At 46.5% G+C, this 60,948-nt stretch overlaps 1 long non-coding RNA gene across 2 annotated transcripts; it reads left to right on the plus strand.

Moving 5' to 3' along the window:
* Positions 1–32,906: 32,906 nt before the first annotated feature.
* LOC144798588 (uncharacterized) lies at positions 32,907–60,500 on the plus strand. 2 transcript variants are annotated; one of them, XR_013603570.1, is made up of 9 exons: positions 32,907–32,939; positions 33,052–33,120; positions 33,330–33,427; positions 33,730–33,911; positions 34,023–34,064; positions 34,323–35,004; positions 42,285–42,425; positions 43,416–43,501; positions 60,096–60,500. It is a non-coding gene; the product is annotated as an uncharacterized LOC144798588 (long non-coding RNA). The 2 variants fall into 2 exon arrangements; XR_013603569.1 differs by lacking the exon at positions 60,096–60,500 and adding an exon at positions 44,958–45,025.
* Positions 60,501–60,948: the final 448 nt, after the last annotated feature.

A 60,948-nucleotide genomic window follows, 5' to 3' on the forward strand; every position in this document is an offset into this window, starting at 1 on the left:
AGAGTCAAGTTGAAGTACCCATACAGATAAAAAGTGGTCAATGAACGTGGACAAATGTTCGGTTAATCCATTCATAGAAGAAACAATAGGCCTGCCAGGCGGATGTTTGTCATCCTTATGTAGTTTGGGTATATGATAGAAAGTTGGTGTGACAGGATTCGATCTTCGTAAAAACAAATGTTCTTCCCGACCTAGCATATTTTTGTTATACCACTTGGCGATTAGATTGTCATATTCCAAGATGCTGGTCTGATACTCCTTAGCTGTAACTTCAAGTAACAGTCTGTATTCAGTTGACGAAGTGCTTCCTCACAGTATGCTTCCCTTGTTTGTAATACTACATTACCCCCCTTATCTGAGGGTTTGATGATAATTTTGTGGTCTTGTAATAGTTGCTGTAATGCTTGTTTCTCCATTTGTGTTAGATTATCCGAGCGTAGATGATGTTTGGGTCTCCTTCTGAACTTAAGGAGGTCATTAGTCATCTCATCTGAAAAAATATCAGCATCAGGTGGCATCTGTGGATTAAACAGGGACTTAGGTTTGAACGGACTCTCTTCTCTGTCCTGTTCCACTCCTATATTTACCGCTCTTATCGGATAATCTTGTATGTCATGTTCTGGTTCACTGCCAGTTTCAGATCTTAAGTCTTCCAGGCATTCTATTGCAGGCAGATCTTTCCCAATTAGGACGTCGGTAGCAGTCATCCGCGTAATGTTCCCCTTACGTTCTTTCAAATGTGATCTGGTTTTGAAGTATTTATGGAGCTTAAGCTTCCGCACGAAACTGAATAGATCAATGCGTGCTTGTGTGTACTCCAATTGGTTACTTGGGCAGAATGTGAGTCCCATTGATAGTATCTTACGCTCTACTTCAGTAAGGGTCCTTTCCGTGAGATTGACTACTGTCAAATTCGACGTCATTATTGCCTGTTCATGTTCTTCTTGCGATTCGTCCAGCTGCGTGTTCGGCCTCTTCCTCTGCCTGCCTCCCCCACCTCTACGGGTTTTTCTGCGCTTCCTTCCGGAGGTTTGTTTTTGCCTCCCCGGAGCCACGACTGTCGTATAACTTTGAATTCGTCGTGAAAAGGAGTAGTTATGTTGCCTTCAGTTCTTGTACTTAACCCTTCATCTCCCGACTCATTCTCGGTAACTTCTGATTCAGAGGTTTCCACTCTGGTGGTCGTTTGTTTGGAGCGTTGATATACTTCCTTCCTGGGTCCATCAAACTTACGAGCAAAGGTAAGGACTCTTCCCTGCAAATAGTCATTTTCGTCACGTGCAAATTTTTCTTGTTTTCGCGACTTGATCTTTTGTTCATATTTGGTTAGTCGCAATTTCATTTGGCCCATCATATCTTCTAGGGTTTTCTTGTCGATCTTCCTTAGACAAGTCTGCTTCCAGCTCCTTAATTTCCTGAAGGGCTTTGTCCCTGTCACTCCACGCATACTTCACCAGTATGTCGAGTGTTCCTCTGCAGTATTGAGCAGTATGTTCCGCCCAATCGGTTAGTAACTGTGGGTCTGGATTCTCATAGGAACTCACAGTGTATACCCTCAACCCTCTGGGGACACGTTGCTCGTCAATATAATTTTGCAAGCTGGTGGCCTCCCACCATTTGCGTATTTCTCGTTCATAGAGACGTTCCAATTTTGTCATAATTTCAGTTACTTTACTCCTGGGTTGTTCCTGGCCGCTGGCAGCACTCTGGGCTTGTCTCGTGTTTTGTCTTTTAAACATGCCCTTGGCTGCTTCTCGACGCTCTTGTTCACTAAACATGGCTTGTGCCATGGTAAAGTACTTTAGCTGTAGGTGACTTTGACAGCCGTCAAAACCACTGTGTTTGCAATCAGTAAAGCTGCCCCTAAGCTCTGCCGACAATACTGTTCAAATACTCGTGTAATCCGAGTAGAAGCAATGCGCTAATGTTCAAATGTGCGTGACTCACCGAGACGGCGTTTGCAGCAGATGGCTCTAACGCTGAGGATTCTTCTCCCTCACTCGGCGCGGAGTTCCGCACACGGCATGATGTAACAGCGCAGTAGATTTATAGTTCTCGGCGGTGCCTCCTTAAACGAACCAGCTCCAGATTCTGCAATGTCAAAACGGGAGGCACTCGCGGCGGGTGCGGAAAAGCGGTTGCAGACTCCGCTTTAAATATAAAGCTCAAATCCAATATCGCACTTGACGTGCACAAAGGAGACCGCACTCCGGGCAGCTGTGATTGCAAATGTCTAGTTTATTACAGCAACAAAATATATATATATATATATATATATATACATATATATATATATATATATATATATATATATACACAGACAATACCAGTACTGGAGTAGCCAGTGTCTTTACTGCAGGTAAAGGGAACCGTTTTGACTCTGGCAGTGAGTAGTCTTGATGCAGCTGTGGGAACGATATGATGCCCTCAACGTCAAATAAGTGTCCTGCCGCCTTGCAGAGTGTAGCTTGCCATACTGCATATGCCTTGCTCGCAGTACCCGGGGTGAGTTCCTTATTTTCAAACAGTGGTGTCATTGGAGAGCGAAACGTCAGTTCTCATTTAGTGGCCACCCCCTCCCACACCTCCATCACTGATTTTGTGATGGGTGACCGCCGTAGACTCTGCGGTCTCTGTTTTCTGTAAAAAGGGTACCTTCCACAGCGACATTCCTGCCATCGCCCTATCCTGAAACAGCTGTCTTTTTTCTGATTCCTCTACTCTACTCCACCAAATATCTCATCTGAGCTGCCCTGAAGTAGTCTGCCTGACCAAACATAGTGGAGAATATCTTTTTGTATGGAGGAAATAGTAACTTTGGGTGGAGATATTGGGAGTGTTTGGAATAAATATAGAGCCTTAGGCAGGATGGCCATCTTGACAGCTGCTATACGTCCTAGGAGTGAAAGGTGGTGGTGACTCCAACCGGCCAATTCCTTTCTAATCTGCCGGGTCAGCTTGGCATAGTTTACCACAACTGGCTTGGGCCACTGGGAATAGTTGTCTCCCCTGTTGCCAAGCTCCTGGGCAATCCTGACAGTCTGAGTGCCTGTGATTTACCTGGAATCTAAATGCTTTGCCAAAGACCTCCAGTTCTTCAAAAAAAAAAATGGTAGCTATCTCTCAGGTGATTCGAGAGAGTCTTAATATATCGTCAGCATATAAGCTTATTGAGTATTCTTCCCCCAAAAACGGGATGCCTTTGGTGATAGGACTGTTTCTAACCCTCTGGGCCAGGTGTTCAATGTATAGGGAAAACAGGAGGGGTGAAAGGGGCACCCCTGCCTGGTGCCTTGTTGGATGGAGAAGGTGTGAGAGGACATGCCATTTACCCTAATTGAAGCCGTAGGGGAACTTTAGCAACTCTCCACCCAGGATCTAAAGCGTTCCCCCAGACCAAAGTGGGCTAATATTTTTGCCAGATACCTCCAATCTACTCAGTCAAGCGCTTTTCAGCATCTAATGTTAATAAGATCGCGTTTTGGTTTATTTGGTGGGCCTTATCAATCAGATGTAAAATCAGTTTGGTGTTGTCCCCGCTTTGGCGGTTCTGAATGAATCCCTCTTGATCCGGTTCGATTATAGCCGGCATCATCAGACCTAATCTCCTGGCCAAAATGCTTGTGAACAATTTTAGATCCACATTAAGCAACAAGATGGGGCGATACGAACCACATATCGTTTTAACTTTCCCCGGTTTGGGTAGAACCACAATGGCCGCTGTTAGCCTGTTGTTGGGAACTGAACCCGGGCCCCCAAAGGAATTAAATAGACTAGTCAAGACATGGGCCAAAAGGTGGCAGAATGTCTTGTAGAACACTCCTGAGAAGCCATCATGACCTGGAGACTTAAGGGGCCGAAGGTGAGAGATCGCCCTGATCACTTCTTCGATCCGTATTGGTGCATCCTGAGAATATGGTTGATCAGTGCTTAATTTGGATGTGCGGATGCCCTCTAAATAAGAGGTCAAATGGCGTTCCGCTAAGTTTTCCTCTTTCTATAGTTCAGCATAAAAGTTTGTGCTTTATCCTCATCCTCTGTTATTTCCTCCCTGCCGCTCCCTTTAAGTGATTGGGTCTTTGTGAGCTGACCCCTAGCTCTTCTTTTACTTGCCAACAAGTGCCCCGATTTATCCCTGCTTATGTAGTAGGAGTGTTTTAAGTGCTGTGTATTCGCCCTATCTAGGTCTAGCCCTGCCTGTTGTGCTCTTGCTGTCTTCAGCTGCTGCCACACCCTTGATGCCCCTATGCAACTGTGCATTTTCTCCAACTCCTTAACCTGCGTTGCCAACCGTTCCCTTTTCACCCTTCACTCCTTATTCTTTGCTGCTGATATGGCTATAACCTCTCCTTGGGCAACCGCTTTCAGGGCCTCCCAAAGAGTTGAGGTGGTTATGTGCGGGGAATCCTTTATATTTAGGTACTCGGATATGTACTTAATGAGTTGTTTCTTCATCTGCCTTGTGTAGCATGTTCTCTCAATCGCCAATGACCCATATGCTTCCTTTGTGGTAGAAGCTGTAAAGTGACCCATCCTGCCTCATGGTCAGATAGTGCCGCTGGTTTGATTTCCACTTCCCTTGCTGCTCTGCTAAATTCTTTTGTTCCTAATAGATAATCCAGGCGTGCATAGGTCCCATGTGCATGTGAGTAAAATTAGTATTGTGAAGACGGTCTGTGTGCCTCCCTCCACATATCTACCAGCCCCATGGACTGTAACCACTCTTTCCCTTCCTTTGACATCTCCCCAGTTTGATTAAAGTGACTCCCTGATCAATCTTTGGTCGCATCCATGACTATGTTCAAGTCTCCCCCCACTAACGTCGTCCTTGCCTGAGTATTCATGACTTCTAAAATTGCTGTCTACAAAAACCTTTCCTGACCAGAGTTAGGTGTATAGATTTTACCAATCACTATGCTATGTCCCCCAACCACAAGAGTGTAAGCTAGTAGTCTCCCTTTAATTTCGGCCACCGTATCTCGAATTTCCCCTTTGAAGCGCTTTGCAATTGAAATGGCCAGACCCGTCTTCTCCCAAGAGGAGGAGAAAAATTGTTGGGGGAACGCCTGTGACTCAGGCGAGGCCAATCTTTGGACAGGAGATGTGTCTTTTGTAAAAGACAAATGTCTGCTTCAGTTTTCTTGGAATGAAAGGATGGCCCTCCTTTTAATGGGGTTGTTTAGACCCTTCACGTTGTCACTTAGTCTGTTGAAGATCCTTACTCTCAGTGTCTAGGAAAAGGAACCACACTAGACCGGGCCATGTTGGCCTCCCTTGTATCTTGAATCACCCTTTCCTGTACAGTTGCTTCTCCCATATTTAAACCTGTATGTCTTCTGTGAGTCCTTCCTTGTGAATACAGCGTCCCTTCCCATTGCTCACCAACAGGAAAACAAAGAAACCCCACTATTTGTCCAAGAACAGGTCTAGTCCCCGTGTCCCAAAGATCCCACGGAGTTGGGTGCATGTTGTGGCCATCTACCCCTCCCCCCCTGTCTCCCCTCCCCCCCCCCCCCGCACGCCGAGCTCAATTTAGTGGTTACCTGGCCCCTGCAGACTCAGTTGTCCTCTGCGGAGGTATTCTCGGAAGTCCAGGATTTTAAGACTGCTTGTCGCTCTTGTGCTGTCATCGCCGGGTCTGGTTTCGTCGCAAGTTCAATGGTTTGGCCTTTGCGGACTTGCCTCCACTTTTCTTGGTGGATCGTGGCCCTGCCTCTCTCAGCCTCATCTTGTGGATGTTCTATTCCCAGTACCCTGCATGTTTCCTGTAGTGACCTGAGTTGATGCAGTTTGCCCTCCCACTGGAAAATCAGTCTGAAGGGATGGCCCCAGGAGTATGCGATTCCCAAGTTGTGTAGGTGTGTCGTTGCTGGTCGAAATTCTCTTCTCTTTTGTAATGTTATCAGTTCCAAGTCCTGATAAAGTGCGATGGGATGACCCTGGTATTTCAGAGGCTGTTTGTCTCTGGCTCTCCTTAGGATGAGCTCTTTTAATTGAAAGTCCGGCAAATAGGCTAATATGTCCGGCGGTGGAACCGGAGCCAGGGGCTGCAATCCCACCCTATGTGCACGCTCTATTTTAATTTCAAAGTCTGGTGGTGCCTCCAATATGTCCCTAAATGAGTCTTGTAGGTAGAGCATAATATCTGAGCCTTCTTCCTTGGACGGAATCCCTTTGACTCTGATGTTGTTTCTCCAAGAGCGATTCTCCAAGTCTTCAGTATGTGCTTGAAGATCGATTTGCTGGGCCCTCAACCGTATTACCTCAGTCTGTAGCTGCTCCACCGCTTCATCTTGAGACATCTCATGTTCCTCAATGCTTGCTACTCGTTCTCCCACTGCATCCACGTCTCTTCAAACCTCTTTCAGCTCTTTTGCGAATTTCCCCTTGAGAGCCTGTAGGTTGTCGCACAGTGTGTTGAACAACGTTTCCAAAAATGAGCAGGTGACCAGCTCTTCAGCATTGTCTCAATTGTGTCCCATTGGTGTGGTTGGCGATGCCAGCTCTTCACCCACGCTTGATGACGGGAGTTTACTCAAAATGTCTTTTAGAGTCCTGTGATTCTTTACCCGTTCTGAAGCCATGTCTTCCAACCTGCCCCTTTTAATACCAGAGATTTTCCCACTATTGGCCCCAGACTGATCTGCTTACTGAATATAGCCAGTAGGTAGTCTGACTCCTCTACTTCAGATTTTCTCAGGCTTAGTCCCTGGTCCGTTCCGTCGACTGCCACATATGTGCTTCCCGTTGCTACTCTGCTGTGATTGTGCCTTTTGAGTCTGTTAGGTGCGAGGAGGCCAAGCCTCGACGTGCTCTCCAGCGTCTTAACTTTGTTTTCCTTCAACTATGCTGAGATTGGGCCTCTACCTGTGTTCGTTCCCTGGCCGGCCCCTGGTCTTGTCGCGTGAGATCTACCCTGCTCTCTTTCACTCCAAGCTCGTACCCTGGGCCTGAGTCAGACTGCACGCTAGGGGGTGCCACGACTTTTGGCCCTACAGCCCTAGTCTCCGCACCTTGGCCTCGGTTTTAGTCCTTTGTTCTAGTGGGTTCAATCTGGCATCTGCACCAGCCCTGGATTGTTTAATGCTACAGTTTGCCAAAGGGACACTCGCTTTGTACGCCCCCTGTATCAGACACTCTACCCTCTGGGCAGGCTGGGGGTGTTTTCTCCATCCGTGCACCATTCTACTTGTAGCCTTTATGGCCCCTACTCTCGGCACCTGTCCTTTGGTCAGAGGCCTGCGTGAAAGAATTTCACCCTCCAGCCCATGGAAATCAACGTCGTTGTGGGTGCGGTTTGGGCCTAGCAAGGAGGGTGTCTCCCTTGCCTCCTCCCCGTATCCACTCTGCTCTAGGAGGCTCATCGCTTCTACACCACTCCCCGGCTCTGTTCAATGTATCCACGTCTGGGCCAGTTCCTTGTGCTTCATCTCCGTAGAGGCTGGCCCTGGATCGGCCCTCTGCTCTTTCCCCCTTTACTATACAGAGGCCTCGATGACCCGGCACAGTTTCCTCTGCTACACTCTCGGATGGTTTCTCCTCCCCCCCCCCCCCCCCCCTCCCCTCCTCCTGCACCGCTCCCGGGTTTTCTTCTGTGTGTCCATGGCTAAGCCCACGCCCTTCGCCTCTCCTCCAGTTTATCAGGCCCCCAGAGTGGACCCTCTTCTGTGTCTGTACTTCCTCTCCTTTGCTGTTCGAAGGCCTTTGTGTCCCGACTGTATTCCCTGAGGTCACAGCAGCTTTGCGTCCTCACCTCTACGGCTGGTGGGCGGTGATTGGCCCCTCTGTGTCTGCCCCTCACAACCGGGCCCCTGGTTGGTCTCGCAGGCCCCTCTCACTGTGTGGCAGCTAGTGCCGCTATATCGGCGGTCAGAGCCGCGGTGGGTAAACGGGCCAGGGAGACTATCAAAGCACGTCTTGCCTGGTCGCCATCTTGGCCACGCCCCCCATCTCTGTTTGTTTAGGACCAATCATCCTGTGAACTTATAGGAAAAAAGGATGGCTAACCCGGCCGTTTTAGTTGTATGGGAGGAAAATAGCTGGTGAGGGAATGCCTTGGAGCGTAGTCTGTGTGTCCCCAGAGAGACGTGTCTCCTGGCGGAGACCTATATTGCCTCTGTATTTTCGAGACAGGAGCGCATATGGCGCGTCTTTTGACTGGGTTGTTAAGGCCTTTTCAGGGGCGTAACAAACGCCCCCGCAGGCCCCGCGCTGCGGGGGGCCCCACTCTCTTCAGCAAATGAAGGGGGCCCCGGGCCCCCTCCGCTCTTCTGAGAGCTCAGAGCTGCGAGAGAGGCCTGCGCTGAAGCAAGCCTCTCTCCGTCTGTGGCAGCAGCAGGTGTGCTCTGAGCCCCCTCCCTCGACCCGGATTGGGGGTGCAGCCAGTTCCGAGGTCCGGTACACCTCAGATTTGGAGGGGAGTAGAGCTGAGCAAGGAGGGGCGCCCAGCAGCAGCAACATGAACTGAGGACACAGGGAGACACATACCGAGCACACAAGAAGACACAGGGTGCTGTGGACACAGGGAGAAAAGGGTACAGCGGGTATAGGTACTGCGCATACAGGAAGACAGGTAGCGAGGACACAAAAAGACACGGGTACCGATGACACAGGAAGACACATGTACTGAGGACACAAGAAGACTGGTAGCGAGGACACAAGAAGACACAGGTACTGAAGACACGTGAAGACACAGGTACTGATGGCACAGGGAGACAGATACAGAGGACACAGGAAGACATGGGGTGCTGTGGACACAGAGAGACAAGGGTACTGCGGGCATAGGTACTGAGCATACAGGAAGACAGGTAGCGAGGACACAAAAAGACACGGGTACCGATTACACAGGAAGACAATGTACTGAGGACACAGCAAGACACAGGTACTGATGGCACAGGAAGACATGGGGTGCTGTGGAAACAGGAAGACAAGGGTACTGCGGGCATAGGTACTGAGCATACAGGAAGACAGGTAGCGAGGACACAAAAAGACACGGGTACCGATTACACAGGAAGACAATGTACTGAGGACACAGCAAGACACAGGTACTGATGGCACAGGGAGACAAAGATACAGAGGAAACAAGAAGACATGGGGTGCTGTGGACACAGGAAGACAAGGGTACAGTGGGCATAGGTACTGAGGACACAGGAAGACAGGTAGCGAGGACACAAGAAGACACGGGTACCGATGACACAAGAATACACGGGTACTGAGGACACAGAGAGACACATGTACCGAGCACAGAGGAAGACACAGATACAGAGGACACATGAGGACATGGGGTGCTGTGGACACAGGGAGACAAGGGTACTGCGGGCATAGGTGCTGAGCATAGAGGAAGACAGTCAGGACACAGGAAGACACGGGTACCGATGACACGGAAAGACACAGGTACTGAGGACGCAGGAAGACAAGGGTACTGAGGACACAGAGAGACACGGGTGCTGAGGACACAGAGAGACACAGGTACTGAGGACACAGGGAGACAAAGATACAGAGGATACAGGAAGACACGGGTACTGAGGACACAGGAAGACACGGTACCAATGACACAGAAAGACGCGGGTACTGAGGTCACAGAGAGACACAGGTACTGAGGACACAGGGAGACACAGATACAGCGGACCCAGGAAGACATGGGGTGCTGTGGACACAGGAAGACAAGGGTACAGTGGGCATAGGTACTGAGCATACAGGAAGACAGGTTAGACCGGACAAAGGAAGACACGGGTACCGATGACACAGCAAGACACAGGTACTGATGGCACAGGGAGACAAAGATACCGAGGAAACAAGAAGACATGGGGTGCTGTGGACACAGGAAGACAAGGGTACAGTGGGCATAGGTACTGAGCATACAGGAAGACAGGTAGCGAGGACACAGGATGACACAATACTGAAGACACGGGAAGATACAGGTACTGAGGATGCAGGAAGACAAGGGTACTGAGGACACAGAGAGACACATGTACTGAGGACACAGCAAGACACAGGTACTGATGGCACAGGGAGACAAAGATACAGAGGACACAAGAAGACATGGGGTGCTGTGGACACAGGAAGACAAGGGTACAGTGGGCAAGAAAAGTAGCGAGGACACAAGAAGACACGGGTACCGATGACACAAGAATACACGGGTACTGAGGACACAGGGAGACACAGATACCGAGGACACAGGAGGACATGGGGTGCTGTGGACACAGGGAGACAAGGGTACTGCGGGCATAGGTACTGAGCATACAGGAAGACACGGGTACTGATGACACAGGAAGACACGGGTACCGAGGACACAGGAAGACACAGGTACCGATGACACAGGAAGACACGGGTACTGAGGACACAGAGAGACACATGTACTGAGGATACAGGGAGACACAGGTACTGAGGACACAGGGAGACAAAGATACTGAGGACACAGGAAGACACGGGTACTGAGGACACAGGAAGACACTGGTACCAATGACACAGGTAGACACGAGGGAGACAACCTTTACAACGCAACTTTTACTACGCAGTGCCATTACGACGCAACTTTTACAATGCAAACCATTACAACGCATTGCGCTGAGGGGCGCTCTAGGATAGGGAATAGGTTTAATTTACTATCCAACACCTTCCCTACTATCCACGGGGACTGGAGTTGGAATAGTAAATTAAACAATTCACTATCCAGCGCCCCAAAGCACTATGCGTTGTAAAGGCATGCGTTATGAAAACCGGGTTGTAAAGGCATGCGTTGTGATGTCATACATCCGACACGGGTACTGAGGACACAGAGAGACACATGTACTGAGGACACAGCAAGACACAGGTACTGATGGCACAGGGAGACAGATACCGAGCACACAGGAAGACAAGGGGTGCTGTGGACACAGGAAGACAAGGGTACAGTGGGCATAGGTACTGAGCATACAGGAAGACAGGTAGACAGGACACAGGAAGACACAGGTACCGATGACACAGCAAGACACAGGTACTGATGACACAGGTAGACACAGATACCGAGCACACAGGAAGACATGGGGTGCTGTGGACACAGGGAGACAAGGGTACAGCAGGCATAGGTACTGCACATACAGGAAGACAGGTAGCGAGGACACAGGAAGACACGGGTACTGATGACACAGGAAGACAAGGGTACTGAGGACACAGAGAGACACATGTACTGAGGACACAGCAAGACACGGGTACTGATGGCACAGGGAGACACAGATACAGAGGACACAGGAGGACATGGGGTGCTGTGGACACAGGGAGACAAGGGTACGGCGGGCATAGGTACTGAGCATACAGGAAGACAGGTAGCGAGGACACAGGAAGACACGGGTACCGATGACACAGGAAGACACGGGTACTGAGGACACAGAGAGACACATGTACTGAGGACACAGCAAGACACAGGTACTGATGGCACAGGGAGACAGATACAGAGCACACAGGAAGACAAGGGGTGCTATGGACACAGGAAGACAAGGGTACAGCGGGCATAGGGACTGAGCATACAGGAAGACAGGTAGACAGGACACAGGAAGACACAGGTACCGATGACACAGCAAGACACAGGTACTGATGACACAGGTAGACACAGATACCGAGCACACAGGAAGACATGGGGTGCTGTGGACACAGGGAGACAAGGGTACAGCGGGCATAGGTACTGCACATACAGGAAGACAGGTAGCGAGGACACAGGAAGACACGGGTACCGATGACACAGGAAGACACGGGTACTGAGGACACAGAGAGACATAGGTACTGATGGCACAGGAAGACACGGGGTACTGAAGACATAGGAAGCCGCGAGTACCAGGCATGGCGGTGCTGAGGCGCAAACACGGAGTTATATCAGCTGGTTAATACCAGGGAGCTCCCTCAGTCCAGTAATTTCGCCTGAGAGTTCCTGACAAAATTAGGAGGGGGCCCCCCTCCATGCATCTTGCAGGGGGGCCCCCCTCAAACTTCGTTACGCCACTGGGCCTTTTATATTCAATGTGACTATCTTAAGAGGCTGGGTCATCTTATAGACCTGCGAGGGTAGCGGTTCGGAGCTTTCCCGTGGGATACAACAGCAGAGCCTGTTTGCAATTTAACCGGGGTGCTAAAGGCTGGTAAAGCGTTGAGGGGGATCCAGAGGGAGGAAAAACGAGTAACCCCTTTACACTACAACAAACAAGCAACAGTAACTGAGAAACATTATCGATGTTCTGGGTGATCTGACCCATAATGGGGGGGTGAAAGATGTCTTCGCTCACCTCTCTGATTTTTCGCGCTAACTCATTTTTCATTGTTTGTAAATTGTCTTTTAGGGAGGCAAACAGTGTTTCCAGAAAGAAGCGGTTGGGGGGGGGGGGGGGGGGGGAGGGGCTTGATGTCTCAGACATCTGTGACTGTTGAGGCCTCCAGAAAGGAGGCTGGTGTGTCTGTGCTGGAGGAAGGTGTTTTCATGAGGGGATTCTTAACTGAGTGATCTTTTTTTCTTTACTGGTGGCCATGGTGGGGAGCGTTGGGTTCTTTCAATAGCTGGGGGTCTAGATTTGAGTTCCTCAGAACCTTCTAGCATCTTCAATCTGCCTGGGGGCCCTATGCCCAGTCAACCACCTAGTAAACAGTTAGTTACCCCCAGCCCGGACGTCTGGGGCCAGATATCTGAGAGTGCAGAGCCCTCTGGGTTAGGCTCTACCTGATCTCCCTGGGGAGGTGGAGGGGTTGGGGGGGGAAACGGACACCCCTGCCCAGGCAGCTCAGCGTCCAAATGCCAATGCTGGCTCCTGTTGCACCGGGCAGTTGGTTCCTTGAGTGTTGTGGAGGCCATGCAGTATCTGTGTTTGGGACCTCTTGTTTTGTGCTAGGCCTGATTGTGGGTTGCGGAGTTGACTCCTCACTCGGGGGAGAGAGTGCCTTCCGTACCCCCCTGTGTTGCTGTGGGCGGCGGTGCAAATGTTACCGTGTGGAAGCGGTCTGCAAGATCATAGCCCCCCCCCCCTCTGGCTTGTCTCCACAGTGCCTCAAGTCCAGTTTCCTGAGGGCAGATTCCCCCGCAGCCTGTCTCCGCAAGTGGTCCGATATGGCCAATGTGTTGGCGGGCTCCCACCCTTATTCCGCCACACGTCTCCTGGGGAAGGTGGGGGGTGAGCCACCTGTGAGGTCTGCTCATCAGCGACCACTGGAACACTGTCTCCTGGGGGCGAAGTTCATGTACTTGGCAGTGGTGTCTTCAATTTGAGGCAGGGGAGCTCAGTCCCAACCGCTTTTCAGCTCCTCTGCAAGGACGTGTCGTGGGTCTTGTCCGGTCTCAGAAGCGTCTTCCAGTCGCTCGCGACTGCTGTGGGCAGTTTCCGCTTAGGCCTCATGTCTGGGGCCTGTAGTAGATGGCTGTGCCGCCTCTCACAGCTTTGCAGGCGATGACCAGCCAGGGACCCAGAGACTCTGCTGTGACTGCTCTTCTCCGAGTCACACCGACTCTGGGTCCCTCCAAGTCTTCGGTAGAAGAGGAGGAGGCCGAGGACCCCTTTCCGTTGAAGCTAGTCGATGCTTAAACTACGGGCCCTGCCGGTGGGATGGATCGACGAGCAGGCATGTCCTACTCTGTTGCCATCTTGGCCACACCCCCTAAAGCTGAAGTTAGAAGTTTCTTGGACTGAGTTGCAGGGAAACTGTTTGATTGCAAAGAGAGATGTCAAGGAGATGGCTCACCAATGTGAAATGAGTTGTGATGCTTTTGAAACATAGAGCATCTCCACGTCCTGTTGTTTGTACCATTGCACAGGTCTCTGCTGCAAGATATACACCTACTGGCATAGATTCAAAGTAAATCTATTTATAGCATGCAATTAAAAAAAAAAAAGCTCAGCCCTGGCACAGGACTTCACCGCACATGTACGTCGCGGCCCAGAACTGATCCCTGCACATCCCCCATGCGTGGATTTGTTTTCTGCATTACCACAACTGAATTAAACGATTCCGGTCTCCCTCGTGGTTCCAATTTGGCACTGATCACCACGTGCCCCAACGGCTGGATTCACTCTGTGCCGCCTGATAGGTTTCTTCCTTCGATAGCTGAATCCCCCTGCGGATTCGCCATACAGTGGATCGGGGCTCCGACCACTCAACCTGCCTACTGCTTCCTCGTTCCGGTTGGCAGATAGCACCCGTCAATTGGCAACCCGGTCCTGAAGATGATCCTGACTCAATAGGGTTGAAACCCTGTTGACCAAAGCTTTCAGCCCAATTCGTGGTGCACATATCTCTATGGTTCACTGAAACATCTTGAACAAAATGAATTGATGCCTTAAACTTTTGAAGCTGAACCATAACGTATAAATCTTCCTTCACCTTGCGCCGTTCTTCTCCATGTGTGACTTGCACCGTCACTTTTCATGTCACGAACACAACTGCACCTATTGTTTTTGGGTTTCCTTTGCAAATTATGCCCACAGTGCTGATATAACTGTATTGTATAAATTGCCATACTAAATACATGATGCCATGAGACCTTCCAAACCAAATAAAAGGAGTCTCCCTTCTTCCTTTGTGTAATGTTTTGTACATACATGTATATTTGCCTTTTTCCATTAATACCAGTTGAGACACTGTTGCTAATTTTCGTTTATGTACCCAAATCTCAACGTGGTTTATGGGGTTTTTGCTCCTGTTGCTATCTACTCTAGCCCTGGATCCAAGCACAGGCATCAGTGCTCAAGAAACCAATGAATATAAATGATGACCTTGTCAGACACGACCTGCTACGGGTATACAAATTCTGGTTTCTTACTATTTTTGGGGGGGTTTGTTTCCGATACCTGTTCATCTAGGAGGATGTTCTGTGGCTGAGTAATAACCACACCTAACTCTGATTATTTTACTCTACCACGAGAACCTGGAACAAATGCATGGAATGATTTTCTTGGAAGCACAAGTATAATCCCAAGTAACCCAACAATAATCACAGGATTAACTACTAATCTTGGGTTCTGAAGCAGCTTGAGCCATAAAGTGCTTCAGCACCTCATCATGAGGTGGTAAAGGCTATAATAAAACAAATGACAATAACAAACGAAGTCTTGGAAGAAAAATTTCCACCCAAGAATGTTCAAAATCTCTTTTAAGACCCTCAACAGGACCCAGTCACATTTGCAATTCAACTACTCCTTATGGCCAATGAATGAACCCTGACCTTGTGGCCTGCTGTCACCACCGTGGAAATTGCTGTTACTATCGAGATCATCCACTCGAGGGTTCCATATAGCCCTTGCCCCCCGCACATGTCGCCAAAGGACTCCTACTGATCAGTGAAGCACAAACACCTGGCCTCAACACGTCCATAGACCTGTCCACATTCCTGGACATGCAAAAGTATGCTGCTGTCCATGCCCCTACTCAAGAAACTATCTGCTATCCCAGTTATGCTTACCAACTACAGACCAATCTCCGCGCACACTGCATCAACATCCTCTCTTATGCTGAAGACCCAAAACGTATTCTCTTCCTCTCGGACAAGGCCCCCAACACAAGAAACAAGTTCACCACGTGCTTGACCTAAGTCATTAAGTGGATGAAAGCCAACAGTTTCAAACTCAACACAATATAGAACTAGTGACCTCCGGCAAGAACACCTCACCATGGGACTCCCAAATAGTGGCTGGTCGACCTCTGACCCAGGCCAGGAGCCTTGGAATAAGCAAGAGCAAACTGCACATGACCATAGAAGTTAAAACAGCATCTGCATCCGGATTCCACACCTTGAAGATGCTGAGGAAGATCTTCAAATGGTGCCCAAACAACACTAGAGAAACTCTTCCCTCACGCAAGTTGGACAATGGGAACACCTTCTATGCTGGGTCACCAAGCAACTGACTAGAAGAGTACAAACCACCCAGAACTCAGCAGCCAGACTGATCCTCAACTTCCCACACACAGCTCCTGTTACACCACACCTCAGGAACTTCACTGGCTCCCAATACACAAACTTGCTCAATACAAACTCCACGCCCACCCATCCAAGGAACTACACTACTTGAACAGTTGCATCTCCATCCTCCAAGACCCCACTGCTCCACAGGACTCATATTTCCACTCGTCCCACCCATCCACAACCAGTGAGACACCACTTCCCACTCCATGACCGAGCCTCTGCTCTTCTTGAATTCTGCAAGAAGCTGAAGACCTGGCTTTTCAATTAACCAACCTACCATAGGTAGGCACACATCTATTCAGTGCTACGATGGCCTCACGCTTACAAAAACACATAAGATAACAAGTCTAACACCTTTAAGCATAGTTTCTAATGCTGCTAGAGAAGCATAGGCGGGATTGTCTTTTTCGTTCCTGGGAATGAACCTAGAAGGTGCAGTAAAGAAGGAACAATCATTGGCCTAGCCAGAGGGTCTGACCCTGACAAATTAGTGTGATGTTTTTTTAAATATATATTTCATTTCAATTTTATGCCACAGAGATGAAAGGGGACAACCAAATGCTTTAAATAGAACATTTTAATAGAAAAACCTGAATTCACCACATATAATCTTAATGGAATAATACAGGTCCTTCCAAGGAAGCGGTTCTTCTTGCAACAGATATAGAAAATGTTTTTGGCTTTAATGCATATTAGAGAAAATGTATTTTATTAGTCATAGAAGAGAGTGCTACTGTTTTTGAATTACTTTAAACCAAACCTATAGTTAAAACACACGAGGATAACTTAAATAATGTAAAAGGATAACTATTTGAACTTTTAAAAAAAGTTGGGAAAAGAATTGCCCTTCGAGCTCTTGCACTGAAGTACACTTCTTTTTAGGCAAATGTGAGCAGGTAAAATGCCATCCTTTAAAGTGCAAGAGAGCAAATGGCTGAAGAGTTTAATGTAACGGGAGAAAGCAGAATATGAATTACTGCTGAACAGACCAAAGGTAGAAGAGGACTTTTTTATTTTTTAGATTTGCAATGAAGTTAAAGCTGGCTGTAGGCCACACCTAAAAGTGGAGTTTCACTCTGGCAGCTAGTGTCAAGGACTTTGATGCTCATTATTGGTAGGAAGTGTGGCTTGATTTGCAGAGGATTTTTAAGACTTTCCTGGAGTGCATAGTTGATCGGCAAATAGTGGAAGATATGCAACTGGCCTAAAAGACTTTAAACCAGTGACTGGATAGAACAGATGGGTTCTCAGAGATGTTACTGCACGAAAGTGCCATAGCAAGCTAGTTTTGGAGGGCTCCTCCTCTATTTTACTGACAACACGATACTCACCGTGGTTGTCTGAATTCAGATCCCACTGAGGACTCACAAATTTGGAGCATCTTTACACTTTTCCAGCCTCATAGCTGCCGGGACGGAATTAAAACTGGGGCCAGAGCCTTATACGACTGAATTGTTTCAACACAGCCCTGAAGAAGTCGTGGGTTATTCCCAGACGACGAAACACGTGTTGGCTGGGGTAACCAAAGAAAGAAAACTAAAATACAAGAATTTATCTTTGATTTTATACTACGCAATGTACTTGTCTTAATTGAGTAAATGACTATTTATTTTTTTGTGTGTGTGCTCGGATATGTGTACAAGATGTTAAACCAGTGACTGGATAGAACAGATGGTTTCCCAGAGCGGTTACTGAATGCTCTGTGGTAAATAGTCTTAAGCCACTTCATACAGCTCGCTTGAAGCGAGGAGTTGCCAACAAAAGCAAGGAGGCCAAGCAAAACAAGCATTGGTAAAGTTAATAGGTCTTGCCTATATAAGAGCTATGGGCTTTGCCTTAGTATTTAGTCATGCTGTACACCAGTGTGGCTGCTATTCAACATGACTAAAAGTTAGTGGCGTAGAGAAGAGTGGCGTGGAGTATTGTAGAGTGGAATGGCATATAGTGCAGTGTATTCGAGTCATGTAGAGTGCAGCATTATAGAATGCAGTGGCATGGATTAGAGTGGTGCAGAGTGGAGTCTGAGTGCAGTAGCGTAGAGTGGTGTGCAGTCGAGTATTGTGGTTTGGAGTGGCGTAGAGTTCAGTGGCAGAAAGTGCAGTGTTAGAGTAAAGTGGTGTAGACTGTACTATGGTGGTGCCAGTATTGTGCAGTGTTTTTTTTAGTAGATTGCAGTAGCATGAAGTGGAGAAGAGTGGTGTAGAATAATAATGTAAAGTACAGTGGAATGGCGTGCAACATAGATTCAAGTGGTGCACAGTGGATTGGTGTAGAATGGAGGGTATTTGCGTGGCGTGCAGAGTATGGAGGAGTGGCCTAGACTAGAATGATGTAGGGTGCATTGGTGTGGAGTGGTGCTGAGTGGAGTGGAGAATGTATGGCGTGGTAGCACACGGCCATTGGAGACCACCCAATTGCAGTTGAAATGACCATTACATTTGCACAGAGATACAGTTTTACTAATAAAACTGTCCAGTGCACACAGGGCTCGAGTCGGGATACCACGCGGGTGGACGGCGTCCCCCCACTTATTTTAGCGGATGGACGCCGCCCCCTCTGCCAAACAGCTGGACTTCACTCTTTGGCCTCTCTGGGATGAGGAGCTCGGAGCTCGGAGCTCACAGCACGCTGCTCACGCGCTGACTCAGATGCAATTGCATCTAAGGGGTGAGCGAGGGGAGGCAATGAGCCCGATGGTGCAAGCCACCTTTTGTGACGTCACTTCCTGTCGTGACGTCACTTCCGGTGACAGTGTCCCCCCACTTCTTTTTTTAGGACTTGTGCCCTGAGTGCACAAACGATAATGTGTGGAAATAGCATCACCTAGTGATTTGAATTGATCATATTAAAGTATTTATTTCCAACACACTTCATAATTAACAAAAAGTGTGATTTGCTAATACTGACATATTTGCACAGTACATTTGAATGTTGGGGTCTAGACAAAAACCCTTTCCTACCCCCAGCAAGATTGCCAAATAAATCCTGTCACTTCGAAGTCGAAGAAAAAAAAAAGTAAACACCAAGCTCCCTCAGAAGACAGAGCCTGACATTTGACCTCTGTCTTTGAATGCACATCAAATGTGACCAGATAAAAACAAGATTTACAGGCTTGATTATAGAAAAAAGGCAAATACAAGGAGAGGTAATGTGAAAAGGCTTTGCTCCTTGGTACGACGAACTAAACCTGCACAGCCTAGTACAAATAAAGAGCACAAATAGCCAGAAAATATGAGTTACAAACCACAAAGCCAATGGTAAGCAACGGGCAGAATGTATTCCCAGGGAAGCTTTCTGAATGTTCACCAGATGTCTTTAACAAACTGTTTGGTTGGCTTTGACCTAAAAAAGGAGTTTTCTGAAGCCAGCGCTGGGAACAAGGACAACGGCAGGAGGGTGAGGGAGGTGACAACACGATCAATGGGAGGTGGGGCAACAGGAACAATGGAGGGCTTGCATGGGGGGACAGTACGACAGACCATGTAGGGTGTGTGGGTGGGAGGAACACGGAGGAGGTAGAAGTGCACGGGGGATGCTGCTGAAAAAGATGCACTCTTGTGGAGTGTTTAAACAGAGAAATAAGTAGAGCCTGGAAAAATAAGCAGTGGAAAGACATACGTAATGCACCCCTGCTTCAGGGGAGGGACAAACACACAAAGAGCAAGGACTACATCAAAACACCATTTCCACTGAGGTGAAAGAACTGTCCTCATCATCTGGTGAGTTATATTTGAAGGAGCACGTGGCAGCCATGGGTCCGCACCAAACGGTGCAGGGACAGGACGAACAAAGAACTCTGGAAGAAGGAATGTTTGCAGGAGATGGTGCTATGGCTACATAAAATTCAATGCCAGTTGTGATGAATTTCCATTTTGCACCATAAAACAAATCTTGGGTCCGCAGTCGCATACTGAGCCCACCTTGGATTCAACAAGCCTTGGAGACAGGCAGAGGGGTGGTTCCTACAGTGAATCTTAGCACTATATATATTTCAAGAAAAGAAAGTTATTGAGTTCAACTTCTTTTGGGGGGTGGGTGGTGTTAGTTTCCTATTTTGTTTTTTTAGACATGCATTTATGGCCTCCAATGTACGTACAGATCTCTGTGTTCATGGTACCAATCAGGCCTGGTTCTAGCGGGTGGGCCAGGCCCACCCAAACATGAGCCTGGCCCACCCAAACATGAGCCTTGGCCCTGGCAGTGACGGCACGAAGGCCATGCAGTAGTAAATTGCATCTTTCATTTAAAAAGTTCCTCCGAATGTTGTTTTTAGGTCGAGCTGATGTGGCATTCATGCGAAGCATGAATGCTGTCAGCTCGACAACTAATGCTATCCGTATTTGGGAGAGTGGACACCAAAGTGTCACGAGCTTTCCCAGTGTCGGATTTCACCGCGGGAGCGAGCGCGCTTGCGCAGACCGCAGGGCTTGCATGCAAACACGGCGCGCACACAGGCAGGCCCCATCCCCTGCACGCACAGGCACACGCGCGCGCGCACACACACACGCAGACAGGCACAACACACGCAGGCACATACAAGCGCAGGCACATACAAGCGCGCGCACCCCCCCTCTCCCCTCTTACAAACCCGCACACACACACTCCCAACCCCGCTCACCGGGCACAAGCAGGGCTTCCATCACGGGGGGGGCGGGCATCGTCAATGTGCCCCGACGCCCCCCCTCACCGGCTCCTCTCGTCCTGTCCCTCCTTGTCACACCAGACTCCGCAGCCCGCTCCGTTGTTTCTCCGCCCCTTCAGTGCGTGTCACGCCTCTCCTTTCTCCCGGCCGGAAATCCCTTTTGCTTGTCAGGCCTCGTTTTCGAAACCGAACTGTCCCGCAACAGTGTATAAAATATCGGCAGTCGTTCTGCGCACTTGTTTTTAACGTGAATGAGTGTTGTACTGTAAATAAATTAATCTTTGTTCTTACTAAGATTTTACCATTCTATTTTGTACAATTTGCAGGCAGGTTTGAAGGTTTGTACAAACCGGAGTGAAACTAAATACATGCACTTAGCTGTTTTCTGCCGAGAAGTGTTTAAACATAGTGCGTGCAGGAGAAATCCGAGAATAGTCGCACCTTGTGATTAAACACATACAAGCCCATTCTGGATGGCAACAAGTTCGAAGAACAGCACGCTGGTGCCAAGGGAGAAAGTGGATTAAAAGGCTGATGATTCAAGTTCCGCTATACAGATAAACATTTAAGATCCTTCCATCAGCAGAGTGTTCCGGGGACTGCTAATGGACCCAGAAAGACACCGAGAGAAAAGGACAACCAGGAAACATTTCCAAGCGCTGATTGTCAACTCCCTAAAAGGTAAACAGTGGCCATTGCCCTTGCAATATACAGAATGTCCAAGACCACAAAGCATTCAGTGTCTGGAGTTTTGAATAGTTTTCTATTTTTTTTGGCAAGATAAGTTTAATTGCTGGCCGAAGGAAAGCAAATAAAAAATTGCATTTTGACTGTCTAGGAGCGTTAGTTTTGTTCACATCAGTGGTAAAAAGGGGCATTTCAGGAACACTGCAGATGAAAACTGTTACGGAGTTTAAAGATCGGGTACAGGATTAGTGTATTGGGGCAGCCTACTCCAGGGAGACCACTGTATTGCAACATTTCTTCAGCACTACGGGGGCAGCAGAAGGGTATTGATAGAGAAGACTTCTCCAACAAACTGCTCGGGATTTACTGGTAGCTCACCAGCTACCTAAAAATAACTCTCCTTGGTGCAGCCCCGCCTACTGAATTAGAAGCTTATGCTTGGTTGAATTAGTATATGTATACTTGAAAAGTTTGTATTCAAGATGAAAGTGTGTATTTTCAGAACTCATGAGCTGATGTTTGGAGAAGAAAGGTATAATTTCCAAACTATACTTACAGTTTATATTCGAGCAATAAATCTTGCCTCATTAGAGAGACTTATTGCTCATATTGTTACCTTGGTACCAGTGGTATTGCAGCTATGGCTGTTAGGTAGTACCCAAGTAGAGGCAGTTAACACTAATCTAGCCTTTTTTTTACATCACTGCTGGCAACCCTGCCTGATTAACTAAGGTAATCGCTGATGGTAATCATGCATGGGGTGACCACTAATGTAATCTTGTTTGGTGTGGCCACTATGACGCCACAACAATGTTAGTAGCTTAAGATGATTGTCACTGAACATAAATAGCTCTTAGTAAAGAAAAGGTTGGAGACCCCTGGGATAGACAGATCAAAGATGAGTAGTGTGTTTCTGAGATGTGTAAGATCCCAGGGAGAGTGTGCCACATTACGCTGGCATGTGAAGGGAGTGTGGATGATAATTTTGCAGGCAGTGTATAGAAACAAGAATGACTTGACTTAATAATCCAGGAAGCGTTTGGAAGCTCCCACATGTATAGGTTTATCTGAAGTCTACCCAGGAGTGCATAGAAGCCTAACGCTTGGAGGCACTGTTAAAACCAGCGAGACGTTAGCCAGCAACACTTCTAAGCAAATTGAGTCACCTTGATCAAAAGCAGAAAACATTGCCGTTCAGCAATCCAGTTTTACCTCCATAGCACCACTAGTCGATTGATCTCCGTTCCTAAATCGTCATCTAGACAGGTCAAGAAAGTGCGCTGGCACCAACAAACACATCTTGCCACAATATGGGGTCATTTGGAATGCAGCTGTGGGAATGATAGCTCAGACTTCCTTTGTACTGACACAGAGTTGAATGCTTAGGAATACAAAACAATGGTTGGTTAGATTGGTCCACAAATCCTCTTCTCCACGATTCCTATGAATTTTATTATAATACTAGAAACTTCACATAATTTTTTGACCTTCAGATGTCTATTATGGATTGCGCATACTCATGTGAATTTAATACATTTTTAATTACCTCAAAAGGGCTTTCGTTTTTGGACACATCGCATCAGTGAACTATGGGCCTAATGTATCAAAGGGTTTTACTCATTCGGTCCCTATGGGGGATTGCTTTGATACATAAGAGCCTATATCCTTTGCCAATACTCATTAAATTAATTGATTTGCAATCTGTAATTTGTTGTTGGTTGTCATGAAGGTGAGAACTGCTTTTCCTGAAGCGAATGAGACATTGGCAAGTCCAAAGACCAGGCTACAGAAAATATCAATGAAACAGGTGGAAAAAAAATTGTTAAAAAATGTTTTAATTAGTTTTTAGGTCGAGCTGATGTGGCATTCATGCGAAAGCATGAATGCTGTGAGCTCGACAACTTATGTGGCCCGTATTCAGGAAAGTGGACAGCAATCAGACGCGCGCTTTTACATTGTCAGATTTAACCTCGGGAGCGCGCGTCTGAGCTGCGCTTGCGCGGAGCAAAGCCCTTGCTCACACACAGACACAGGCAGCCCCCACCCCTCTGCATGCACGCACGCACACACACACACAGGCGCGCGCATGCACACGCAGGCACACGGCACACATACAGGCACACGGCACACTATCCCCTGCCTCGCATTCTCTTAATCACACACAGTCACGCATGCGCACACACATTACCTCGCGCACACATGCACACACACACGCGCGCACACACTCCCACCCCCTCCCCTCACCTCCCCCACAGGCACGCACAGACTTCACATCAGCCCTGGGCCCCACTCACCGACTGCGCTCTTCCGGCGGGGCTCCTCACGGCGCGTCTCCTCTTCTCAATCGGGGCTCCCTCAGGTCAGAGGAGCCCCGCAACAGGCGCCACACTCCTCCTTCTCCCCGGCCCCCTCCTGGGGACCCGGGCTACCCAGGACCGGCAGGGCGCTCCATGCGCCGGCAGGCCGCCTCACGGACATCAGGAGGCGGGACTTCCGGTCGGCCACGAGCGGATTGGCCGGCCGGCCAAGAGCTTCCGGGTCGCCGCGGGCAGCGTGGCGGCACTCTCCCGATCACTACAACAACAGGAGATGTGCACGCGACTGGCCGCTGGCGTCTCGCGTCTCTTCCGCCTTGTTTTGTTTCACGCTGCACTCCACCATAATTATTTAAGTGCCTCTTCCATAATGCGCGGCGGCGTTCAACTGGACAGTGAGAATAGGTTGTTGAGTTATGGCAGAGGCAACTGAAGTTATGTGCAAGCCACCGTATGACCGCTCGCACCACCGCCGGCTTGCCTCTCTGAGCCTCACCCGGCCCAACCAGTGTTGGCGGCAGCTGACTCAGTTGTGAGACTGCTGCTGCCCGGTAGCAGAGATAGGTGCTGCTCGCCACTTTTGACCCGCTGCCTGCTCTGTGCAGTGTGTGGAGTGGTGCAATCATGATCCCATGGTGGACAAGGGATCAACCAACTCGGGCCCGACCGAAGCCGTGCTGCCTGCACTGCAGCTGTGAGAGCATGTACCAGCCCGGGGGAATGCGCCTGTTGCTGTCTTCGTTCATCGCCTGCCTCAAATCCAAGTAAGTGAATTTATAAACTGTGAACTCATAAAACTGTGCTCTTAAATAAAAGTGATGTCCCTTTGCTCATTTTATTGGCCAGATTTATAGCGGCCGAGCAGTCAAGAAAGCGATTAGGTAAACCTTGTTATTTTACGTTTGTCAGAGCAAAACGAGAAATTAAAGAACACCTTCTGAATATTTCGGTCGTGGAGACTGCACCATGGCTACAATCCGTTCCCCAGCGAGCGATGATATGTGCTTGCATGTGAGGAGAACAAATCTGGAAAACAGATCCGCCTCTTTCTCTTTTTATCCCCCACTATTGCAGTCATTATTTAATCTCTGTACTCGAGATGAGCAGGTGGCAAGCACAATGCGCCGGTTTTTTCAATAAATAATCTGGCCGTATTACAATGACTGACCGCTAAAATTCACAGAAACATTCTTTTGTTTGCAGTGGCATGGCGCGCACAGTTAATGAGTGGTGCAGATCTGAGTCCTCGTTTTGTTTAACAGTATGATCAGCTTAGAAGAGAACTAAGGTGCTTCAGTTTCTGGTGCTTTCCGGCAGTTTAAACATCTTCTTAGAATGTCTTGATGCTCAAATGGGTGTAACAGCTGACATTTATATGTTTTCCTGGTTTTCATTGCTTGATTTTGGTTGCGAGAAAGTGTCACTCATAGTTGTTGAAATGTAACACAATTATACTGAATTTATGAAAATGTCACACATGGAAATCGGAAACTTTGGCAGCTATGCGCTCTTCACTGGGGAAGGAAGGGTTAGGTCCTCGCGCACCTTTTGCCCTACTTTTGGAGTGCGATATGCCACAGCATCACTCAGTGCCACCACAGCATCAATCTGTGCAACCATTCAACAACAACTGATTCAAATATGTTCTCTCAATGTTTCAAGCTTTATTACAGACGTCACAAAAAGATGTTAATATTTCACTTAAGTTCTTGGATTTTGGTCACAATAAAATACAATGAACATAATCTTTACAACATTTTAAGCTATTGCCATTATAAATTACAATAATTTTTATTTAAGTATTCATTATTAAAAAAAAATAAAAGCCATTGTTATTTGTAATATCAATACATCTAAGTCACGTAAATACAAAACATGTTGCATTACAAATGGTATAGGTGTCACATTTGCAAAAGTTAAAAGCATTGGCATTGTAAATGACAAAGCTATTAATTTCGCTATTTTCAAAACCAACACATAAATAAAATATGAGTCATTTACAATACCAATAGCTCAAACTTTCCTAATGCGAGACCTATTGCATTGCAAATGCTTGTTTTTATTCCTACTGTTCTAGGAGTTGCATGATTGGGCCTGGGCTCTCTCTCACAAGCACCCCCAACCCCACATCTCCTTTTAGAAAGGTGGGCTGTGTCTCCATCCACTCGTGCAGGTAAAGTAGGGGCATGGCGAAGAGGACAAATCCTCTCTTTGGCACCGGGTAACCTTAACCGTCTGCTGTGTGGATATTTCCTTTTCTATTCAACGCTGGAGAAAAAAAGTTTATTTCTCTGGATTCACCTTTCCTGGCCCCTGCAGCTGTGTATCAGATGGGCTGTGCCTAGGAACGGAGCAGGTAAGAGAATGTCTGCCTATTTGTTCTTCTTAAAATCATCAGGGAAGGCCCAGCAAGACATACTTCCTGTATGCTTTATTTAAACAGTTTTTAGCATATCAAGGTCCGGCTCTGCCACAGATGTAAGACAGCAATAAAAATGTCCAGATAACTGGTGATTAATGATCCTGCCAATCCTTTGTTGGTAGTTTTAAATGCAGAATAACTGTATTTTATGTGAATAGCTCAGTGGGTCACTGCCTTTGTCACAGAGATTCTTGTGTTACTTGCAGTTCAGAAATTACAATCCTATCATAGGACATTGACCTATGAACTGTCATCAAAGAGCTGCATGCAAACCTGAATGATATAGTTAGAACATAGCTTTTTTGTGTTGTAATATAGTTAGAACTTCTTCAGTCTTTCATTATTCTAATTTTGCTAAAAAAGAGTTTGTTTAGGCAGATATACATTTTTATCAGTAAAGCCAACATCTATACGACTGGGGTATGCTTCAAATCCTGAGTTTGTGCTTCTCCAGACCAAACCCTCTTAAAATATACTGCCCACCAGTATGGATGACGTGTGGTTCCTACACCTTGTAATCCTCATTGGCTTATGTGACATTCCCTGTAGACTGATTTACATACTTGCATGATTAATTATCTCTGTATAATGTGTGCGTGATGTAAAGTACTGTGACACTCAACACTGATATGAATAGCGCTATACAACAAATTAAATGCACATGAGAGCGGGGCTACAGAGAGAAGAGGAGCACTGAAGGAGAGGTAGTGAGGGATTCTGAGGAGGAGGTCATGAGGGGGAGGGGCTACGGAGAGATGAGGGGCGCTGGTGGAGGGTGGCAGTGAGGGAGTCTGAGGAGGAGGGGCTATGGAGAGATAAAAGAATCTGGAGGAGGGTGGTAGTGAGGGATTTTGGGAAGGAGGTCAGTGGGGGGGGCTACGGAGAGATGAGGGGCACTGGTGAAGGGTGGCATTGAGGGAATTCGAGGAGGAAGTCATGAGGGAGAGCCCGAGAAGTGTCACTTGCCTGATACTCCCACCTCAGAAACGTCCTCTTACCATCGAAGGGACATTACATGGAAAAAAACACTTTGAGAGTGTTGCAACTAAGTTGGTAGTAATGGTTCCCAATAAATGAGAAAGTACCGCGCAATCAAGAAATGGAACAAAAGTATCACCTTGTTCTGTAATAGTGTGTGAATTAATTTTTGTTTAACATAATAGTTATTTTTAGGGGGCAAGCTTTTTGAGAGTGATAACATTTAAAAATAGATTTGGAAAGAAAAGAGTGCCTTTACTGGGTCTTGTAAGACTAAGGAGAGATAAACGAGGGCCCTGAAGCAGGCCTGGCTAGACTTATAAGTGACAAATCTGGCCCGCAGTGGCCCACCCGAATGCATCCTTGGCCCACCCAAATAAAGATTCCTGGAGCCGGGCCTGGTGTCAATTGCAGAATAGTACCAGGTACTGCGGGTCAGTACCGCAGTGGGGTTGGCAGCATACAGTTGGCTGTTTCTGTACTGGAGCAGCTGAGGGTAATGCGGGCTAGCTTTGAGGTGCATGGGCAGTAGAAGTAGTGATGGTAAAGGGGGCGGGGTTCCAGCACAGGACTGGCAGGTAGGTATGTAGGTCCCAGCACTAGAACAGCTGATGGGTCAGGGTTTCTAAGTCAGGTCTGGGGAAGTTTAGTCGAGTTGTGTGTGAGAGCTGGAGTGAATATTGAAAGGGTGCGAGGTACTGTAGAACAATGTTGTAGTGCACTAGCAGATCAGTGGAGGAGTCACAGTACTAGGACCAGGGCTCGAGTCGGGGGTACACCCAAGTACACGGCGTCACCCCACTCTTTTCACAGGGTGGACGCCGTCCCCCCTGCCAAGAAGCTGGGTCCCACAGAAATATGCTGAACTTACCCCGGTGTAATTTTCAGACACCTTGACATGTTCAGCACGTGCCGTCATGAGGTCATTTGCATATTGTCAGCCCCCACTTCCTTTTATAGAACTTGTGCCCTGCCTAGGACCAGTGCTGAAAATGGAAATATAGAAATATATGCAGCGATTCAGGCACTTGTTACCCAAAAGACCTGTGTGCTACCAAGAAGTGCCTGTACTCTCACATTACAAGTAATGCACCAGTGCTGGCACTCTCCCTTTCACATTAATAAAGTGCAGGTACTCAGTACCTACCCATTTAAAGCACCATGACATGGTCTGCCCCATAGCTATTGGTGTCCCTGCTTTGTAGTGGGACTACAGCACCGAGAGCGCGTTGTTACAAGTGTGTGTGTGTTGTGTCAACCTTGACACTAGTTAGGTCTCGCTGGAATAGCATCCGAAGGATGCGTCCAGCTGGAGACGTATAGCTGGCCGTCTCGGGGGAATTAGGGACAAGAGGGTGTTACGCGCCTCTGTTGCCGATTTGGCTGGATTTGGGTGCGTGAACGCGCACGCTTTCGCGTTGGTGAACAGGCACGCACGCAGGCACACACACGCGCGCACATGCACGCAGGCACACACACACACGCGCGCAGGCAGGCACACACACACACACGCAGGCACACAGACACACACATACAGGCAGACTCACCCCCCCCCTTACCAGGCTCGCACCACTGTGGCCAGCGTGTCCAGGTCTTCCAGCCGGTACTGCAGCGGCTCCTCTGGAAGCGGCGGAGGCGGCTCCTGCACAGAGGTAGGTGGGCACCAGGCTGCCTCCTCTCCTTGCTGTTTGCCAGTGCTGCTCGCCGGGCTGCCCGGCGCTCTAGCCGCCCCAGCCTCCATCGGCGGGGATCCCCCCTCACAGCCGCTGTCCTGGCCACGGAGTCCCCCGTCGGACGCCGCCCCGCAGGCCGGAACACAGCACTAGGAGCCCGGGGCTTCTGCGCCACATTACCTCAGCTCACAGGGAAGGCATGTGGATCTCGCCGGGGGACAGAAGCTCCAAACGGAGACAGCGCACCTACAGCCGGCAGCGGCGCCCAGCTACACACAGAGCGGCGCGGAACACACAGCCCCGCCCACTCAACGACTAGTAGCCAATACCAAACGCCCTAGGTCTCAGTACAGGCTCTATTGGCTGCGGCACGTTCCCACTCCTGGCAGCCCGGATACCACACTCGCGTTTTTTTTTAATTTTCATTCGCGGCCGCCAATGCTTGTTTAACTTTCGGCGCGAGTTCTCACAGGCTCCTCTCTATCCCCTTCCTTTAATGGCCCTCCGCACTATCTTTCTTCTACCACGTTTCCGGACAGAGACGAGTGTAGAATATAGTACATCTAGTGGAGAGGTAAAAAAAGCTGCCGAGTACCTGCCCTCTTGAGTCAGCGACAGACTAACGGGGTGCCCCCTGTGGTGGGCAGTTCGACCCGACTAAAGTGCCTCATAGAGAAAAAAGAAAAACGCTAAATAAACTTGAAACGGATTTCCGAATGGAGAAGTGTCGGGGGTCGCTCTCCAACGGGACATGTCACGGCTCGCTGGAGGAGAAGAAAGGGCAACTTATTCCCAACGGAGGTGGGCATGATGCCGACGTGTGTGCCAATGGGTCTGCCAAGCTGCCCGGAGGGTACCCCCCGCTGGGGCTGCGGGAGCCCGCGGCCGAGCGCGCCACCTGGACCCGGCAGATGGACTTCACCATGTCCTGCGTGGGCTTCCCCGTTGGCCTGGGCAACGTGTGGCGCTTCCCGTACCTGTGCTACAAGAACGGCGGAGGTAGGTGGCCTTGAAGCCTTTCTGTCATCCTTGTGCCATTTGCAGCGCTTTCTGTCATCCTTGTGCTCTTTGCAGCGCTTTATGTCATACTTGTGCCCTTTGCAGCGCTTTCTGTCATACGTGTGCCCTTTGCAGCGCTTTATGTCATACTTGTGCCCTTTGCAGCGCTTTCTGTCATATGTGTGCCCTTTGCAGCTCTTTATGCCATACTTGTGCCCTTTTTAGCGCTGTCTGTCATACTTGTGCCCGTTGCAGCGCTTTCTGTCATAATTGTGCCCTTTGCCGCGCTTTCTTCTCTGCCGTAGGCGCGTAGTGTCACAGCGCTGCCACTAACAACCTGTGTGCGTGTTATCAACGCGACAAAATGCAACGTGACCCTCTGGAGTCACAGTGATCTCAGCAGCAGGTAGCGAACGCACAGGGCTATCCAACTCTCTTCGGTGTGTCTTTCAGTGCCCTTATTAAGTGTTCCCCTGTACCACACATATGTACTGCGCGTCCTGGCTTCTGATTGGATGCTTGGTTGACCTACGTGCACAGAGCCCTGCCGACAAAGAGGGGCTCTGCCCCCTCGCCCTCCCCAGCAGCCGAGGACAGAGGGGTAGTGTTTCATGGAGTCGCCTCTCTCTCTAGTCACGGCTCCTCGGAGCTGTCTCACGCCCTCTGCTCTTGTTCACCAGCCTGCTTTAAATCGTTCACACCCCGCTGCCACCTGTGCAGGGGGCATCCTGTACCCCTCCTCCTCCCTTACTCCAGGCGATGGTGTCACGTCCAAGCCCTGCTCTCAGTATTCTAAGGTCGAGGGAGGGTCTCACGCCCTGCTTACACTCACGCCTTGGGTTGTGGAAGCCCCCCCCCCCTAGCCCCTTCAAACGTGCCCCCCCTTCTTTTGCATTGTGCCACTGGAGGCAAAAGTTAATCATTGTGTAGTACTGCCGCACTTGCATAGCGCTTCATACTCTGGGAGTGCATTGAAGCACTATCCTTGTTACCGATTCCTGGGCGCCCTTTTGGACGGCGTGTGCCTAGAACAGAGCTGGGGGTGGTAAGCGCTAGATGGGAAAGGGGGTCTTCTGTTCATGCGATTCGAAGTCCTGTGTCTCACTATTTTAGTAGAGACATAACACGCCAATGTATTAATGCTTTGACCACCTTAATGCATACATTTAGCATCAATGTGTATGTTTCTTGTATTCAAGTGGCCCCACTCTATCTATCACCCTCACTCTATCTATCTATCGCCCTCACTCTATCTATCTATCGCCCTCACTCTATCTATCGCCCTCACTCTATCTATCTATCGCCCTCACTCTATCTATCTATCGCCCTCACTCTATCCATCTATCGCCCTCACTCTATCCATCTATCGCCCTCACTCTATCCATCTATCGCCCTCCCTCTATCGCCCTCCCTCTATCGCCCTCCCTCTATCGCCCTCCATCTATCGCCCTCCCTCCATCCATCGCCCTCCCTCCATCTATCGCCCTCCCTCTATCCATCTATCGCCCTCACTCTATCCATCTATCGCCCTCACTCTATCCATCTATCACCCTCCCTCACTCTGTCTATCGCCCTCCCTCTATCGCCCTCCCTCCCTCTATCGCCCTCCCTCTATCTATCTATCGCCCTCCCTCTATCTATCTATCGCGCTCTCTCTATCTATCTATCGCCCTCCCTCTATCGCCCTCCCTCTATCTATCGCCCTCCCTCCCTCTATCTATCTCACTCACTCTATCTATCGCATCACCACAGCATCACTCAGCACCACCACAGCATCACCACAGCATCACTCGGGGGCACCACAACAATACTCAGGGGAACCACAACATCACTATGCGCTACCACAGCATCAATCTGTGCAACAATTCAACAACAACTGGTTCAAATATGTTCTCTCAATGTTTCAAGCTTTATTACAAATGTCACAAAAATATGTTAATATTTCACTTCTGTTCTTGGATTTTCGTCACAATAAAATACAATGAACATAATCTTCACAAAAGTTATTTACAAAAGTTTAAGCTATTGCCAATATAAATTACAATAACTTTTATTTAAGTATTAATTATTAAAAAAAATAAAAGCCATTGTTATTTGTAATATCAAAACATCTAAGTCACGTAAAGACAACACATATTGCATTACAAATGTTCTAGGTGTCACATTTGCGAAAGTTAAAACTATTGGAATTGTAAATAACAAAGCTATTAATTTAGCTATTTTCAAAACCAACACAAATACAAACATTGTCATTTACAAGACCAATAGCTCAAACTTTCCTAATGCGAGACCTATTGCATTGCAAACGCTTGTTTTTGAAAGTGAACACATCTGGTCCCAGGGACTGGAGCGCCCCTTACAAAAGAAAACCTCGACCCGATAACAGATATTTCTAAACCTGACATATCCGTCTGTGCCAGCCATGAAGCGTGGTTACCCGACGACATGTTTAGTGACTCGCAATGCAGGTGATCAAAGACTACAAATCCCAGAATGCATATTAGATTGTTGAAGAAAAGGCCACAGTGAGAGAGCGTGGGTTGATGAACTACAGGCAGGTGGGAATTACATCCCTCTTTAAATGAACCATCGGAGGAGTTAAAGGCCCATAGTGACAAGGCGCTTCCTCCGGGCAACGGAAATTCCACTTCCGGGGCTGTTCCCTGCCCGCCCTCAGGTACCCAGAGGCCTCCGGGGCATAAACAGGCCCGGACTGGCCGTTGCGGGCACCGGGCAATCCCCCGGTGCGCTGCAATGGTGGGGGCCGGTTTTGGGCCCCTGGGGGCCGTTTTTGTTACAGGGCCGTTTTTGCAGCCCTGTAACAAAATCGGCCGAAAATCGGCCCTGGCAAAGAGCGCGGTAGCACCTCCAACCCCATGGGGGGAGGAGGGGGCCGGCCATGCATTTTGCCAGGGCTGGTTTCGGTTCCCAGTCTGGCCCTGGGCATAAAGAAACAGCTACTCCATCACCCGAATACCAAGTGGCCAATCACAGCCCCCGCTCTCACTCAGGAGCCAATTAATGACACCTGGATTGTGCACCTGGCTCCATCCCATCAAGCGCCCACCTGCCTCCTTCTCGCTCCCGCCAAGATCTCAGGGAAGCCTAGGATTGGCCATGAGATTGCCAAGTGCCCGCAATAGGCGTGGCTTCTAATTATAGAAGACCTACTGATTTGTCCAAAGGTGGCCACGTGACCAAATTGATTTAAAAATGAGCTGAGGAGTCTTGTGTTTTATTTTCGGTGAGTTGGTTGACTAGCAAGTGTTTATGTTGTTCATGTTAGATTTACAATTTGTGTTTTTCTGTAGTAAGTACTATATATGTGTTTTTTTAAGTATAGTGTTATTACTGCGTTCTATTATTTAGTGAATGTTCCCGGGTAATGTTGGTGTTCGTAATTTACTTGGTTTGTAGTTTAGGCCTTCGGTTTGCTTTTGCTATCGAAGATGAGCGCGGATGAAGTCTAAAGATGGAACGGTTTATCTGAGGTGGGTGGACGAGCGTTGATGGTATATTTTAATATTTATTTGTTTTGCTTGTAACTTTCAGTCGGTTTTGAAGAAGTTTATGACTAGGTAATTTCTTTTGAGAGGCTGTCATAACTTGAAATCCTAGATTATTTTTTTTGTAGCCTTGTTTTATTAGTATTGTTTTAGGTAATTTTTTTAATACTCCAATTGTATTCTGGGAGTTGTAGTTCATTTTAAGGTACTGGAAGAACTCCCATGAAGAAAATGCCACCTGGAAGACAAGCGCTGATCTGGGAAAACTGGAGTCCTCTAAACACTATATCAAGTAAGCACTTTAGTAGGTTAAATTATTCTAAATTGCTTTTAAAGTGTAGCTGTGTGTCTCTCAAGGAGAAGCCTGAATTTCGGGGGGAATCTGAAATGAAGATGATGGGAACTGAAAGGTGGCTTTCTTGGAGTCTGCAATGCATGTTGGTACTGGCGCTAAAGTTGGAAGAGGGGGAAAATGTTTATAGTGTTCAGGCTTTAAGATCTGGGGCATTTGTGCCGGCTGTTGGCCATTTAAATTGAAGTCCATTTCATGATTATATTGTAGAGCAATGCTGAGGGCAGTTTTTTTCCCCCCAGGTGATCATTGAAGCCCATGAGTCTGGCTCCAAGGTCAACGGTCCCAATGTTAGTTTCTTACGATGCAGCCCAAATGAGGAGTGGGGGCTTTTTATTAATTTGGAAAGATTGTGCCCCTTTACATAGAGCCAACGCCAACAGCTGCTGAAAACCAGCAAGATCCGCGCAATTCCTTACTTCAGGTACATTTTGGGGCTGTTAGTAAGAAATATTCCTAGTTTCAGCGCTGTGAGATCCATATTTTTCATTTAAAAATGGAGTGCCTTGCAATGTCTGTTATTGTTTTCATGCAGGCTTGTCGCTGGTTCTTTTTCCTGGAACTTCTCATCCTATTGGTGAGTGCGTTTGACCTTTACAAGAGGTGGGATGTAGCCGGATGGTATTTTGCCCACTAGCCTCTGTGATCTTCAGTGTGGTGGGCATCGCTGTGGTTTGGACCATCTGAGGGGCCAGTTGTATGTTTTCTGACTTCATCAGTAGTGAAATTCCAGTCTGTTTGCTTGTCCACTTTCTTTCCCCAAATTGAGCGGTCTGCTTTGAAGAGCTGCTTGCTGTTTTGAGTTTTCTTTACTTTTTTTTCTTCTCTATTGTAGGTTGTCTAGAGCTGCAGCGAACAAGTTGGTACACCGTGGTATAAGTTGAATTGGCAATTCCAAGTCTTTCTGTTTCTTTGCTGCCTGCCTGCCCTTGATGGATTCCTGTAGTACTTTGCTGGCTCTCGCTTGGGTCTTGACTGAGGACCGGATTCCACGAGTGACCTCGCCTCAGCAGCTGCTGTTGAATCTGCCACCTTCTTGCTCTTTGCGATCAGATTCTGCTGGTTTCCCTGTGGTTTGTGTGGACTAACCACAAAACTAGCGGGCTCATGACTTTCTCCAAAATTAAATCTGCAAAACCTGGTGATTGTCGCTAAGACTATTTCTCCAGTTCTGGGAACTGAATTATTACGGTTTAAGCCAGACTTGTTGAGTTGCTCTACTTGGGGTTGTCCTTTCAGAGCAGTTTCTGGTAAGAATGAGTGACTGCATTAAAACGTAGTGTAGTCTTGACTAATCTGGCAATACTGCTAGATGCAAGTGGTCATAACTTGCTGTGGTACGCAAGGCTTCTTCTGTTCGTTCTCATTAACACAGATAAGGAGGACACATGCAGAGTAAATCTACTACAGCAATTGTGCACACGCAAGGAGAGTGGGCAGCCGTAAACCTGCAAAACATTCTTAACTTCAGAAACTCTGCCTTGTCACTAGTGCACTCTATATCACAGTAGCACGAGGTAAGTTAAATGATATTACTTGGCCTTCAACCAATTTACTTAAAGCATAACGGGTGCTTAAGAGCCAAATCTTAACCTGCAATCGTAAACGTTTGTATCCCACAAACTACAAAGCTGTTTAGGCCACAAAAAAAAACACCACCACTTTCAGCTCTTCATTTCTCAAGGCTAGAAAATCACTCTTCGATGAGCAGATCAGGGAATGGAATTCAGTCCACCTCCTGGCTTAAGGATGGACTTGCCCACATACAATGAAGGTAACTGTTCAAATCGTCCTTTCATCGTGCTCCTGTCCTCCTCAGAGAATCCGATGCCAACCAAACTACCTCCCATATGAGCAAACCTGCTCCAATCTCAAAAACACGCCTCACTGCCCCTATTATGTGTCGCAGTTCATAGTATGGATTTTACCATCTACTTTACAAAAAAAAAAAAATTGTTTAGGTCTCGTGACCTATCAATGCGCATGCGCATTGAGAGAAGCGAGACTATAGGGCTTTAAACAAAGTTTAATTAACTGTGGCGATTTGGTGCTGTGCCCGTGCGCTTTTAGGTCAATGCGCAAGCGCATTGACCTAAAATGCGCGTGCACATCATCAAATCGCCATCTGTTCCCAAAGCCACACTCCTCCCACACCTTTGAAGTGAAGCTTAGCTTCACTTCAAAGGCCCCGGCTGCTTCACACCCTCATGCCGCTCTCCCCGCTCCGCCCCCTCCCCTACCCGCCGTGTGCATTTCTCCTCCCCCCTCCCCACAGCAATGCCCTCCGTCTTGTTTCCTTTCTTGTTTGTCGCCCTGCCCTTCATCTGACTGTATTTGTTGTCCCTTTGCAACTGTTCACTTCTTTTGGTTTCCTTTAGCCCCCACCTCGGTACAGCTTCGATTCCATCTATGATCTGCTTGTTTGTCATCTTTCACAGGCACGGCCATGCCCTGCGCATAGCGCCGTTCAAATGCACCCGTGCACTCTGACCAACAGCGCTATCTTGGCTCTCCTTCTGTTCTATGTCTCAGAACCGATAGTTCACTCATGAATGATCTTGTCACCGGTCAGATACCTGAGGTTCTCCTCATCTCTGAGATCGGGATTAGTGCGATGCGACCCCTGTTCAAAATTAGAAGAAATCACACATAATACCAACGTCGTCTCCTGGAACCATCTGAATAAAAAGTGCCATCAAATATCAGATGCATCAAATCACCACTGCTATCCTTGAAGTGCGGAGACAAAGTGCATGAAATATTGCTGTAATTATATCTGAATGTAAAGATCGGGATCTAAAAACCGGGACAAAATGAACAAATATATTCCAGAGTAAAGTCTCAGCTCAGATCTGATACTCCCGTGCACCAGCGATCAAAGGGTCCTCGCTCTCTCCCTCCCACCCTCTCTCTTTCTCTCTCTCTCTCTCTCACTCTCTCTTTCTCCCACCCTCTCTCTCCCACTCTCTCTCTTTCTCTCTCACTCTCTCTTCCTCGATCTCTCCCTCCCTCCCACCCTCTCTCTCTCCCACTCTCATTTTCTCTCCCTTCCAACCTCTCTCTTTCTTTCTCTCTGACCCACTCTCCCTCTCTTTCTCCCACTCTCTCTCTTTCTCCCTCCCACTGTCTCTCTTTCTCTCACTCTCTCTCTTTCTCCCACTCTCTCTTTCTCTCTTTCTCTCTCTCTCCCTCTTTCTCTCCCTGTCTCCCAAACTCTTTCTTTCTCTCCCACTCTCCCTCTCTCACTCTCTTTCTCCCACTCTGTCTTTCTCTCTCTCTCTCTCCCACTCGCTCTCTTTTTCTCTTTCCCACTCTCCCACTGGCTCTCTCTCACACTCTCTCTCTTTCTCCCACTCTCTCTCTCCCACTCTCTCTTTCTTTCTTTCCCACTCTCTCTTTTTCTCTCCCCCACTCCCTCTTTCTCTCTCTCTCTCTCCTTGCTGCTTGTTGTCCACAATCAGAGCACTCTCCTCGCTGCTTCCCCTGTATCATCTTAAATTTACACAGATGCCTCCTTTTCTGCATAATTCTATATTGTTATTGAAACTAGTGCGTAATTTATATTTGAAAAAAAAGTAAGTGTCAGGGCCCTTCTTTGGATGCCACTGCAGCCTGCACTGCCAATAAAAGTACCAGTACAACTACAACACATTGCAATGTTACAAGTGTAACAATTCAAACTATTCCAGGACTCCCAATACGAATGGCATGGAATAGTCTCAATTGCCATTTTCAATGTATTTTGAATTATTAAATACTGTTGTTGCTCTCATCTTATAATTAAACAGACAGCGCCACCATGTGTGAACTGTCATTAGCGCCGACACTGAGAATAAAGTGCCCGTACTGAGCCCTGGAAACCACCGGTTCAAATTAATTGCTGCGTTCCCGGTATTCATTCCAAACAATCTCTATTATACATGCACACCACACCAACCACCACCCTTCTTTCCCACATATGAATTATTTATGTACGGCCTCAGAAAGGAATCATTTAAATTTCAAACCTGTAAAGTTCAATTCACAGTTTCTGTATTTTGTGGTCACCTTTACATAGTGCATTACACAGTGAGTTATAGCCCTCAGTTCACGACAGGTGACACTGTTTCAAGCTTTCAAGCCTTATTACAAATCACAAAAAAGATGTTATATTTCACTTCTGTTCTTGGATTTTCGTCACAATAAAAAACACTGAATATAATCTTCACAAGTTATTTACAAAAGTTTAAGCTATTGCCATTACAAATTAAATACAGTATTTAACAATTTAACAAAAAAAATAAAAACCATTGTTATTTGTAATATTAATACATCTAAGTCACGTAAATAAAAAACATGTTGCATTACAAATGCTATAGGTGTCACATTTGCGAAAGTTATAACTATTGGCATTGTAAATGACAGAGCTATTAATTTAGCTATTTTAACAAATACATAAATAAAAAAAAATGTAATTTATAAGACCAATAGCTCAAACTTTCCTAATGCGAGACCTATTGCATTTCCAATGCTTGTTTTAAGAGGCTCTGCGGCCTAAATCCACACTTTATAGCTTGATTTCCTGTTTTTAATCTTGGCGATACGCAGTGTCACAGGGTGAGCTGACTGGGAGGGCAGGGATGGCAAACATAGATTCTCCTATTTGAGAAGGACCTTTCTTTTTGGCATACTTCTAGGTGGCTTTATATCCTCACCTTGTACCAGTACCTGACTTTAGGGGTAATTTTGGGTTCTGATCTCATTCACAGATCAGATTAATAAAAATTGGTCTTGTCCTGTTTCTTCTTGCTGAGAACTTTGAGAAAGGTTCTACCTTTTTATTCCTTTTGACTTGTAGAATTATGCTGCCATTGCATTGGTGTTATCCAGACTAGATCACTTCAATTACCTTTTTATTTAGGTATAAACAAACTCTCAAAACCAGCTTCAGACTCTGCAGAATGCAGCCGTTCGCCTTCTTAATAAAATAACCAAGTTCAAAACTGTTTCGGGTGCCTTATCTGAGCTTCACAGGCCTCCATTTGAAAAGAGTGGCTTTTAAGGTTGTTTGGCGCGCAAAGCAGTTTATGGCTCCTTATCAGAGTACCTGAAAACATTTGTGTGGTAGACTCCGAATACCGTTGCGTTCTGCAGTCATTGTTCTTGGGGTGGCAGAAACTTTGTTCACTCTGCTTTTCAACTTTGGAATCTGCTCTCTAAGCACCTTAAATGTCATTCCTTATGACAAGCTTTCACCAACATCTGAAATCCTAACTGTCCTCTTCCTTTAGTCTTTCTTCCCTGTCTTCAGGTTAGGAAAATGGTTAATGTTCGCGCCAAGATACCCAAGGGCGTTTGTGCGCTTTATAAATCAAATGTGGCTGCTATGTCCACATTATTTGGAAATTGCAGTTGCCTGAGCTCCCTGTGAATCGCCACATATGGAGATTAGAGGTCAAGTGAGCTGCTTCTATTTGCAGTGTTTATTCATGCTTGCTGTCTTGTAGCAACAGGGTGACTGCAATACTAGCATGTGCCAATTAACTGTGCATGGTCACTATAGGAAGCTAGTTTTGTAGATACTATACCAACGTAGGGTGTAGCGGGCACAGTCCAGTGAATCCCCAAGGCTCACAGAGGTAAAAGTAGCTGCACTTTGTGGTAGTGTGGGCGGGCAGTAAGCCTTTATCAGAGGGTAGTGTTAAGCATTTATTGTACACACTGGCAAGAAATGATAGCCCACACTCAAAGACTGAACTCGGACCAATTTTGTGTAAAAAAAAAAAAAAAAAAAAACAAACTTTTGTGGTATTTCATTTTTAGAACCAAGCAGGACTTGGTACAGGTAAGTAAAGTGGTATTTTTCAAAGCCGGTTGAACCATGTAAGCAAGCTGAATGAAAATGACTTACAGGTTTGTGAAATCTTTGAGTACAGTTGAAATTACTGTTTGATTACTTTATAGTTTACTTTTTCTACTCTGTGTGATATGCCTAGATATCACACTAGGACATTACCTAGATAAAAGGTAAACAGTTTTGCAATAAGTTACTTAGGTTTCCATAAAAACACGTCTACACTGACAGTTTTCAGAGGCAACTCTCAATGCAATTCTATGGCGGAAAATGAGGTTATCGGTTTGCAAGTAAGTAAACTGTCTTTAGGGTTGAGTTTCTGGGGATAGAACCAGGTTTCCCCCAGGGTCCAGGATGCACTCAAAGCATGGTCAGAGGCACTAGGGTGGCTGGGTGCTGAGTCCTGAGGCACAATATTATCCAATGGGGGATAGGAGGTCTCCGCTTGGTGGCTGCTCACTGACTCACCACTTGGATGTAGGAGCAAAGCTCCTAGGGTTTAGCTCGGGGCAAAGGGGGATCAGAGTTGGCACACAAGGTGCACCCACAGCGGCATGGGTTCAGCCGGGTGCTGGTTTGGGGTCGGGTAACCTGTTGATTTTAATGTGGATTCTCCGATCACCACAAAGACTGCAGGCTCTGCAGGAAGGCTTCCTGGAGGTGACCACTGGCTTTAGAGGTAAGTTAGGATGATGGGTGTTGCCCGCACACTGTCTGTTGGGCCACCCAAGGCCGTGGGGCTTCGGCTGCAGGGGTGTCTTTAGGTGTATGGTTTCCTTACCAGGTCCGGTCGGTAGTGACCCTCCAGATGGAGGCTGCAGGCGTCTGCTTGAGGCAGGTTAGGGGTGACTGGATCCCAGGTCAGAATCACTAGCGAGACCACCTCTTGGTGTTGGGCCCCTCAAACTCAGGCCATAGGTGTTGGGTGCAGACTCTCGGATCCAGCTGGAACCAGTCTGTTGGTGAACAAATCTGGCGCTCACGGGAGGCAGGGCAGGTCCTCCAGATTCTGAGGGGCTGCTGGATGTGCCAGGATTTCACTGAAGCAGGTCGAGGTCTGGACAGGCCGGTAGGGCTAGGGCCCAGTCAGTTGGTGTCCTTCTTTCAGCACAGCTCTCTGGTCCTGGTCTTCTTGCTTGTCTGAGGCGGCATGGTTCAAGGTTGCCCCTAAATACAAAATTTAGGGGTGTTTTTAGGTAGGTACAGGTTGAGACCAATGGGTCCTTTCCTTGGGGTGGATACACCCCCTATTATGCCACCCTCCAGTGGGACAGTGGTAGCAGCCTCACTCTGGTTGGCTGGTTTGCCCCACCTGGGGGGGCGGTTGGCAAAGGTGGCACACCTCTGTTCCTTACTTGGTTTTCTGGTCCAAAGTGGGGCTTAGAACTAGTGGGGGCCAGTTGCTGGAAGCAGTAAAGGCCTGGGTAAGCTCACAAAGGTGGCAAGCCTTTGAAGTTTCCACTTCGTGGACCCTACCCATCCTGGGGGAGGATATTGGCACCTCGTCCCAGGATGTGTGTTGTTTCATACCCCCGAGAGCAGCAGGCTCTCAAAACAGGGGTCCAGAAACATGTCTGGGATTGGCAGCTGGCGAGCAGCCGCTCAGCCAGGATACTAGTGTTGGATTGTTTTTCAGGGGGCATCTCTAAGATGCCCGCTGTGTGCGATTGGCGATAAATCCCACACTGGCATCAGTATGGGTTTAATGTGCTGAGAAGTTTGGTACCAAACTTCCCGGAATTCAGTAGCCATTATGGTTCTGTGGTGTTCATAATGACCACCTCCCAGACCATGTACTCTTTATGGCTTTACTGCACTTATGTCTAGAATGGACTTTGACACTGTAGGGGTACAGGGCCAATGCACCAGTACCCTTGCCAGTGGCATAGTGCACCTAACTAGAGGGATGTCTTGCCTATACCATGGCAGGGGGTTGTAGGCATGGCACACAGGGATGTGTACCATGTCGACTCTTCACTTTTCTCTACACCAAAACATGCAGCCCGCAATGGCAGTGTTTGGGTGTGAAGGTGCAGGGCCTCTAAGTGTGGCACAATATGTGCTGCAACCCCTAGAGGCCTTCCTGGTCACAAGTCCCTTGGTACTTATGATGCCTTTTACAAGGGACTTGCATGTGACCAGAGGTGCCTATTTGGGGGCACACAAGTACAATTTTAGGGAACAAACATAGGCCCTAGGTACCTGGTTAGCAGGAACCAAGGGCACACTTAGTCAAAGAGCATTAATGTTAGGCAGAATGTGGGTGGCAACCATGCAAAAATGACGCTTTCCTCCAGTCCAGCATTCAAGCTGTTAGTCTCCATGAGGGATGTTGAATGGAGGCCTTTTCTGCGTCAGTCTTTAGATGCAAAATATTTGGCTGTTGAGTACCACGAAGATGGGTATCTGGGATACCCACTGAGTACTAACCGTCTTCACATTTTGCTGTTTTACAGCAATTATCCAGCCTCTTTTGTCGCTTTTCTATCCTTTGTATCCCTACTTTTTTCTACTTTCTACTTTCTTATTTCTTACTTTTATTTTTTATTATGTGATGACTAAATTAAAAAAGAGAGGCTTATTTAAGCCTGACCTCAGCACTGCAGCCGGGTCCCCATGTGGGCCCCCGTTTTACAATTTGGGGTAACCCACTGGGTGAACCGGCTGCAGTGCTGACGTCAACGGAGAGCTGACAGAGATCGGGCCCGGTCTGTCACCTCTCTCGAGATAGCCTGAATATTGGCACCCAAGGGCCGCACAGAACGCCTCTATTCGGGCATCTCGCAGTGAAATCTACTCCAATCACTGGAGGAGGACCTTCTGGCTGAGCAAGAGCTTCTACCTTTGACACTGGAAGGCCTTATTGCTGGTACTGTATGCCCAAATATTGTAGTCTTTCCTACCTGTAGATAGTGGCTTCTCTAATTGAGCTTTGTACTAATTTGTGCTTGCTATCTATTACAGATTTCCAGCAGCCGTCTTCTGTGTGCGTGCTGCAAAAGTTCCTGAAGCACAGAGGGGGAGTGGTGTGGAACAGTGGACCTTGCAGCAAAACAATAGAACTGTATTTCAGGATTAAAACTGAATCTACACCTAGTGCATTTGGTAAAAATATATTTTATGCATTTGCATCTATGAAATAGAATGCATTCACCCTGCAAAATTTCATTCAGCAGAAATATTATTTTATGAAATTTCTACAAACACAAATGGGTTTGTAGTGTGTTAGTAGCTGTGCAAGAGTAAAATGTGTGCTTGTGTCCTTCCATAGGCCTGAGGTTTAAGTTAAGCAATGAGTGGAGTTGGGAAGATTTAGATTGGAGGCTGCAATTTAGGACTGGAGGGAGTTTACAAATGTGTACTTGTGAGCGCCTCCTCAGATAGTAGTGCTTTTTAATCTTTGTTGTACTTGCCTTAATATGGTGGATCTAGCACATGTACACTAATGGTTCCTGGTGCTTCCTTCCTCCAGCTAGTGTATGCGAGGGGATAGCTGCTGTGGTCTGTTTGCATCGCTTTTTGGATTCAAACCTCTTTGGATGCTTAGTGCCATTAACACCCACCGAGAAATATCCTCTAAATTGTGTAAACCTTTATTTACGTGGTAACTGACAACCCTTAATCCTGTCTTCACTTGTGACTTATATTCCACCTTTATTAGATTTTGCTTTCTTACCCTCACTTAATGACTTGATAAAAAAATTAGTTTGAGCTGGACTTGGGCACTATAGCTGGGGTTCCACGCGGCCCCCTGTTTTTATTGGTATACGCCAAGGGATGAACTGGCTTTAGTACTAGTTTCAACTGAGAAATGGATGTGATTGGTCTGCTCTCTTGAGTTCTGGCATAAAAGAGGACTCCAGAGTGCCTTTGAGAGACTGCAGTGAAATGTACTCCCTATAACCAGAAGTGACCCGCTTGGAGTGGGGCAAGAGCTGGAGCCTTCAGGACAGAAGAGACTTTTGCTCTTGTTGTTGGTTCATCATCTATCACTCTCTTAGTGGATTTTTCTGTCAAGTTTTGTACCAATTCTGATTGCAAACTTAACCGAGTACATAGTTTCAGATTCTAATGTGTTGCAATTTTCCACCACAGCCTTCCGCAGCTGACCTGGTGTTGCTCAGTTGTCCACTGCTGTGTGAAGCCTGTTTTTGCATCTGACTTTGCCTGCACTATGAAAGGTAAGAACACATTACAGGTGTATGTAACATGCACTTTAAAGTATGTTGCACATGAGATTAAGTTTGCTGTAGTAGTTTGGATCACTGGCTTGTCTGAGGTGGTGGTAGAATGGCACAAGGCAATATTACTGTGAGGACGGGAGGGGACTTGGAGAATAGAAAGTGTATTGAGAGGTAAGAGTAGTTTACTGAGGCATGAGTACATTTGAGAAATAACAGATGTGCTGCGCCAGGTCTGACCAGCAGATCCTACTGTTTTGCAGTCGGGTGTTTGTAAGGTAGAGCTAGAAGGGTTTAATGATCCAGACTAAAGCTTGAATTATCTGAAGGCGAGAGCCTGAAGAAGCGTTAATAATTTCCTCCTGAAACAACGTAAAATGAACAGATTGTGTTGTCGAGCCTTCTCGGGGAATGCCCCAAAGATCTGGGACTCTCTTCCTCCTGATTTGCGCAGAATCTCCTCAATAACTCCTTTCAAACTTGAAGCCAAAAGATTCCTAATTAACACATTTTTACCTTAACTTGGGCTAGGTGCATTTGCTTGTGACCACTGATCCCTCAGTTAGTGCACCAACATGAGTTGCATTGACCCTACCACTTTTTTTCTCCCACTTTTTGTCTCTACTCATTTTGGTGATATGTTTCGCCCCAGTAGCATCCTGTTTACTTGGTAATTCTATTACTCGTTGTGTACCACTTTTGTGTGCCTACAATTGCTTATGACTGTCACTTGATATCGTTACTGGTTTTTTATTCCCCCCTTTCATCCTTGTGTAAAGCGCTCAGATATCCCTCGATCTTGTTCGCGCTATATAAAACTTTATAAAATAAAATAAAAAATAAAGCGGTCTGAGACTGTGGGAGAACGCTCACCTTGTCAGAACTTAAACCGGAGGGATGGGGAGACTTAAAGTTTTGTGCAAGTCTGTCACTTGCTTTGCATCCCTTGGCTGAAGCTTCAACTGAGGCTGCAGGAAAGTGAGGAAACTGATAATACGTGAAGACCCTAGGGTTTAAACCTGGTCTCATGACGAGAAATGTGTTCCATTGCAGAAGACTCCTATGGATCTTAAACTGTGTGGGTGGTTATATTAAGAATTATGCAGCTCCCATATGCTGTAATCTCTGATTGCAAAGGGTGGCCCATGAATGAATTTTAAAGATTACCATGGGGGTGTATGTATACATGGGTTCCTGAAATCTCAACTTTAAAACCGGCTCATACAGCAGTCACCTGTGCATACTAAATTTTTCTCCTTCCCTTTAATATGCTGCTGTGCTTGTTGGGGGTCTTCTCTCCTCTGTAGGTTGTAGTAGGAATTTTACCTGTTTTGGTTTACAGCTGAGCGGGGGAGTAAACTTGTAAAGAATCTGTTAGCAGTAGTTTATTGAGGATGCTTCAGCATCTCTGGTGGCCGTAGCTGTCCTCACTCACGTTCATCTTGTTTTCTTGTAGGTGACTCTCCTCTCACAGGAAGCTTCTTGGAGGAAGTCTTTGGTGGCCAGACCTTGTCTCATTTCACAGCTTCACATTATTGTAAAATAAATTGTATAAACTGAAATATTGTGTCTGTGCTCATTTTGAGAATAGTTGAGAGTGATCAAGGTTTCCTCCGAGGGGCTCTCCTGTGGGGGTGAGTGCTCTTCAGCTCTGGGTGTTTGCAATTGCATTGTGTACAGTGCCCTGGTGTTCTGCTCTGAACTCTTCCTTGTTCACTAGTTGCACTGGTCATAGCAAGGCTGCCTTGGCCGCATCCCCAGCAGCACTTGAGAACCTTAGTCTAAGGCTGCTAGGAAGTGGCTTTTATTGAGTGTTTGTATGCCACAGCTCCTGGTGGAATGAGGGCTCTAGGGCTTAGTCTCCTCCTGCATTGAACCCAGCTTTCTGAACTATTCTGGCCTCAGTTCCTTCCAACACCTGGCCAGGCAGTATTTCACAAGGCACGTTGGAGCTGTGATCTTGGTCAAGCGGGCCAGGCTCTCCAGGTGATGGACGATGCTGCTACCACACCACACCACACCACCAGATCCTGTCCAGCAGTGCTACTGGTAGAAGTCATTGTGCACTCTTTACAAATCATGACTTCATTCCCGTCACTTGGTACTTGCAGACGCTTAGTAGAAGAGACTGTTAATCGTGCCTTTTTGTAATTGAGTGTAGAATTCTAGTTTATGTATTTAGACCAGGCTAGGACTGAGTCCTTATGTACAAAGGTGATGCCATGGGTACTTGGCCAAACTCTCCTTGGGAATATACTCCACATTTTCTGGGAATTCTGGAATCAAAACTGCTTAGTCTGGCATTTGGCGGCCTGGACACATGAATGGAAAACTGTGCTTTGAGGGTAAATGGAATCACTGTTTAGCGTGGGTCCTGAAATGACCATGATTAAGGCGCAAACTTCTATTTGGAGGTAACTGATGGGCAGATCCAATGGGTGGCTGTGTTGGCAGAGTGACAGCTGGATTCTTCCCCCTTCTGGGAATGGAGGAAGCACAAATACAGCATAGAGGATTCATTGTCCCAAATAAATTTCGGCGGGTAAAGCAGCAGAGCAATTAGTAGTATATCTTGGTGTCCTGCAGAGTAAATCATTTTATCAGTGATGGCGGGGAGGGGGGGGGGGGGTGCAATGCACCTCACAGGGAGCTTGTGTCCAGGAATAGGGTCTTCTTTTTGAGGATGAGATTGAGCATTACTGATGTAGTTCTAGTAAGGACTTAATCGGATCATACTATTTGGTTTTTCGTCCGTCTTACTACATCATTGTCCAGTGATGTTGCATAGTGGATGGTACGTAGGTTGTGGTTGGCAAGGTGGGCTATCAAGTTGGCTTCATCAGGATCCTCTAGACTAAGTTTGGGGTGTAGAAGAGGAGATGTGATAGGCAGCAGTTCTAGGGGGTAGAGAATAATTGTGTAAGATGCTTTAAAATGTTTATGGGCATTGTCCGGCTAACCTTGTCATGCAGCATGCATTATGGCAGCAAACTACTGTAGGATTTTCAGTGCACTTTGAGTGCCAGGCACAGTAACGGAAGGCAAAAGGATGGAGCAGAGTGTGAAGGAGCAGCTTAGTGGAAGAGGAAGTTGAGAGACCACCTTAGAATCGTGATGCTAGAGGAAGTTTGCATTTAGTTGGGGGATTGGAAAGGCTGGACAAGGCTAGGCAGTGTTTGGAGGATTGTTGGTGGGGGCTGGAATTGTTAGCAGGCAAGGTCCATGTGGGTCTCATGGTACTTTGTGACTGGCCATTTGTTGGTTTTCTAGTCTGCCCGGAGCAGGCTTCAGAGATCAGCGAGGTTGGCTAGAGGTAGGACCACTGGATTTTTTTTCCTTTTCCCATAGCCTTCTCGTCCTGGAGTTATTACATCCTTCAACCTGTTGCTGCACAGTGGAAAGCTCATCTTTCTTTGCATATTGCTGTGTTCGGGTGTCAGTCTGGTACAAATGAGATGAAACCTTTGCCTGGCTAGTGGCCTGCCCAATGTTTTAGAATGGCTAAAAGTTAGTGGGGTAAAAGAGTTTTGTGGAGACCGAATGGAAGGGTGTGGAGCTGTTGGGGGCATAGCGTCTTGGCGTAGTGTAGCATAGAGCTGAGTAGATTGTCATAGTGGCAGAATGGAGTAGACTATTGCGTGGTGTGGAGTAGTTTCTTTTTTTTAAAAAATTTAGAATAAAGTGATAATGAGTTGCATAGAGCGTATGAGTATTGGCGTAGAATGGCGTGTAGTAGAGTGCCAGTCAAGCATAGTTTATTCCAGTGTAGTGGCAGGGAGCGTATGTTTCAGTGTAGAGTATGCATAGTATGGTAGCGTACTGCCGTTATGGACAACACTTTTTCAATTGAAATTACCATTATATTTGTGCTCACGTGCAGTTTTACTGATAAAATTATACAGTGCACAAACGATAATGTGTTAATGCTTTCACCCAGTGTATTTTGATCATGAACACAGTTAATTTAGACACTTAAATTGTGTTGTGTGCTTGAAGAGAAAATTGAAAAGACTTCCTCAAGCAGACCCCCAATAGCCAGCATGATTGTCACATAAATCCTCTCACTTTGTTAGTCTGAGGAAAAAAGTAAACACCAAGCTCCCTGGACAGCCTGACATCTGACCTCAGTCTTTGAATGCACAGCAAATGTGACCAGATAAAGAACAAGATTCGAAGGCCAGTTTTCTGAAAGCGATTTTGTGCAAGAATACAATATATGTTTTGGGCAACGGAAGGGACGAACTCGAGCTGGATGATCTAAAGCAAATAAAGCCAGCAAATAGTAAGCCAGAAACTGTGTTACAAACCACAAAGCAATGGTAAGCAATGGCAGAATGCTTTCCTAGGCTAACTGTTTGACTGTCCCAAATGTGTCTTTAGCAAATCACACAGCTGTGACTAGAAAAAATGAAAAAGTATAACAGATCTAGACCACACTTTTGTGGCCCTTAGCTAAGAACAGTCCTGATGGGCCAAGCAGACTAGCTCTAAATGTATGCATTTGTATACCAGAGGAGCTTCTGGTGAGATTCAAACTCCTGTCTGATTTCTAGCCAGACTGACATTTTAGGACTCATTTGAGCATCATGTAGCGGATGTTTCCATAATCAATTGTTGACAGAATACGGCCCGCTACCACTGGAGCCTGCAAATGCTGAGGAACGCAGGGAAGTATTTTCTCCAGGAGTCTCATCTGATGGAAGCTGTCAAGAGTTTGACTGCTAGACAAGGCCTCATCAAACTCTAATCCAGTGAGACTTTGGCGGAAGTGTTTGGTGTATAAAGAAAGACCTTGCAAACTAGCCTGTCCTACAGCCATCACTTCTTATTTGACCTTCAACTTTAAGTTACTATGCAGGAAGGTGCTGACGCCAGATACATAGGCCAGCAGAGTATGCTCAATTTTAGATGTTGGAATGTTTAAACTAGGTGGGTGTCCTCCTTGGGCGATGTCGCACGCAAAGTTCTTTTAATGGCTGCATATATGTGAAACAAGATTGCTGATGAGACTTCAGCGTCTCCACTTTGTATGGGTATGTACCTATAGTGATAAGGATGCGCCTAAGACTGGTGATTCGAGAGAAAATAAGTAAACAGAGTATACCCTGCAGCCCACCTACTTCCTAGCGATCAATTGAAGAATACTATATTAGAAGAGGCATTAAGGCCTAAGAATCTAAGTTGCAGGGTGATTGGCCTTTCCTGGTGACTATATTGGTTTGTCTGCATCCCTGGGAGAAAGTCTCTTTGTAAAACCCAACATGTCATTTGACACCCAGCAGGCAAGGATTCTTTCTCTGAATCTGGTGGCCGCTGATAGGAAAGCGAGGAAGCAATAGTTGGGTTTCTCAAGTCCTAGTTTATTCGTAAAGGGCTACACTTTAGGAAAATGATGCTCAATGCTCCGCTCATTGCAGGGTGAAAGAACCCATGAGGGCTAAGTTTGGGGAAATCTAATCTAGAGACCCCGACTTTACTGATGACGAGGAGTAAATCTACCTTACAGTGTTTGATGGCGGAAGCTTCTGAGTGGTTCCTGAGTACTCTGGCAAAAAGTCCCCATGGATAGGCCCTGAATATCAGTCCTAGCTTGAAGCTGTCCTAGATAGATGGTATCTCGTCTCTGAAGAAGTCTGCGTGGTCAGTGCACATGGGCTGGGAAGGAGTGCCAGGCCTCTAAACGGGTGCATCAAAAAACATCTAAATTCCAATCTTGGCTTAGGTGGAAGCCTGAGTGATTTCATTACAAGGGAACACGGATTTTGCTGAAAATAAAGGAACCTCTAATAGTGTCGACTGCGTACGACATGCAACCTCAAGGACGCAGTGACTACCAATTGCAGTAGCTTAGATATGTATCTAGCATTAGGCAGTACATGTTCTAGTCATCACTTGAGACCGTCATCAAAGATGCGCAGGCAAAAATCCGAGGCAACTAGGCCTGAAAGAAGAGAAAGTTCTCTCCAGTGGTCTAACGTTGGTTAATTACACTACTCTTGAACTTCTTTTTCTCCAAGTGTTTCTGCTACCATGGCCCTTAATCCCCAAGCTTCAACACCACCTGCTCTATAAAGCAAGAGGGTTTGCCAAGCACTTGTTACCAACTTCCATTGGTCTTAAGGAAGAGCAGTGCATCATGCAGGAGGAAAAGGTTAGGAACATTTTCCATAGTTAAGGTGGCTGTATGCACAATCCTATTAAGGACCAGGGCTAAGAGGTTCTGCTGGTTTTTGACTGCTCTTGATCCCAAGGCCTGTCTTTGGTTCCTAAACGTTGGACCATGACTCCAGTTCTCAGTGATGCTCTTCAGCCCGCTTTGCAATCCAGAATTAAGTTCAAGCACACGTCTCGCCTTATAAGTCCTCAAATATGAATGACCAGGATACTCCCAGACCTCAGTATGGTTTACAGCACCTCTGAAGGAAAGATGTTATTTGGTTGGAATCCAAAAGATTCAGATCCTTCGCTACTGTGAGCAAATTTTTCACGTGCAGCTCTCTCCTACTGGAAGTTTAGTTGTCTAAACATCTATCCATAATAATTATTTTTTTTAAACCTCTTGTTCAGCTCCAATCAGTGGTGCAACAATTTATGTATTTATTTATGAAACTTATAAAGAGCGCAAATGGCCCCTGTGCCCTGCGGGGCCCTCCAGCACTGTGCATGAGCGGTGGGGTCCCTGGCCTTAAAGCTCATAACTAGGTCCAAAGTGTGTGGGGGGACCTTCTGTTAAAATTGCAGCCCCCCCTCTAGTTTTGTTACATCACTGGCTCCAATTTCAACCTTTACTCTTTCCAACTCCATAACTTGTATCCGATTATGATGTACTTATACGGAATCTGATGTATGTGTTGATTTTTTTTTTCTTCTTCCATAGCTCCTCTGTTTTGCCCCTCTTATTTCTGCTTTGTTCCATGTAGTCCCTGAGACTTGCCACTGTTTTGAGGACTATAAAGCGCTCTGTCACCACTTGGGAAGAGTTTATAATAAATAAATGGAAAATCACACATTTTGGACCAGTTTAGAGGAAGCCCTAATTGGACTCTGAAATACAGACGCCTCTTCTCTGGCCTTTGTGCCATCCAAGGGCAGCAATTCTTTGAATCAGAGCTGAAATCTAGGAACACCTGCCCAAACATTTTTTATGATTCAAACCTCAAAACAATACACAAAAATAATACAGAAACAAATTATGAAATAATATATTTAATTCACAAATCTGCAAAAATCTGAAATGTAATGGGAAGAATTGAGCTTTTCAGCAATTTGTTTCATTTCTAAAAGATGAAGCATTGTGCTAGGCTCATTGCTGTCTTTTACCTGATTTAGAATTTTTTTGTTGCACATACCAGTGCTTCAATTGAGGCTACAGATTTTCTATTCTAGATTCTGTTGGCTGTACTTGAGCTGCAGCAAAGAATTTTTTTAAAAAAGGACGCCAACTTAATTTTTAGCCTCCAGGTAAAAAAACGTTCTTTGTGTTTTACATTTTTAAATTTTGTGTGTGTATGTGTGTGTATATATATATATATATATGCACTAGGTGTATTTATATCCTGTCATTTTAATAAGATAACTTCGTTGTGATAATATGTGGTAGTATGTCTTCACTGTTTAGTCACGTGATCACTGATGTCACCAGTAATGGGTGTATACACCTTAAGCATATAAAAAACGCAATTGAATTGACTAACGTTGCAGTGTGAACAAGGGCCATCTGGCCTGAAACGCGTAGCTGTTCTCTGTGTGATCGCAATAAACATCTTGCTGTACCTGGTGGTCCGTCTCCCTCGTTTGCCGGCATATGCTTTCGCTTGTCTGCTGCTGTGGGACACTGAGATGCTGTGAGAGCCGAGAGGAGTATAACGTTTTTATGACAACGGGAGTTGATTTGCGCCCGTAACGGACCCCTTCCCCGTGAAGCAGGCAGCCGCCTTCAAATCTTTGTTTCCTGTTTTTCCGTGGTGGAATTCCGGTGGCTGCCTCCTGGATTGCTGCTAATTGCTGAAACCGACGCGCAGCTGATGCTGTACAGTGTAATGGATGGTCGGGTCGGAGGACCTACATACGAAGCAGTTTTCGCTGATACGGTGAGTGAGAGAAGCACGTATCCTGGTGGGGAAGTTTGTGGACAGCGTTATACTAAAAGAGTATACCATTACCTCTTGTTTTTTTTTTGTCAGGTGTTTTTATTGATATTTTGAAGAACATAAAGAAGAAAAAAAAAGGGAAAATATGCGACAATCCCACACGACTTCCCACACAGGGGAAGGAGCAACTGATTTGTTTGTTGTATCATCTAACTCCGCAAGGAATACAAAGAAAACAACGAACGAAAATGAAAATACTGGACAAATGAGAAGTTTAAAAAACCTATTTAAAGATTTGGAAAAATACAACAAATTAGAAGTTACAAAATGGTGGGAGCACAAGTCCCTGAGTAAATATGAAGTAGTAGGCAGAGTTCCGCGTGGCTTACGCATTCTTTTAGCGCCAAGCTTTGACAAGCCTAACCCAGCCATGCTGCAGGAATGGGGTGAGAGCAACTTGGCTGCATCCATGAATCTCGTATGCATCTTGATCAAATATGCGGACATTGATCGCAACAGCATAATGGATACCATAAAGGCAATTGAAATTGAAATACAATTACGACCAGAAACAGAAGAAATAAAAAAATTAACAGACCCAATGAACGATCGTCTCCAAAAACACGAGGAGAAAATTAAAATTCCCAAAGCCAGTAAGTTTGCCCGTAATGCGGATGACTACAGCAATGGGCAGATCTTTACGTTCGCCCGAAAATATAATTCAGTTAAAAGACAGGAATATAGCAAGAAAAGCAGGAATGTAGCATCTTCATCAAACAACTTGGGCGTTACTAACAGAACGGCATTAACGAATGAAGACAATGAAAGTGACAATTTAGTAAATTCAGATTCAATTTCCTTAACGAGTAACTCTAGTATTAACTCTGCCTCTTCTAATTCGGATTTAAACTTATTGGGACTAACAAAGCTCAATCTACAACAGGAAATGCATTTCATTGTGGAAGAGAGACTATGAACTTTATGACCGAGGCAGCTAAGAGAGCAAACAGGCAAAGGCGGAACAAATGTAGAAAAGAAAGGAGAAGCAAGCGAAAACAAAACTCAACAACAAAAAAAAAGAAACATTTTTGGGTGAACAAACGGTAGTTGACAATACTTTAATTAATGTATCTACAATCACACTGAGCAAGGCAGAACAACAACTGTTATCCTTGGGATTAAACTACTGTCCAATCCAAAGTTTCAATATAGCATGACGCGTGTAGATTTATTTCGTTTTATTCGCAAGCTCAAATTAAAGAAACCATTTGCCCTCAAGTCTGTCAAGGATTCCCTAACACCTGAGGGAATGCCTAATGTCGAACAAATGGATAATATTAATCAATTGTCTGCTTCGGATACCTTCCTAGACGTGAATGACTTAAACCGCATCACCGAAACTTATGACTCGGACCCAGATATAGCAACACAAACAAGACTAAGTAGAATTTCTATCCATCAAAAGGGAGCAGGTCTGAGCCCTTTCAAAAGCAAATCTAAATTTATACCACTTATGCCCAAAGACGCTATTGACATTTTCCATGACTGTGTCAGCAACGACATCAAGAAATTATACCACAGTACCAATAGTAAAAACAAAAAGAAAAGAATTCACATCCAACGCGAATACGCAAAACTAATGAAAAAACTGGGAAATAATCATGAAATTGTGATTAAAAAATCGGACAAAGGGGGCAATTTGGCCTAAGGTGGACTACAAGAAGCTAAATGGCAGCTAAATGACCCCTTGTGTTATGAAAAATCTACGCAAAGAGACTATGCCAATGCTAAAGGAACTTTACAAAAAATGTTGGGACAATGGAGAAGGGAGGGGTTAATCTTTTAGTTTTAAATGGTTTTTATTGAGGCAAAATAAAGCATAGCAAAGCATCGCCGTACAAAGTATATGTAACAGGTAAGTCAGTCGCGGACTGTAAGCATGTGTCCATATAGCGCTAAGGAAGAATTGGCATAGGAAGTGAGCATTCAATAAGAGCGAGGTGATGCAGATGAGTCACTTGACAGGCAGTTTTGGACAACAATTTAGAACTAACCAACCCCACAAAACCCCCCGACCCACCAACCAACCCCCCACCCCCCTCCCCAACCAGTGTGCCATACGGTAGAGGTCCATTGTCTATGGATCAGAAAGAGACATGCCCTGTAAACCTTTGAAGTGATTAGGTGCCAGTCGCCGGGTCCGTAAGGCGTAGCAGCCGTAAGTATTTCGGACATGTAATTTCGTTAAATTCTTTGGACAGCAGCGAGATGAATGGCTGCCAGACCTTTGAAATGTGGCTGTAGTTTGGGAGAGAGTGGCTTGAATACGTTCCATGCCCAAAGTGAACCAGAGTTTGTGTAGCCACCCTGTGTGAGTGGGTTTGGACGTGGACCCCCAAAGTGAGAGGATATGTTGCGTGGCAGCTTGCATGGCAATGCCCATCTGGCGGCCTCGGACAGATTTCAGGGGGAAGGTAAGTGCGTTGGGTAGGGATCTCTGTGTCAAAGGTCGCATCAATGTCATCTAAAACTGAGTCCCAGTAGCCCCGGACCTCCCTGCAGTCCCAGAGGATGTGTGTCAGAGTGCCCTTTTCCCCGCACCCCCCCAGCATAGGTCACTCCTAGATGGGTTCCCTTTATGAAGCCTGACTGGTGTAACGTGCCAGTATGTCGCCAATTTCACAGCTGATTCTTTGCCTGCTGTGTTGCGTGTGGTGTGTGATGCCCTGCAGTACACTTGGCCCCATTCTTTAGGTGATAGTGTTCTGCCCAGTTCGGTTTCCCATCTTTTCTGACCAGCGGTTTTGTGTAACTCCGTTGGAGGTGTAAGCATTTTATATATATCAGAGATCAGATGGCGATCAGTGTCCTTGGTCAGGAGCCATTTCTCGAAAGGAGTCATGGTGCGCCCCACCAAGGTGACAGTCTCAGAGTCAGTAAGCCAGTGACGCAATTGAAAGTATTGGAAAAGGTGGGGGTCAATGACGTCATAGTGTTGTTTGATGTTTGAGAGAGTGAGGAAGCCTTGTAGATCAAAGAGATCCCCAGCGCGTCTGCATGCTGTGCCCCGCCATTGTGTGAAGGCCCGGGGGTCGTTACCCGGAGGGAAGTCCGGGTTGTCTAGGAGTGGGGTAAATGGAGAAGGAAAGGTAGCGAGGCCGCGTTTAACGGCCACAGCGTCCCATACCTTGGTGACTGTGCGAGTAATGGGAGAGTTGGTGAGGTATGTTGGTCTGTGCTTTTTGGGCAGAAAGGGGATCGCCCACAGGGATCGCCGGGCCATGGCTCTGTCTTGGAATAGCCAACTCTGCTCTGACTCGGGCCTATACCATTCCACTAGGTATCGGAGCTGCGTGGCATGGAAGTACTGTAGTAAGTTGGGGACCCCCAGGCCTCCCTCGTCTGTGCTCCGGTGGACCAACTGTTTGTGGAGTCGCGCCTTTTTACCCTCCCAAATAAAGTGGTGCAGTGCTGCTTGAAGATCGGAGATGGTGCCTTTTGGGGGGAATACTGGGAGAGTCTGAAAGACGTATAGGATTTTGGGTAGGGCCGACATTTTCACAGCCGCCACTCTGCCCAGGAGGGACAGAGGCTGCTTAGACCAACGCGTGAGATCTGCCTTGATCTGGGCGGTAAGAGACTTGTAGTTAAGAGCCGCTGTCGATGTGGTCGAATGGGTGAGGATGACCCCCAAGTAAGGGAGGTCACAGCCATAGTCAGAGGCTGGGGCGTTTAGGTGGGCGTTACCCCCCAGTGGCAAAATAAGGGACTTTCCCCTATTGATCTTGAAGCCTGCGACCGTGCCGAATGTTTCCAGCTAGTTTAGGAAGGCGGGTATCGAGTGGGTGGGTCGGGCCAGAGCAGCTATGATGTCATCAACGTGTAGACTGATGGTATGTGATTCGTCATTTGAGATGTCATCAGTGATGTCATCAGTGATGTCACTGACCATGGCATGAATGATGTAATATGTGACATCATCAACAGTGGATTGCGGGCGCGCGAGTTATAGTGAGTCCAACTGACTATAACGTGGGAATTTCAATGGTTTTGTATGAGTAAAATGTTCAGCTAACTATAACTGGTGTGAAACCTATGGTTTTTTCAGTGAATTTGAAAGGTTTTTTTAAATGCTAATTCCTAACTATAACGATTGTGAAACCTATGGTTTTTTCAGTGAATTTCATTGTTTTTTAAAAAGCAAATTCCGTTGTACATCGACTTTGTAACCTACGATTTTTATTAGCTGTTTTTAAAAAAAAGTTATTTTATATTTCTTTTAATAAAAAATTATTTGTTCAATGTATATTATTTTTTAAAAACATTTTTTCCTGGTGTGCTCAGGGTGCGCGCAGCGGTAAGCTCTCCCGAGAGCGCAGCGAGAGCGCTATTTCTGCGTTCGTAAAAAAAAAAATGTATGAAAAGTAAATAATAATGAAAGACATTCAGTACCATACTTATAAAAGCAGTATTTTTGATTTACGAAATGAAAATGATTTTGCATTTCCGTAAAGCTACCAAAACGTCACTCAGGCGCGCCGCGTAAGCGCCCCCGGAAGCGCCTACGTTCGCGCCGCGTAAGCGCTCCGGTGCGCGCAGCGTAAGCGTGTCAAGTCATGTGACCTTAAAATAACACTTTTCATTGGTTGCTAACAGTTTTTTTTACAAAGAATGAAATCCCCACCCACTTCCTTCACTTCTTCTTTCACTTTTGTGACTGCAAGACCTGTCTTTTTGCTCTTGAATCTTTGTTGGATTGGCTGCCAGAGCATCCAGCAGCAGTGATGACACAGAGGGATTTATAGATGAAGAGGTTCCTCAGCCTAGAGTTAAGGAGCATTTTAACTGGAAATTTTTTGATATACCTGAGGGACGTAAGAAAGTAAATGCTCCAAACGTGGAATGTAAGATCTGCCATACTGTACTTTCCAGAGGAGACCCCACAAGGGAGTACAGTTTTGGTAATTCTACCATGATTCGCCACGTGCAGAGAAGGCTTCCCCAGAACTATGCCCGGGAGAGTGTCAGGGCTCTGGCACGAGAGGCTCCAAGAGATGGTGCCTCTACTTCAACTGGAGGAGCAACTATATCGGTGAAGGGGCGACCAGAAGAGCTGATCCCTAATAGTCAGCCTGCTTTTAATGAAGCCATAATTAAATGCAGACAATGTGATCAGCTACTTTGTTATGGGGAACAAAGTGTTATGCTCATGGTTCGAGCATTAGAGAACCACCGCTGCCGTCCCCAGCCCTAAAAACAATTTTTGTTGCTCCTGTTGAGCAGTTTCCCATTCCCTGTTTTTGTTCAAAAAAAAGGAAAAAAGAAGAAAAAAAAGTTCTTTTCAGAACTACCTCCAATTCTCATCAAAGAGCTGTATTCTTAAAAAAATGAAAAAGAGTAACTGAAGTGGTGCGCTCAGGGTGCGCGTACCGGAGAGCGTACCCGGGAGCGCACCCAGCGCTTACCCCGCGAAAAATAAAAAAATTAAAAAAAGTTTTTTTGCCCTTCAAGGTCCTTCTAGGCCCCCCTCAGAAAACCTAGGGGGTCAGGGGGTGTCTACTCTGCCCCCTTTTAATTATTTCCCCCTTTTCTTTTTCACCTCTTGTGTCTCGATTCTACCGAGAGACAAGATGGCGGACTCTCCGGACTGTTTAGAATGTTGACAGACACCCGACAGCCAATCAGCTTTCCACTCGCGCACTCCCGTAGCCCCGTTTGACAAATCTCTACAACACTTTCCAAAAAGGTTATGCGTTTTGACTAGTTTGTCCATGGAAAGTTTTGGGGTGATCTATCAAGCGGGGGCTGAGGAAAAAAAAGGGGGGGGACAAAACACATAATCCCCATGCATTTTCCATGGACAAGGCTACAGCAAAAACTGCTGAATGATATTACACTCAATTTGACAGGAAGCTGGATCTGGGTCCACAGATTGTCCTTGTTGTGATTTGGTGTAAATCTGTTCAGTAGCTTTTGTGAAATGAATATTTAAATAATTGCATCTCTGGGCGGTTGGGTCCGTGCGAATCTCGAGAGACTCTTTCCGGAGCACCAATTTAAAAATTGAATGTTCTAATTGGTCCAGGGACTTTATTTCCCTTAGGCATCTCGCTCCTGCGGGAGAGAATGCTCTGATTGGCTGCCAGCAACATGAGAAAAAGGTAGCTGGCAGTAATTACAGGGTTTGTGGACTTAGTCCTTTGTCCTGAAGTAAAAAAAATATATATATTAATTGTAGGAAGCTGGGTTTCTATATAGCGCACCAAAACAAGGTACACTGTGAAGATAGTCCAGGCAACCCTGATTTGGTTTACAGAGGCACAAGTAACAATCTTAAAAGCTCTCTTTTGGGGGAGCATTTTACAGTTATCAGATAGAAGTGATAAGAATTAGTTGTACTCTCAGAAACCATAAATGAGACACAATCTAGAATAAATCCGAGACTGATTTAGAACAATAACACTCAATGTTATCTAATTTTCAACATCAAGAACTTCGTGATCAAGTAAGTACTTTTTGAGTTGATATTTACAGGTAAGTAAAATGTTCACTTAAGTGCGCCTTTACGCGGCAAAGCTTTCCAATGGGTAAATAGGCATATCCTGCATATGGTTACTTGCAATAGCTTTCTGGCCGGTACCCATCAGAACTCAAGGTGGTAGGGGCCAAGGTCCAAATAATCACCAGCTGTTAGTTGTAACCTGCCCTGGAGCATCAGGGTGTAGAGGGGCTGGTCGGTAGCTTGGCACGCTACTCTAAAGGAGAGGCTGGGGCACCTAAAAAAAGGCTGCAGTGTGGCTTGGGGATCGGTCCGGGAGCTCCCAATAGGGGCTCAGTGTGTGCCCCGGGAGCAAAGAAGCATAGTTGGTTCTTGGAAACACTGGCTGGGACGCTCTGGTGCAGAGTGGTTAGGTTGGTAGAGCTTGTGCGTCACTGGCACTCACAGGTTGAGGGCGAAAAAACAAGACAATTGGGCCACTCTTGATGTGGGTCTCTGCAGTACTGACGTTCCTCAACAGCTACTCAGTCTAGTTGTCATTAGGTTCCAGTTTGGACCCAACAAGGCTTTGATTGTTGCAAGGGGTCCAGTCCCACTGGCATTGCTGCTGTGTGACTCTGGTTGGTTTTCTCACTTGGTGGGGGTCACGGATCTGACCTCCTGGAGCATGGGGACCTCTTCCCAGGGGGCTGCTGCGCCGGTGGAACGGGTGGCAGCAGAATGGTGGACTGGAATTTGCTGCTTCATGTCTGCAAGTTGCAGGGGAGTAGCTTCTCTACTCCAAGGGAGATATCTGGCAATTTGCGAAGTGCTGGCAGCCCTCTGTGGTTTTTGGCAGATGGACAGCGACAGGTCGAGCTGTTTTTTTGCAATTGTTAGAACAGGTGCAGGGAGGCGGGGTTTGGCACCAAAAAGTCTGCAGCTAGTCCTCAGTTCTCACTTCTTTACTCTTTGTCCCCCAATTTGGAGTTCCTGGTTTCAGGGGTGCCACCTAAATACTCAACATGGGGGGTTTTAAGGAGAGTGTAAGGTAGTAGTCAGTTGGCTACACTTACCTTTGGGGTGCCTACACCCCCATATGACCACTTCCTGTCGGGAGTGGGCATAAGACCCAGTGTATCTAATTTCACCAAAAACCAAGATTGTGGAAATCTACTTTTCATGTTCATTTCAGGTAGCCCAACTTAGGGGTGTAACTAGCCTGATGGGGAACATGCCTCCTGACTAGCAAATTTTCCCACCTGTCCTGGTGCCTAATGGGTCTCAGGGTAGGGGGTGACATCTCCCAAGTGTGGAGAAGCCGGGGTCACATATCAAAGGCGGCTGATGCTTCTGAAACCTCCTGCCTTGATATGCGGATTACTAGCCATCCTGCTTGGAGGAGCTGACAACACCTCTGGTCAGTATGGACTGAGAGAAGCTAAAGAAACAACGTTCTCAAAAAACCTCCCCTCATTTTGTGATGTGGTGATCGATCGCAGAAGCTTTTAAGAAACTTTTTATCGTTGAGAAGGCCACACTGCTGTGTGTTCTTGAATGAGGTAATGTATGATGGAGAATACTGGATGAGTGTGAACAATGTATGTGAGATAGTGCTCGGGGGGGTAGACCCACTGAACATTGAAGGAATTTTCAGGTGTTTTTCTTCCCTCCCTAGTTTATATAGGTCCCCTAAATATATCAGAGATGGGCCTAGAAAGAGGAATGAATGTTGCTGGTATGAGTTGGGTGTTCTTGAGTTGGACCTTCGGGCGATTTCTTTATGAATTTATCTACCTATATCACTCTGTGCAATTTTGAGCTCATTTCATATACGACCAAATGGACAGATAGGAATTGTCATATCCATATAAATAATTAACAAAACCTTGATATATCTTGCCTTTGAAATGGATGAGAATGCTGTAGGAAGTCTATATTTGATGAAAAGTAACCAATACTGTACAATGAAATTTCGTTCTAATATGATCAATTTTGTAATTTGTCGTTCTTTTGTCCATCACAGCCGGCTGTTGCTTATTATCTGTTTGCCCCTCCCCATTGTACTCTTGTGAATGCCCTGATGAAGGTGCGGCAGTAGATCTGGCTGGGCACCGAAACGCGCGTTGGCGTGACTATCTCCTGTCCTGATTCCCCAAACCGGGGTCCCCAGTGCTGTGCTGGGAAGACCCTACAGGACCGGTTCCATGTGTCACTCTGGAACTACATAAAGGATGTTGGATGAATGTTTAGCTTGTTGCTTGAATGTATGTGTTTGTTGATTGAATAATTGATTTTTGAATGTCTGGGGAGCTTGGTACCAGGGCCTAGTTTAGAGATTTTATGAAATTCTATTGTGTATTAGATATTACCTTTTAAATTGTAATTTTCTAAAGTTAGAGAATGATAACCGTGAATCAAAGCTTGTATATAAAAAATAAATAAAATGAAAATAAAAAGATGTTTTGTTTAAGACTGTTGCACGGCTGAATCTGTATTTTGGTCCTAGAATATGGTGAGCTCAATTTTGCTGAATATACCCTAATGGACTCTGAGTGAGCCAGCTTTATTAATCCTGTTTGGCAGACATTTGTGATTGGTTAACACCTTTGGCCACAGCAGGCATTATTTCTGACCTCGGAGAGTGCATGCTCTCACCTCCATGGGTTCAGAAAGGAGTCTGTGGTGTCTGGTTGGTCAACACCAGTTAGCCAGCACAATAGAGTTTGGTATGTTCTCTGGGTGCATCTTTTAATAAATGTACTACTGGCATCAGTATGAATTTAATAGGACAAGGTGTTGGCTTCACTAAAACCTACAGTGTTTGGAATCAATCATGCAGGTAGGGCACTCGTAATGACGAGTGCCCAGTACATGTA

This window comes from Lissotriton helveticus, chromosome 12 (genome assembly GCF_964261635.1).
Source record: "Lissotriton helveticus chromosome 12, aLisHel1.1, whole genome shotgun sequence".
Classification (NCBI taxonomy): Eukaryota; Metazoa; Chordata; class Amphibia; order Caudata; family Salamandridae; genus Lissotriton; species Lissotriton helveticus.